We start from the raw sequence: 72,089 nt of genomic DNA on the forward strand, positions 1-72,089 counted from the left end.
TTTATAAAATTCTTCCATGAAATTGTGGAGTCACATTCACAAGTTATATTCACACTCTACTTTTTTACTATCTAATAGAAGGCATTCGTCACCATTCAAGACAGCTGTAATTGACTCTTTGCAAGATGGTAGACATGCTTGAACATAGTTCCCTTTTTCTCCAAAGTGTAAGCTTTACACAGCAAAAATTAAAATGAGTATATTTTTGAGCAATGACCCATGCTAGGGTCAAACTTATCCCATTTATCTCCTTAGGGTTATTTTCTACCTAACTGTTGAGTCATACTAATACACATCCTATAAAGTTTGAAAAGAGGAAAAAAACTAAGTTATTGGATGTATCCTCTGCAGTGCATTTATAAATGTAGCATTTATGAAGTCTTGTCAGACTCTCTATTCACATTTAATATGCCTAATCTATACATATAAAATTTGAAGATCAAAGAGGTTAAGCTATGTTTTGAAAGTTGCACACCTAGTAAAGGCCAAAACCAAAATTCAAATCTAGGTTGTTCCACTCTCACATTGTTAGCCAAAATCTTACATTGAGAGTTCTGTCTTGGTGGTTTAAAATTGTTTCTTTTCAGCAGAGTGTATAAGCTAGTGGCCTTAAAAGGAAAAGAGTGTTTTCCTTTTTATTGGTAGTTATGTAAATTAAAAGAATAATTGCACATGGACTATTTAAGGAGACTTTCATGATCAATAGGTGGTTTATATCAATAAAAATGTCACCGGCTTCAATCAAAAAGTAAAAACCTAAAAAACCAAAGAAAATGGGGGAGATAATGACCATGCAGTTTAAGAAGATGGAAAGCATGTCATTAATGGAACAAGAAAACTGAATCCAGGGTCAGAAATAAAAAATCCAAACAAACGAATAATTTGGAGTATACACAAGAACCTTAGAAATTCATGACATCCATCACCTCTATAAATGAGGTTGAAAATATCTGACACGGGATATTTTTTTGAAATTCTATTTAAGAGTTCGATTGTATGTAAGGGGGAGTGAAATGCAGCTAAATACAATCTATTGATGAAATACAAATAAGTTCATATGTGATTAGTAAATAGAGAAATGAGTATCACTTTCAGATGGAATATATGTTGATATAAGAATCTTCCCAGCATTTTAATATTTTGCGCTAACAAGTACCAGCAGTTGCATGCAACAGAAAGTGTCCCCTGAAAGCAACAGGGTGCTATACATACATGACACAAATCTCTTCCACATTCATTTTTGCCACAGGCGTTGACTTACAAGTGCTATTGGGTGGTCTTCCCTAATCTGCCCATAGATCAGTACCTTCAGCTCTTCCTTACATCCCCTCTGTTGAGCTATCTTCACAATTTTTTTTAGGTAAGATCATATATTTATTATAGTGATCCACTATTTGATAATCTCCCATGCTTATCTATACTAGAATTTTTCCTTAGGAATTGTTGGTATTCCAGCTGTAAGTTCCACTGATACTGAGTAAACTGCTCCTAATTCTGTTTTTTCTTCCAACTGTTCCGTTTAGCACCATGTAAAAATTTTTAGCAACATATACATTATACCTGATAAATAGGTCTAAACTGCTATGGAAAGATTTTCAAGATACATGTAGACTTTTAAAGAGAATACATCATAGTATGCATAGGGTGATTGCATTTTGATATGAAGGAGGAAAAAATGAAATTATACATAGATTTGCTCTTGTATCACAGAATATATTTTAAAAGTTTCCAGGTGGATAGCACAATGGTAACTACCTAGGTCTGTATCTCCCAATATTTTTTCCTAAAATGAAAAAGAAAAAGAAAAGAGTGTGTACTAAAAATCATGCCTTCAGCTTTCACAAGTTGAAAACAGAGAATGCCCAAACTGTAAAATTAAGAGTAGGAAAAATAGAGAAGTCGCTAGATTCTGGTGTACACTATATATTAATCCTGCTGCAAGGTTTTGTGTTGAAAAGAGCAGAGAGGAAGAGAGAGAAGAGGAGGAGAAAAGGGAAGGATGAGAGGGAGAAAGGGGTGGAGGAGGAAGTGCTGTGAGGAGAGAACAGAGGAGCTAGTGATAGATCTAAAAAAAAAAAAAAAAAGATCTAATTTAACCTAAAACAACTGCCAGTAAAAGTATGACAAGTATAGTGAAAATACTTTTTAAAATAAAGCTTTCAGAATTATCACAGCATGATTTTCACAGAAGAAACTTAGGTTCTTACAATATGAAATGGCTGTCTTTGAGACACAGAGCATCTGAGAGAAGAAAAGGAAAAAGAGAGGTACCTCTTGAGGGGAAAATAATGGAATATAATTAAGATATTAAACTAGAATATCAAGTATCCTTTTGAAAATAAATGAAGATCTGAATCTACAAATTAGAGGGCAAACAGGAAAAAATTATCTCAGAATGATTAGGACTTAGAAGTATCCTAGTAAAACTATTAAACTTTGAAGAGAGAGATGAAAAAAATAATCAAGTTCCTTAGCAAAAAAGATCAAATAACATACAGGGCAAAAATAAATTAGACTGACATTTAATTTTTGAAAAGCAACATTCAGAACAAGACCATAATGGAGCAGGATCCACAAAATATCATTAAAAGAAAGTGTGAACCAAGGATTTTATATCTAGTTAAACATTACCTAAATGAAAAAGTTACAGAAAAAGTTTTAAACATAGATGCATTTAGGGAATTCTTTATTAATGAGACCTTCTTGGGGAAATTAGAATGAGCTCCATTACAACAAGAGATGCCTTGGGAAGCTTTAACAGATACTGAACATTTTAATGTATGCAATTTAAATTTAATGCTGAAAAATGGAGATGAGGATGGCCTACTAATGTACAACATCCATAGATGGTGACACAGTACAACTTTTTTTAATGGGAGGAAAAAGGGGATGGAAGGAATTTGGATGAGCTCATTGATTCTTTTAAAATTGATGTATAACATTATATTAGTCCTTGACACATGTATAGGCCAAAGGTAGGAAATAAAGAATCCCATTAAAAACTGACAAACCAGGTATTCAAAGTTTGAATATGGAAACTGGGAACTAAGGGCATATTCATGAGTTAGAAGTACAAAGGTAGTAACTAGAATAAAAATACAAACCTTCCAAAATACACTTTTAGTTAAAATGAGATTGTAGCATATAAAGAAGCATGAAATTAAAACATAAAACCTCTAATTATAAAATATTATTTCAGAAATAAAGCCAAAAATGTTTGGCAGAAAAATAAATGGGAGCAAATATAGTTTCCCTTTTAATTAAAAAAAGATATCGAATTTCCTCAAAAACAAGATGCAATTATGTTCTTTTCTTTTCTTTTCTTTTCTTTTCTTTTTTAAGATTTTTTATTTATTTACTTGACAGACAGAGATCACAAGTAGGCAGAGAGGCAGACAGAGAGAGAAAGAGGAGGAAGCAAACTCCCTGCAGAGGAGAGAGCCCGATGTGGGGCTCCATCCCAGAACCCTGGGATCATGACCTGAGCCAAAGGCAGAGGCTTTAACCCACTGAGCCACGCAGGTGCCCCTCTATTTTTAATTTCTTAAGGAATCTCCACACTGTTTTCCAAAGTGGCTGCACCAACTTGCATTCCCACCAACAGTGGAGGAGGGTTCCCCTTTCTCCACATCTTCTCCAACACTTGTTTACTTGCTGTCTTGTTAATTTTGGCCATTCTAACTGGTGTAAGGTGGTACCTCAATGTGGTTTTGATTTGAATCTCCCTGATGGATAGTGATGATGAACATTTTTTCACGTGTCTGTGAGCCATTTTTATGTCTTCTTTGGAGAAGTGTCTGTTCATGTCATTTGCTCATTTTTTTGACGTGATTATCTGTTTTTTGAGTGTTGAGTTTGAGGAGTTCTTTATAGATCTTAGATATCAGCCCTTTGTCTATAGTGTCATTTGCAAATATCTTCTCCTATTCCGTGGGTTGCCTCTTTGTTTTGTTGACTGTTTCCTCTGCTGTGCAGAAGTTTTTGATCTTGGTGAAGTCCCAAAAGTTCATTTTTTGCTTTTGTTTCCTTTGTCTTTGGAGACATATCTTGAAAGAAGTTGCTGTGGCTGTTGTTGAAGAGGTTACTGCCTATATTTGCCTCTAGAATTTTGATAAATTCCTGCCTCACGTTGAGATTTTTGTATCCATTTCGAGTTTATCTTTGTGTATGGTGGAAGAGATTGGTCAAGTTTCCTTCTTCTATTCATAGTTGTCCAATTTTAGGAAAAAAATCTTACTCTTAGGTAAAATAAGATAGCCCATATTTAGCACAGACCACCGTGTTTGGAACTTTTGTTCCATGTATGTGTTTCAGCAGTAATCAGAGTTCTGATCTTCAGAGAAACTTAGGTGAGGTAACCTTACAGTCCTCAAATCCCAATTACTGAATGTAATTAAAATGTGAGCTTTGGTGTTGGTAATTTTTCAGTGGATACCATGATCAAATAATCCATTACTTTTGATTAACTAATCTCCTTTTTTTTTTTTTTTTAAACCAAGGTCCTTGAAAGCCTTAGGCCACTGGTGGATAATTTTCTCTCTCCTACCCATTGGGGGAGATAGCAAATTATCTCTTGTACAAACCCTGGCCTTTGAACACTAGGACTATATTAGTTTAGAAAAATAATTATAGTCTAGATAAAGCTAAGATTCTTCTTTCCTAAGAGCAAAGGAATAATATAGCAAATTAATTTTAATGCATTATTTCTAAAGCCTACATGGCCAGAGGTATGAAATAATAAATCTAAGTTTAAATTTTAAATTGGTTTTCAAAAGTCTTTTTAACAGAGCTAAAACATGACACAGACACACACAAAAAATCTCCATTTTTAACATCAGAGGAAACTATTTGTATGTGCATGTCTTCTAGACCTCACACCCATATCTGGGCTAAAGAAAATGTTGAATAATGACTTATTAAAATAAAAGAGAAAAAATATTTAAAACTCTAGAAAAAAATGCACCCCTATATAACCTTCCCTTTTCTAAACTATGTATTTTAAGTTTTAAACTCAGTCATTATTCATATTAATTTTGCTTTGGGTTTCTAGGGACCCAAGAAGTAAAAACTGTAGGAAAAAAAAAAATTAAGAGAAAAAGTCAAGACTTTAGGAGGATAAAAATAGAGTAATTCAGATTTTTCTTCCAGAAAGGAGTACTTGTGTTCTTTCTCTAAACACACCATTTGTTGAAAGCCCAACTGCATAATTTACAGGACCCAATAGAAAATGAAAATGTAGGGCCTTGTGTTAAATAACTAACATTTACAAGACAAGCACAGCAGAACATGAAACCAAGTGTGAGGTTCTCCTCAGCTTGGAGCTCTGTGTGATGCCTGAGTTGCACACCCATGAAACCTACTACTTGGGTATTTTCCATGTAATTCCTTCTGATTATAAAATGGCTTGTCAATTCTTTGCCTTCTTCCATTTTAAAACCACACTAGCCCTTATTAGAAAGTAGATGAATATTGATTAAAAACACTAAACATGTTCATAATTTTTGATGTGAAAGAAGAATAATGTTATAATGCATTTGGTGAGTTTATTGATTGGCAGATATATTCAAGAAAATTATCCTTGGTTAATTCTTTATAAATACTGGCTGAAGTAAAGCCAATGATGAACTTCCTAGTTAAATTGATATCAGTTGCTCTGTAATTGATTTATTTAGATAAAATCATTTAGCCCTTGTCTATTACACTTAAGACGGTATTTTATCTAATATCACTGCAATGTGGACTAAGTTTTGTTAAGGACCCACTGACAAGTTGAGATCAACTAAATGTAAAAAGAAGTGAACACTATAATATTTATATGAAAATTGTTAAATTTGGTTACAGGCAGAACATGTGAGTAAATTGAAAGTGAGTAAAGGTTACTACTGAAAATGATGTTAGATTTATTTTAAATTAACATAGGAAAACTATCACTTTATGGCCCATAAAAATAAATTTCACCTATATTTGATGTATATCTGTAATAAGTTATTAATTTCATAATTAAAATTTCAAAAACAGACATGTATACAGTGCATTGATTTGTCTTTTCATATTTAATATACAATGGGTATATGAATGACACACAAAAAAATGAGGGATCATAAATGAAAGCCGGAGTCATAGCCCAGTCCATGATTACTTCTCATGAATCTGACTGTTATCTCCCTATCACTGAATAACATGGTCTGTGTTCTTGGTTTATCTTAAGAAATTTTCTCATGAATTACTGCTAGGATGGCTAAGAGAGCAGATCAAATTCACCATCCTGTCCCTACTAGTATCATTTTAATTTTTTTTTATTTCTAGGATATTTAAAAGATACATTGTAACTTGTATTTTTTGACCTAACTGGTTTACATGCTGCCTCTTGATTTGCCTCTCAGATGAAAAAATTTCCTCTGTCTACAGTTCTTTCTCCTTCCCATCAATCCTTTTCTGGCAGTTATAATCTTTGCTTTCATGTTGTCTAGGTTGATTAAAATTTACACTGCTGAATATTAAAGGTTTCAGCCAATATGAAAAACAATAAATGTTAAAATTCTATGACTTAGAACCATGCTACTATTAGTATATTGATGCCAAACTTGTTTCTCTGTGGGTCAGTGTCCTAGCTCTGAGCTGCTCAAGAATGGAACTCACATTTTGTTGGAATGGATTCTGTCTTCTTACTCATCATCAAGGCCTCAAAAGGGTGATTCGTTACAGTTATTTTATATTCAAATCAGGTTTGTCTTGTTTGTCTTTTTCCAGAATTTCTATTTCACTTTTATGCTGTCCTTATTGACTGAAGTAATGTGAGCTTTCTTTTCTTCTTCTTTTTTAAATGTGAGCTTTCTTTAACGTGGACTATTTATTCCATACATATTTTTTGGTATCTAATCAGTTCCTTTTCAAGACTATTTTTCCTCTATTTTATTTTATTATTTTTAAAAAAATTATATTTATTTATTTGACAGACAGAGATAACAGGTAGGCAGAGAGGCAGGCAGAGAGAGAGGAAGGGAAGCAGACTACCTGCTGAGCAGAGAGCCCAATGCGGGACTCGATCCCAGGACCCTGGGATCATGACCTGAGCTGAAGGCAGCGGCTTTAACCCACTGAACCACCCAGGTGCCCCCTACTTTTCCTTTAGATTTCACTAAACTTATGTTCTTATTTTAATGTTGTATTTCAAGGTCTCCTTAGTGCACATACCAAGTTACTTTTTCCGTTTTGCTGGAACTCTAGGTGAACTTCACTATTGTGGGTATAGCCTTCCTTTATTTTCCTTTTAATTTATATTTCTCTTATTAATATGTCCAGACAACATCCTTAAAAAGAAATGAAGATAGGAAAAGAGGCAGGCAGGCAGGAAGATACACAGAGCATGGAAGACACAGGAGGAGCGAAAACAGGGATAAAATTTCTGTTTGGTGGTCTTGGTAGACAGAATTTTAGGTTCCAAATCATATTTTACAACCAAAATATTAAAGATACACCACAATTTTATTTGTAGATTCCACTCTGATGAAAATCTGATGCAGTTCTCTGGTACTCTCTCTCTAATGCTCTGCATTTCAAAGTTATGTATCAAGGAGATTTATTTAGTTGTATTTTCCACCTATTCTCAAGGGCACTGAGCAGTCCCTTTTATTGTGAAATTTGTGGGATTTTATTTCCCCTCAGCTTTTACAAATAACTTCTCTTCCTGCTGTAGGTATTTCTCCTTCTCCATTTTTCCCCCCTCTTCTCTGCAGCTCAAATTCATGTCATTCATATATGGACACTATTGGAATGCTGCATAGGCTACTTTTCTCTCAAAATCAATCTCTTTTAGTCTTTTTTAAACTCTGAATAGAATTTCCTTCTTTTTTTGCATTTTTAATGTTAAAATTTTTAAAAATTTTTATTATTAATTATTTTTATTAACATATAATGTACTATTTACCCCAGGGGTACAGGTTTGTGAACTGCTAGACTTACACACTTTACAGCACTCACTATATCACACACCCTCCCCAATGTCCATAACCCAACCACCCTCTCCAGTTGTTTTAAAATTTTTAATTTACGTAATGAGTATACAATTTTAAAACTTTCTTCCCCACCCCATCCTATTTTTTTTGTAGTTCATTTTGTATAATATTCTGGCTTTATGTAATCAGTACATTTTTGAGTCATTCTGAAAATATGATTTTGAAATGTTTAAATTTTCTCTTGAAGCCTGCAAATCTAATTGTTTTCATTCCTTTCATGTTATTAGTTCTTCTTGGTCATTTCTTAGTCTGCTGCTGATTTGCATCATGCATGTGGCAATAAGAAGATAATTTAGATTCTGGAACCAGCATCCACCATAGGATCTCTAATTCTTTCAGGAATTATAATAAATTTCTGTTGATGTGTGTAGTTCTCCACTAACCTGGGTAAAGTCTGTGCCACTTAATCTCTGTCCTCTGTGTAATCTAAAATGGCCAGATACAGGACCAAGAGTGTGAGTGGAGGGTTGTCACCTATTCCACTTGTTCCATATATGGACTTCCTATAAACCACTCTCAATCCCTGCTCCTCCCCACCCCCAAGCTTTCTGTCTATCTTGCTTTTTTCCAGAGCTGGATCCAGGATCCTTTCCAGATTACCTGCCTGCTACTTCCTCCTCTGCTTCATCAGTAGAGAAGTGTCCACCATCTCTCATTCTTCCATAATAGATTTAATTCTGTTACCCACTGTGCTCTCCATCCCCTGCTTACTCATACATCCCCAGATTTCTTGGCTGTGACAAGTACATTTAATGATATTTATTTTTAAATGGGTCTGAAGGTGGACGTGGATCAATATATGTGCTCAGACCCCTCTTCAACAAGTATCTTTGTTCCTATTTTATCCATTCCTCTTTGGAATTTTCATTTTCTAGTTTTTAATGAACTTAGTTATTTTGAAGCTACTGCCTATTTAGAAATAGCACAGTAATTTTCAATTAAGTTTAATTTAATTTTAATTTAAAAAAATGTATTACTTGTTCTGTCACCATTTCTTCTTAAATCTCTTGTTTTCATTCTAGGCTTAGTTTTGTCTTATCATAAACCATGTATAATGCTTTCTACCATAGTCTACCAGTAGTAACTTCTTATGCATTCTTTTGTCTGGAAATGTTCTTTTTTTCCTTAGTCTTGAATGATACCTTAGTGGCATATGAACACCTAAATTGTTGTCACTGAGCACATGGGAAATGTTCTCTAGGGTCTGGTCTGTATTGTAAACATGAATCCTGACATTGATCTAAATTTTCATCATGTCATGTTTAGAATTACTACCCTTTCTCTCTGCTTTATTATTCTTTGCTTCAATTTTCTCCTCTTTTTACTATAATGTACACATATAAGGAATTTACCTGTGTGTGTGTGTGTGTGTGTGCGTGCGCGCACACACATGTATATATAGAGAGATAGAGAGAGAGAGATACATGTATCTCCCTATCTATTTATATATGGAGAGAATAATTTAAGCTTCCTTAATGTGAGGATTAATATTTTTCAAAAGTTCTAGAAAATTTTTATTATTTCTTTTAATACTGCCTCTCAAAAATTTCTTATTTCGTTTTGTTGAATTTATACTATAATTTTACATTCTATTTTGGTGTCTCTTATCCCCTTTTTTATATTTTTTAAAAAAATATTTTTATTAAAATATAATGTATTATTTGCCCCAGGGGTATAGGTCTGTGAATCATCAGGGTTAAACATTTCACAGCACTGACCATAGCACATACCCTCCCCAATGTCCACAACCCAACCACCCTCTCTCTACCCCCATTCCCCACAGCAACCCTCAGTTTGTTTTGTGAGATTAAAAGTCTCTTGTGGTTTGTCTCCTTCCCTATCCCATCTTGTTTCATTTTTTTCCTTCCCTACCCCCCACAACACCCCGCTCTATCTCTCAAATTCCTCATATCAGAGAGATCATATGATAATTGTCTTTCCCTGATTGACTTATTTCGCTCAGTGTAATACTCTCTAGTTTCATCCACGTCATTGCAAATGGCAAGATTTCATTTCTTTTGATGGCTGCATAGTATTCCATTGTGTATATATATACACCACATATTCTTTATCCTTTCATCTATTGATGGATATCTCAGTTCTTTCCATAGTTTGCTATTGTGGACATTGCTGCTATAAACATTGAGGTGCACATGCCCCTTCGGATCCCTACATTTGTATCTTTAGGGTAAATACCCAGTAGTGCGATTGCTGGGTCATAGGGTAGGTCTATTTTCAACTTTTGGAGGAAACTCCATGCTGTTTTCCAGAGTGGCTGCACCAGTTTGCATTCCCACCAACAGTGTAGGAGGGTTCCCCTTTCTCTGCATCCTTGCCAACATCTGTGATTCTTGTTAATTTTACTTGTTAATTTTAGCCATTCTCACTGGTGTGAGGTGGTATCTCATTGTGGTTTTGATTTGTATTTCCCTGGTGCCAACTGATGTGGAGCAGTTTTTCATGTGTCTGTTGGCCATCTGGATGTCTTCTTTGCAGAAATGTCTGTTCATGTCTTCTTCCCATTTCTCGATTGGATTATTTGTTTTTTGGGTTGTTGAGTTTGATAAGTTCTTTATAGCTTTTGGATACTAGCCCTTTCTCTGATATGTCATTTGCAGATATCTTCTTCCATTCCGTCAGTTGTCTTTTGGTTTTGTTGACTGTTTCCTTTGCTGTGCAAAAGCTTTTGATTTTGATGAAGTCCCAATAGTTCATTTTTGCCCTTGCTTCCCTTGCCTTTGGTGATGTTTCTAGGAAGAAGTTGCTGCAGCTGAGGTCCAAGAGGTTGCTGTCTGGGTTCTCCTCAAGGATTTTGATGGGTTCCTGTCTCACATTGAGGTCTTTCATCTATTTCAAGTCTGTATTTGGGTGTGGTGTTAGGGAATGGTCCAGTTTCATTCTTCTGCATGTTGCTGTCCAATTTTTCCAACACCATTTGAAGAGACTGTCTTTTTTCCATTGGACATTCTTTCCGACTTTGTTGAAGATTAGTTGACCATAGAGTTGAGGGTCCATTTCTGGGTGCTCTATTCTGTTCCATTGATCTATGTCTGCTTTTATACCAGTACCATACTGTCTTGATGACAGCTTTGTAATAGAGCTTGAAGTCTGGAATTGTGAAGCCACCAACTTTGGCTTTCTTTTTCAACATTCCTCTGATTACTTGGGGTCTTTTCTGGTTCCATATAAATTTTAGGATTATTTGTTCTATTTCTTTGGGAAAAAAATGGATGGTATTTTGATAGGGATTGCATTAAATGTGTATTGCTTTAAATATTTGTTCTTCTAATCCATGAGCATGGAATGTTTTCCCATTTCTTTTTGTCATCCTCAATTTCTTTCATGAGTACTTTATAGTTTTCTGAGTGCAGATTCTTTGCCTCTTTGGTTAGGTTTATTCCTAGGTATCTTATGGTTTGGTATGCAATTATAAATGGGATCGAGTCCTCAATTTCTCTTTCTTCTGTCTTGCTGTTGTATAGAAATGCAACTGATTTCTGTGCATTGATTTTATATTGTGACACACTTCTGAATTCCTGTGTGAGTTCTAGCAGTTTTGGAGTGGAATCTTTTGGGTTTTCCACATAATGTATCATATCATCTGCAAAGAATGAGAGTTTGACTTCTTCTTTGCCTACTTGGATGCCTTTAATTTCTTTTTGTTGTCTGACTGCTGAGGTTAGGACTTCTAGTACTATGTTGAATAGCTGTGGTGATAGTGGACATCCCTGCCATGTTCCTGACCTTAGGGGAAAAGCTCTCAGTTTTTCCCTATTGAGAATTATATTCGCTGTGGGTTTTTCATAGATGGCTTTGATGATATTGAGGTATGTACCCTCTGTCCCTATACTTTGAAGAGTTTTGATCAAGAAAGGATGCTGTACTTTGTCAAATTTTTTTTTCAGCATCTGTTGAGAGTATCACATGGTTCTTGTTCTTTCCTTTATTAATGTGGTTTATCACATTGATTGATTTTCAGATGTTGTACTAACCTTGCAGCCCAGGAATAAATCCTACCTGGTCATAGTGAATAATCATTTTAATGTACTGTTGGATCCTATTGGATCGTATTGTTAGGTTTTGGTGAGAATTTTTGCATCCATGTTCATCAAGGATATTGGTCTGTAATTCTCCTTTTTGGTGGGGTCTTTGTCTGGTTTTGGGCTCAAGGTAATGCTGGTCTCATAAAATGAGTTTGGAACTTTTCCTTCCATTTCTATTTTTTTTTTTTTTTTGGAACAGTTTCAGGAGAAGAGGTATTCTTCTTTAAATGTTTGGTAGAATTCCCCTGGGAAGCCATCTGGCCCTGGGCTCTTGTTTTTTGGGAGATTTTTGATGACTGCTTCAACATCCTTGCTGGTTATGGGTCTATTCAGTTTTTCTATTTCTTCCTGGTTCAGTTTTGGTAGTTTATACGTCTCTAGGAATGCATCCATTTCTTCCAGATTGTCAAATTGGCAGGCGTATAGTTGCTCATATGTGTTCTTATAATTGTATTTCTTTGGTGTTTGTTGTGATCTCTCCTCTTTCATTCATGGTTTTATTTATTTGGGTCCTTTCTCTTTTCTTTTTGATAAGTCTGGGCAGGGGTTTATCAACTTTATTCATTCTTTCAATGAACCAGCTCCTAGTTTCGTTGATTTGTTTTACTGTTCTTTTGGTTTCTATTTCATTGATTTCTGCTTTGATCTTTATTATTTCTCTTCTCCTGTTGTGTTTAGGCTTTTTTGGCTGTTCTTTCTCCAGCTCCTTTAGGTGTAGGGTTAGGTTGTGTACTTGAGACCTTTCTTGTTTCGTGAGAAAGGCTTATATCACTATATACTTTGCTCTCAGGCTTGCCTTTACTGTGTCCCACAGATTTTGAACCATTGTATTTTCATCATCATTTGTTTCCATGAATTTTTTCAATTCTTCTTTAATTTCCTGGTTGACCCATTCATTCTTTAGTAGGATGCTCTTTAGTCTCCATGTATTTGAGTTCTTTCCAACATTACTTTTTCTAGCTTCAGAGCATTGTGGTCTGTGATGTCCATCTGGTCCAGTGTGTCATTTAAGGCCTTTATTTCCTTGTTGATTTTTGCTTGGATGATCTGTCCATTTCAGTGAGGGGGTGTTAAAGTCCCCTACTGTTATTGTATTATTGTTGATGTGTTTCTTTGATTTTGTTATTAAAATTGGTTTATATATTTTGCTGCTCCCATGTTAGGGGCATGTTAGATATTTAAAATTGTTAGGTCTTCTTGTTGGACAGACCCTTTAAGCGTGATATAGTGTCCTTCCTCATCTCTTATTATAGTCTTTGGCTTAAAGTCTAATTTATCTGTTATAAGGATTGCCACCCCAGCCTTCTTTTGATGTCTGTTAGCATGGTAATTTGTTTTCCACCCACTCACTTTAAATCTGGAGGGGTCTTTAGGTCTGAAATGAGTTTCTTGTAGACAGCATATTGATTTTTTTTAATCCATTCTGATACCCTGTGTCTTTTGATTGGGGCATTTAGCCCATTTACATTCAGGGTAACTACTGAAAGATATGAATTTAGATGCCATTGATTGCCTATAAGGTGACTATTACTGTATATTGTCTCTATTCCGTTCTGGTTTACTACTTTTAGGCTCTCTCTTTGCTTAAAGGACCCCTTTCAATATTTCCTGTAGGGCTGGTTTGGTGTTTGCAAATTCTTTTAATTTTTGTTTGTCCTGGAAGCTTTTTATTTTTCCAATGATAGCCTTCTATTTTCAATGATAACCTAGCTGGATATAGTATTCTTGGCTGCACATTTTTCTCGTTTAGTGCTCTGAATATATCATGCCAGTTCTTCCTGGCCTGCCACTCATCTTTGGATAAGTCTGCTGCCAATCTAATATTTCTACCATTGTATGTTACAGACTTCTTGTCCCAGGCTGCTTTCAGGATTTTCTCTTTGCCACTAAAACTTGTAAGTTTTACTATTAGATGACGGGGTGTGGACCTATTTTTATTGATTTTGAGGGGAATTCTCTGGGCCTCCTGGATTTTGATGCTTGTTCCCTTTGCTGTATTAGGGAAATTCTCTACTATAATTCACTCCAATATACCTTCTGCTCCCCCCTTCTTCTTCTTCTGGAATCCCAGTTATTCCAATATTGTTTTGTCTTATGGTATCACTTATCTCTTGAATTCTCCCCTCGTAGTCCACTAGTTGTTTGTCTCTCTTTTGCTCAGCTTTATTCTCTGTCATTTGGTCTTCTATATCACTAATTCTTCTGCCTCATTTATCCTAGCAGTAAGAGCCTCCATTTTTTAAAAAGATGTTATTTATTTATTTGACAGACAGAGATCACAAGTAGGCAGAGAGGCAGGCAGAGAGAGAGGACGAAAGCAGGCCCCCTATTGAGCAGAGAGCCCAATGTGGGGCTCAATCCTAGGACCCTGGGATCATGACCTGAGCTGAAGACAGAGGCTTTAACCCACTGAGCCACCCAGGTGCCCCAGGAGCCTTCATTTTTTATTGTACCTCATTAATAGCTTTTTTGATTTCAACTTGGTTAGATTTCAGTTCTTTTATTTTTTTAGAAAGGGATTTTATTTTTCCAGAAAGGGTTTCTCTAATATCTTTCATGCCTTTTTTGAGGCCAACTAGCACCTTGAGAATCATCATTCTGAACTCTAGCTCTGACATATACCAATGTCCATATTGATTAGGTCCCCAGCCATCAGTACTGCCTCCTGTTCTTTTTTTTTTTTTTTGTGGTGAGTTTTTTTGTTTTTGTTTTTGTTTTTTGGGTCTGTGTGTGTGTGTGTGTATGTATGTGTGTGTGTGTTGAGTTTTTCTGTCTTTTCATTTTATCCAGATAAGAATATATGAATGGGAGAATAAAATGCTAAGAGGTTGGCAAAGACCCCAGAAAATGTATGCTAACCAAATCAGAAGAGACCCAAAACCAGGAGGAGAAGAAATGGGAAAAAAGAAATAAAATTTAAAAATAAAAAATAAAAAATATATATATTAGACTGGTGAATAGAACAGAGCCACCCACTTGACTTTGGGTGTATTCTAGTCTCTTAGAAGAAACTACCTACCAAAATTTTAAAGAAAGAAAACTTATATATATACAAAAATAAGGGTAAACACAATGAAGGGATGGAATATGACTGTAAAGATGAAAATTTTTAAAAATTCTGAAAAAGGAATTGGTAAGTTGGTTGGAAAAAAAGAAAAAAAAAAGGACAGAATGTGTTCAGGTTGGAGACTAAAACAAAGCCATGTGCTAGATTTAGGGTATATTTTTTGATCTATTAGAAGAAATTGATCTATTAGATCTATTAGATCTATTTTGATCTATTAGAAGAAATTGAATCTTTTGATCTATTAGAAGATCTATTTGATCTATTAGAAGAAATTTTGATCTATTAGGAGAAACTGAATCCCAAAATTTTAAAAGAAAAAGAAACCTATATGTATACAACAAATAAGGTTAAATACAATGAAGGGATAAAATATGACTATAGCAATGAAGGTTTAAAAAGATTTTTTAAAGAAAGGTATTGTTAAGATAACCTAGTTTAAAAATGTTAAAAGAGGAAAGAGGAAAAGTTAAAAAACAAAAGAGAATAAGAAAAAAATAAAATTAAAAAAAATTAACTTTGCAAGACTAAAAGATCATGGGGAAAAAGCCATGAATTCTATGTGTTGCTTTCCCCTAGATCTGGAGTTCTGCTGTTCTCCTTGATTGATGAACTTGGTCTTGCTGATCTTCTGGGGGAGGAGTCTGTTGCAGTGATTCCCAAATGTCTTTGCCTGAGACAGAATGGCAGCACCCTTGCCAGGGGCGAGGCTAAGTAATCTGCTCGGGTTCGCTCTCCGGAGCTTTTGTTCCCTGAACACTTTCCATACAGCTTTGGAGGACGGGAATGAAGATTGCGGCCTCCCAGTCTCCAGCATGGAGGAGCCAAGAGCTCGGGGCCCCACTCCTCAGTGCACCCTCAGAGAACAATCAATCACTTCTGTCTTCCTGGTCTTGCGGCCATGCTCTGTGGGGCTTAGGGGACAGCTCTGTGTTCACCCAGCCTGTGACTGAGCATTTCTATCACTGGCACAGAGCTCCATTTGGAGTCTCCAAGCCCAGCAGATTCCTGCTGTGCATTTCTGTGCCACTCCTCCTAAAGGAGGAAGGAGGGTGTCTCTCCGGATGTGCCACTTTGGAGTCCCTGCTCTAAGAGCAGTGGCCTGATTGTGCTTTGGATCATTGTTTAAAGTAACCCCGAGCTGAGAGCTAGGGCCTAGGGACATGGCAGTCTCCATCTGCCAGCGGTGAGGCGGGCAGCCCCAGGGGGCTGAGTAGAGGGCAGGCTTGGCCAGCATTTGGAGGTGATCCAGGCCACGCATGCACCTGGTGCTTAGAGTGCTTTCTTCCACAGTTCCCACCCTGACCACTGGGGACACCGGGCCAGGCCCAGGCGGCTCCCCCCACCACTGGAAGCTAATTTGCTGGGGGTTTCTGGCAAATTCTCATGAACTTTCTGCCCAAATCAATATCAACTTGGCCACACGCCTGCCTGGTGTTTGGCGCACTTTCTCACTAGGTGCACATGGTGGCCACGCAGGACCATGGGCTGGAACCATGCAGCTCCCCTGCGGGCCCCGGGGAGGTGAGATTCCCAGGGGCAGAGTTCAGGGAGGGGTGAGCCTGACTGTCAGGCTTCACATTTGCAGGCCAGGGAGAGGGGCGCCAAAGTTGGGGGTGGCCTGAGGAGGGCATGCATGTTTCTCCCACTCTGAGGGTTTTGCGCAGCTCCAAACAGTACAGTTTCCTCCTGGGGGGCAGGCAGAGTCCTGGGTCAGGGGTCCCTAATCTGGAGAGCTTGGGGGCCAGGCCAATGGGACAGAAGCCTGAAAACGCAACCTAGGGTTAGGGTTATGGCCTAGGGGCATGGCAGGCCTGATCTGCTGACACTGAGGAGGGTGCCCCAGGGGGCTTAGTTGAGAGTGGGGTTCAGGTAGTACGTCAGACTCTGGATTTGTGGCCAGGGTGGCTGTCGAACTGTGGGGGGTGCCCTCAGGGGCCCCCTCAGGGGGCCATGAACGTATCTCCCACTCTGAGCGTTCTGTGCAGCTCCAAATGGCACGGATTCCTCTGGGTGGCAGGCAGATTCCTGTGGTGTTGCTCAGTAGTCCCCAATCTGGAGGGATTGGGGGCCAGTCCTCTGGAGATGGAAGCAGAGATGGAGCAGCCTAGTCGGTGTGGGGCCTCGTCGGCGTGTGGCCCCGTCGTCGAGCAGCCTTGTCTGGAGCGGCCTCATCCAGAGTGGCCTCATCTTGGGAGTGGCCTCATCGTCAAGCAGCCTCGTCCAGAGCGGTGGCCTCCTCTGGGGAGCGGCCTTGTCAGAGTGGTGTCATGGGGAGCAGAGTCTGTGTCATCGGGGTTGTCGTCCTTGTTGTCATCGTCGCTGTCGTCGCCTCTTCGTCGTCGGGAGCGGCCTCGTCTGGGGAGCAGCCTCGTCCGGGGAGCGGCCTCGCTGGGGAGTGGCCGCGCTGGAGCGGCGTTATCGTCCTCGTCGGCATCGTCTCTTCATCATCGGGAGTGGCGTTCTTGTTGTTGTCGCCTCTTCGTAAGAGATGGCCCTGACTGGTTGGTTTGATTTTCGATGCTTGGCGCGAAATAAAGCTTTGTTTGATTTTCGCTTTGTGTCAGTCTCATTCCTTTGATCACGGACCCAAACATTAGTTGACACAAATTCTTCCTGAAAAGAAGTGAAATAGAAGTCATCCTTGTTTCCTAAGTAGACCTGAATAGACTCAATAGTAATAGCCTCTTCCCAGGCCCCTGGGCCTTCATCTGCTCACCAACTCCAAGATTTTTTTTTCAACTCCAAGGTTTTAAAAACATCTTCTGTTTTTAACAGGTTGAAAGAATTAGTTTGGTTTTAAAAAAATTCAATGAGGTCACACTTTTCATAATCTATGCAATGATCTGTAAACACTAAATGAACAAGGTTTGATGGGATGGGGCTCCTGGGTGGCTCAGTGGGTTAGAGCCTCTGCCTTCCGCTCAGGTCATGATCCCAGGAACCTGGGATCAAGCACTGCGTTGGGCTCTCTGCTCAGCAGGGGCCTGCTTCCCTTCCTCTCTCCCTTTCTCTCTCTCTGCCTGCCTCTCTGCCTACTTGTGATCTCTGTCAAATAAATAAATAAATAATCTTTTAAAAAAAATAGGTTTGATGGGATGAAGGAAGAATTGGCTTTGCAGTGAGATTTGGGGCAGTGTTTACTCACTGTTGCCCGCATGTGGTCACTCTCCAGGTAGCACGTGGCCGAATGTGTTTCCATTAACCAGATTCAAGGGAGAGTAAGACCGAAGAAGGTTGGTCCCTGAATTCCTTAGCTTCTAAAAACCATCCTCTAATTTATGATCAATATTCTAAATCGAGTACATCTTAACTAGATATTAGGGTTAAGGTCAGGGTCAAGTTGCATACATTAACTATGGACATCTTTTTTGTATGTTAATCTTACCTGCCTAAGGTGTTTTTAAAAAAATCACATGGGAGAGGATTTAGTCACCAAAACACTGAGCACATCACCTGTCCTGGGAAATAGGTCACTAAACATAATTATTGTTTCATCATAGCTGAGGACCAGGAGCTGGTCCTACAGGTACTAGGCAGGTAGCCTCTGTGGCCAGCTGGCCATCTCCCCACCACACCCACACCCAGCTCAGCACATTCTCTGCTCTGCTCAAGGGCAGCAAACAGATGGACCAGGTGCAGGTGGGACTCTCTCCTGTCAGGCATGGCTCACTTCTGACAGGTATACAAGTGGGCCAGCTCATATACACATGACGTGTTCTTTTGGTTCCTTGCCTCAGTCTCCTCTTTCTGTCACCCTGGTCCTGAACCTTTAGCTCCTGTGAGAATTTGGGTTTGCAGATTTCTGTTGACATTTCGAAGTGCAGATCTGTGTTGCCTTTGTTCCCTGTCCTTGGGTCAGAGAGGAAAGCAGGAAAAGTCATCATACTCTGAAAGCAGCAAAAAGAAATATCAAGTGTGCTCTGCCCTCAGCACCTCAGGTTTGAAAGCAATGGCCAGCTACATACTTCATGTTCTACACAATCAGCTTTAGGGACTCACAGATGCATATGAAATGAAATTGTACTGAAAGAAATCTCATTACTGAACTTCTGCCTTGTAGAAGACAGTTTAGGGACACCGTCCCTCACCTGCCCTGTCATTTCCAGTCTGGCCAATGCCCAGTCACAATGACATGTGTAGCCACACAAGGGCACAACTATGACATCCTCCTGGACCACTCCTTGTCCCCCTGGCCCCCGGACTGGCCAACTCGACACCCCCAGTCCTCCTCCTGAGCATCCCCCATAGTTACACAGCTGTGATCATCCTCTTGGAGCATTTCCTGTCCCCAGGGGCTGGCCATCCCTGCACACCCCCAGTCCTGGGTGTCCCCTGTCATGGCACTTGTCACACAAGCTGTCATTTGTTGTCTCTCAGTCTGTCCTTTCTGCTTAGAGTAGATCTCTCTCACAGATGCCTGGTTGGATGACAGGTGGATGAATGGTTTTGGGATCTTTGGTCCTGGAACAGCAGGCATCCCTCAAAACCCTGATAGACAGGGGGAGTCTCTGTCCCTCTTTGTGCCCCCAGCCTCAGTGGAACCTAGTGTCCAACACAAGGGACTTGGGAGTCCTCCCAGATTAAGTTTGTTCTATGAAGGTGGATTCCTTCCGAGATCACTGAGGAACCACATTGTGTGGCCATTCCTGTGGGACAGAAAGCATGCTACTGTATTGTATTCTTCTTGCACACCGTGGCTAACAAAAAGGAAACACACGCTCACACTCACAAGTTCACACTTACACCTCCATTTCTGAGCATCACTACCATGTAAACGACAGTGAATTCCTGTTGGGCTGCTGACCTGTAGATGTGCCATTCAAGGTGTCAGTAGAGGAGGATGGAGATGGAGTTCTGGCTAAAAGGGTGGAAGTCCTTGCCTCTGGGGGTGAAGAAATTAGATTTTACCCAGAAGGTGCTATGTTCTACTCAAAGACATGACATGATCCTAGGATCTTTGAGACCAGGGATCGACTCAGAATTTTCTGGGAAGTCTTCTATAAAGATTTTCTGTTAGATGTTGCAATCTAGGTGGTGTCTTGGACAATGACTCCACTCTTGCATTGTGGCTTGAAAGCAGCCACAGACCACCCATAACTAATGTTCCAGACACACTTGATTCAGAGAATACAGGGGGAGGTCTCATTTGGCCCATGGGAGGTAGTTTCCCACACCCCAGATTTGGAACATGATGGATGATGGGGGAGAGGGCTCTTCTTTTCCAATGCAGAGTGGGGGTACAATTTTCCATTGGCAGAGTGGGAGTACACTGGGAACTATCCTGCCTGACCCTGGCCCCTCCACTTGAAAGGAAAAAAAGATGATAGTGAGATTGGCCAACAATTAAAGCCTCAGGAACTTTCCCACCTTTCTCTCTAGGCCCCTAGCTTCCCATAATACATTTGTCTGTGGTTGAATTCCATGTAGGTATTGTTTGGCTGAGTATATTCCCATTGTCTGGCGGATATATCTTGCAGGTTATATACCACACAGATGCTCGTCTTGTTCAGGCCAAGACCATGAGCACATTTGGGATGTGGAGGATCTAGCATGTGTGGGCTTCAGGACGAGTCTGATTCAGCCCTCAGCAATGTCATGGAGCACCTGGCTCCTGGGCCCTCTGTGGAACTGGGACAGGCCTGGCCTAGGCCACTTCTGTGGTCGCGATGGAAAAGCCCCTGGGTGGTCTACCCCATGCTTGGCTCTGTAGGCTGAGACCCGAGGTTCCTCCCACCTCTTTGGCTGGAACCTGGTCACATTCCCATGAATGAGCCAATCCCTGAAGCCAGGAAGTGGTGCCATGGAGAATGGCACAGGTTGTTAGGACCTCTGTTGTAATGACTTTTTTAATGGCTGTGGTGACAAGATCTTCTGGGATGCATCTGTTAATAAAATGAATATTAATTTCTGATAGTAAGTGGGTCCAAGGTGCTGGCTTAGCACCTAGCATCTCAGTCCCAGCACCTCAGTACTACTGTACTACTCTGCAGAGACAATGGCTGAGAATGAGCAAGGTGGATGGAAACAGGTCTGGAGTGCATAAGGGAAGGGTGTGTGTGGGTAGGGGGTTGGGGATAATAGCTCTGGCCAAGCTGTATCTCCAACTGATCTAGGCTCAAAAAGGTGCGGGGAATCCATGGTGTCTCACCGTCCATCATTTTGCAGGTGAAGAATATGACTTTTGCATGGAGTATGGCAAAACTTGTTCCAAGTATTCTCTAGTTGGTATGGAAATCGGGAAGACAGCACCCTCCATTTGCTAGGATAGGCATGAGAGGCTGAGTGCTCTCAAGAAGGTGTGTGGCTTTGGCAGGGCTCACTGTGAGCCTGCACACAGGACTGACGAGGACAGTTTACGGTTTTGTTCTGAGGATGGAGTACTGGAAGAATGCAGTGCCCCATGTAATCCCGGGCAGGGGACAGACCTGGAGTCCACTGTAGAGTTACTTCGTGGGAGAGGTGGTGATCTGCAGCATCTGCTTCATGAGATGTCTGTCCTTTATTGAGTTCTGGGTGTGGTTTCTGTGACTGTGTCCTAATGGCTGGGATTTCTAAGGACTGGGAGTTTTTAGCTTCACCCTAAGAGTTGGTCCACTGGGAGTGGGCAAGTCCCATTCTGCTGCTGAGAAGTGTGTCTCCAGCGGTTGGAGTGTGTATTACAAGCCAAGACATCAATGGTGAGGTGGTTATGGTGGTCAGCAGGCTATTATTAGTGATGATTGTTATGGGGGAATTCCATAGGATGAGATGTTAGATCTTATGGTTAGGGACCCTCACTGAGTGCCCATCAAGGGTGCTTTTTCTGAGTTTCGTATTCAATTTTTTTTTTTTTTATTTCTTCTAATAGCTCTCCTTGTACTTGGTATTCCAATGAGCAGTGCATTACAACATTGCCTGCATTTTACCCATGTGTTGATGGGGATTTGAGAAAGGAAAATGTTGTCAGTTGTCCCACAAATTGTACACTGGAATAGCCAAATAATAAAATTTTATTTTTGACCCAAAGTAGGAAGTATCCTGCTGTGATTCTTAGTTTAAAGTAGGGGAGGGGGCCCTCTTTTGGTACTGGTAATGAGTACTGTAGGCCTTCCCTGGGAACATTATCAGATTCTGTTGGAAACTTGGTCTTTGTCATTGTGGAAGAATCAGGAGTCAACCAATTATTTGTTTCCTGTTTCATTTTCCATGAGCAGTTCCACAATATTTGGGTTAACACCTCTACCGTTGTGAAATCACCCCGACTTTGGCAGCAGCTCACCCTTCTCTGCCAAGGGTATGTTTGAGCCAAGACAAAAGTGAATTCTGGGTGACTGTGAGACCCTAAGATCAGAATGCTGTCGGTAGGGACTTACTGACATCTTAAATTCTAAACCCTCTCTTAACACCCAGACGAAATGCATTTCAGATTTAGAAAGTTCAGATAGAAATTTTGTTTCCGTGATGACAACTGAAGAAAATGTGTCATCCCTAAACCTAATGTTAACTCCTAACTTTAACGGTGAAACATAACCTGACCTTAAAGCCCAAACTGGAGCCCTAAATCCTGAAATTGAACCTGAAGCCTGAACTCTGAACCTGAGCCCTGGATCCAAGCCCTGAACCATGAACCCAAACTCTAAACCAGAACTCTGAGCCATGAACCCTGAACCCAAATTTGACCTTGAACATTATCCCACAAGCCCTGAGTCTTAAACCCTAAATCATAAACCTAAAGCCCTAAATTCTAACTGTTCCCTTGCCCCTCACTCTAAATCCTCATCCTGACCCTAAACCTAAAGCCTGATCTAGAACTCTGACTGAAACCTGAACCTGAACCCAAATTCAAACCCTTCACCACACTTTGTTTATGCATTCACCACTGATGGTTGTGAACACTGTTTGGGTTGGGGGCTAGCGTTAGGGTCTTGGATTAGGGTCAGGGCCAGGATCGAGAGCAAGTTCAGGTCAGAGTGTGGGTCTGCATCAGAGCCAGGGTCATGTTCAGTGCCACCATTTGGGTCAGGGACTGTTTTCATTCCATATTGTTTCTAATTCATTGTTCCTTAGCTATTTTTGGAGAAGTTGGGGAGATATTGGGCTCCATGCAGCTTGAATTTCCAGAATGAAATGGCTTCAGCTGGACCCTGGGAGGGAGCAGGTGCTTCCATTGAAGGGTGAGCTCCCCTGGTCCTGCACTGCCTCCATGGCCTACAGATGGCGCAGGACCCCAGCTCCTGCCCTGCCTGGCCTGCATAGCCCCAGCTGGGGCAGGAGCCTGACCTCCTCAGGACCCATTGTGTATATTTCTGGAGGCTGTGGGGCTGCTCCCATACTGACAGGCGAAGCTGGGGAGGATGTGGGTCCACATCCACACTGACAGGACCCACTGTGGAGGGCGTGGGTCCACGTCCACACTGACAGCACTCCCGCCCCCTCAGGACCTGCCGCTGGAGGAGGAGGTGAGGAGAAACCGCCTGAGCTGGGACTGGTGAGGGGGTGCATGGTCTCAGAACCCCACGGAGGAAGGGTGCGCTGTGTAGACACTGGGGCTTCTGTGGTTTTGTGTGTGGTGATGTGGCCTCCCAGGGTGCTGTGCGTGAGGCTGTGCGGTCTCCCCTTTCTGGGCTCAGATGCGCGCCCTGGGTCCCGCGTCTGTGTTTGTGTGCATGCGGATTCAGTTCCTGGGGCTCCTGAGACAGTCTGCAGTCAAGGAGCGGGCACCACGTCTCGGCTATGTGGGGTCCTTCCCGTGTCCACACCTGCAGGGTTGGTCTGGAGTCTGGAAGTTTGGGACTGACAGTGCGGACTCTGTAGATGGCTTTGGGGAGAGTAGCTATTTTCCCAGTGTCAGTTCTTCCCTGAGCACAGAGGGTCTTCCCATCTCCGTGTGTCTCCCTCCCTGTCTGTCATCAGTGTCTCACGGCTGTCAGAGGACAGGTTTGTCACCTTCTTGGTTCAGGGGACTCCTAGGTATCACGGCTGTCAGAGGACAGGTCTGTCACCTCCTTGGTTGAGGGGACTCCTAGGTATCGTGTTCTTTTGGATGCAGTAGTAAATGAGATGGTTCTCCATAGTCTCTTTGTGATGGTTCCTTTGGAGCACATAGAAATGCAGTTGATTTGTGTATATTGATTTTGTTCCTGGCAAGTTTCCTGAATTTATTGGTTCTGTTTGCCTTAAACTCAAACTGCCAGTTATTTGACCAGCAAAATGGGCTTATTTAGGAATAGCAGAGAATGGCAATCTGGGATGAGCAAGCTACGGTCACATCACAGGCAAGTGCAAGAAACAAAGGAGAGGAACATTATTTCATAGAGAAGGAGGAAGAATTTGGGAGGGTTGCTTGGAAGGAAAGTCCACTGGAGAAAGACAAGGGTTGAGGGGGATGGAGGATTCTCACTGGCTGAGCTGCAGGGATGGAGGATTTCTTGTAGGAAATGACCCTCCAGCTTCCCCTGGCTCTCCCATGGGGGATTGTAATGTGGGGTCTGTAATGGGCACTGAGCACCAGGCACCCCCTTCCAGCCTCCCCTTCTGGCACCCCAGTCCACTTTACTGAGGCTTCCCTTCATGCTTTTTCACAGTTCTAACCAGGTTGTGGTGGAGTGTTGTGGAGAATTGGAATTCCAAATCCCACTGCTTCTACTGCACCCAACATACAGGGACACCTGATTTAATCCTCCCACGAGTCTCTTGCTAACATGTGGCTTTCTCCAAGGGCGAGTGGCCTCTCCACAGTGGGTGAACTGGATCTAGGAGGGCTTGGCCTCCATCCCAAAGTCTGATGTTCTCTCTGCTTCTGTGACGTGGTGCTGATGTGGGTGTTTGGAAGAGTCATTTACTCCACTGCAGTGATTTCAAATCTGCAGTAACTTGTCACAGCAGCACAAATATGCTTTATCTCCACACTCAGACTCCCCAGCTATTGTTTCTTTACCATGTTTACCACTTCACACAGGCTACTTTGGTGCATTTTACCCCAAACAGGGACAGTGTCCCACGGAACCACCATATAACCTCAAGTGAGGAAACCATGATGGTTCCCACATTTGAACCCAGACAACAGGCCCGCTTCAGCTATCACCACCTGCCCGACAGTCTGAAATGTCTTCTCCATTCGGATCCAGTTTTCTTCTTCTGCAACTTCTTCCAGGACTTTCCCTTATTTGGGTAACCTCGATGGACTTAAGCGGCATAGATGGCTCCCATCTGAGTGGTATTTCTATCTGGCTTATGTCACTGGGACTGTTTTCAGTGTCTATCCACACTGTGACATGCATCAGTCCTTCATTCACTTTTTCACAGTGACTGAACATAAGAACATTGGCCCCTTAAAACATTTCAGGTACACAATTCTCTGGCCTTAGCTGAGGTCCCATGGTTGTACATCATTCTCCAGAACTTCCTCATTCTCCCTGAGGGAACCTGTATGCATGAAACACCAATTCCCAATGTCCTTTCCCTTGGGCCCCTGCAGCCACATCCAGCTTTGTGTCCCAGATGCCTCATCGAGGTGGGATCATACAGTATCTGTCCTTCCATGACTGGCTGATTTCACTCAGTGTAATGACTTCCATGTTCAACCCGTGTTGTAGCCTGTGTCAGAACTCCCTTTGTTTTTAAGGCTGAATCATGTTCCATGGTGTATAAACCAGATTTTGTTTATCCATTGATCTGTCAGTGGACACTTTGGCTTTTGTGAGAAATGCTGCTCTGAATATGCGTACTTCTACTTTCCATTTTTGTGGGCATACTAGGCTGCAGTGGAATTCTGTATTTAATATTTTAAGGAACCACCATATTTCCCCCCCATGCCTCCCCACCCCCCAAATGAGCCATTTTACTTCATTCCTTCATGGGGCAGAACAAGATAGCCATTTATGGACCTACCTCATTTTGTTTATCCTTTTCCCTATGGGTGGACATTTGCATAGTTTGTGGTTTTTCCCTATTGTGAACACAGATGCTATGTATATTCCTGTACATTTTAGTTTGTCTGAGCCAGTGTTTTCAATTTGGGGCGTATATATCTAGGAGTACAATTGTTGAACCATATGGTAATTCTGCTTTGATCTATTTGAGTAAATGCCAAACTATTTTATATGTAGACTGCACCATTTTTCATAAGCAAGGTTTAAGGGTTTCAGTTTCTCAACATCTTTTTGTTATTTTTCATTTTCTTGATCATAGTGATTCTACTTGTGTGACAGGACATCTAATTGGTTTATATCTTCATTTCCATAAAGACTAAGGATGTTTAACATCTATTCATGTACTATTCGCCATTTGTATAATTTCTCTGGAGAAGGGTCTATCCAATTCCTTCATCCATTTTTAAAATGGGATTCTCTTTTTGTTGAGTTGTAAAAACTCTTTATGTCTTCTGGGCAACAGACTCTTAATAGATAAATAATGTATAAATATTTCCTTCCATTATGGGGGCTGTGTTTTCACTTTCCAGGTAATATCTTCTGATGTACAAATATTTAAAAAATTTTAAAAATTTATTTATTTGGGAAAGAGATCATAAGCAGGAGGGGCAGAGGGAGAAGGAGAGAGAAACTAAAGCAGATTCCATGCTGAGCTAAGTGCCCAAGGCCGGGCTTGATCTCACAACCCTGAGATCACAACCCACGCCAGAACCAAGAGTTGGATGCTTGACTATGTCACCTGGGCGCCCCAAGATAACTGTATTTTTTTTTAAGCAATTTTCTTTATGGTTTTCTGGTTCATGAGGTCACATGGTGCATAGCTAAATTAGTTTCCCAGTTCATATGCCACTTGGGAGACTGACAGAGAAACTTAAGGAAAACAAATCATAAGACTTTTTTCCTGCACTTCTACCATTTAGATAGCAAAAATAATCTATTTCTGAACACAATTACATATTTAGACAACCCTGTTTGATACACGAACCTTTTCATAACTGGAAAATCAAAATGGCTTAGATCTTTGATAAAGAAAAGAGCAAAAGAGCAGCAGCAAAGTGAACCTCTACCTCTTTTTGAAGTTGAAGGTTTTGCCATTCCAAAGACAGGAACTCTATCTGCAACGTGCCTATCTCATTCTTAAACTTTTTCACATCTTGCTGTAAATCTTCCTTTAGATATACTTCTGATGTTCTGTAACTACATGATGGAGAACTCCCATTTTCTAGTTCGGGATCCATACTTCTATAGTTATTAGTACTGTCATTATCTACATATAATGGCTTCTGGAACAAGTCTTTTGTTTTCTTGTGTTTGTAACAGCAGAAATATTGTGCCTTTATATTTGACTCTTTTGTCTCATCTCACTGAAGCGGGCAAGCCAAGAATCAAAACGGCTTCTTGGGTTACTAGACTGAGGTATACATCCAATGTCTAATTTACAATCAGTGCTAGTTTGGTTTATACTTTTTGCCATTTGAATGTCAAACTCTTGGTCTTCTTTCACTTCAAATGTAACCTTTGGGTTCCTTACTTTTTAATTTTCTCTATCACTATCAAAACTCTCATTTTTGTTAAAAATATGCTCAAAGTCTGATTTGTTATCATCTTCATAGTCTGATTTATTTTCACTTAAAGAAAGATCAGAAGATGACCGGGATATAATCCAAGGATGAATGAGAAAGAACGACATTTTTGAGTCTAGAATCTTTCTGTTCAGGTAATGCCTGAAATGCTACAAAGACCGGCACTGCAAATGCATCTTTTTTCTCACAATCAAGTCTATCATTTGTCAAATTAGAAGGTATTTCTGTTAAGTTTGCTCCTTCTTTAAAGTGACCATGTAGTGACTCTTCCTTAGGATAAGCAGTATTGTTTTCTTCACAAATTTCACCAAACATCTGCTTTAACTCTCTGGTGATGAGTTTTAACTTATTTTTCCACCCTAATTTGTCTTGTTTGGTCCACATATCCTCATACTTTTGAACAGAGGGATGTTCTGAATATAATAATATATCATCCTTTCTATCACATTCCTTATTTCTGGTTCTTGAGCCATTTTTGACAGATACAATAGTGGAAAGTTAACTTGCTGTATTTCATTTTCAGATGTCCTTTCTGTTGGCATACATGTTTGTAAAATAACTTTATCCTGTAGATGCTTATTTTCACTTTCATCAAGACTTTCTTCCTCTTCTTCTGTTGTCATTTCTAAGTCTAGTTCCGCTGAAAAGTCTTCTTTGTGCTGTTTTCTGGTAGCTGTGATTCGCACACATCATGGAGTTTAGAATTTTCTAACATAAACACAGCTCCAATATTATTAATCCTTTTTTTATCTATTAAAGTCATCTGTTTAAACTCTGTGGATGCCAACCACTTTTTGGTCACCGACTGTAATACAGATGGGTGTTTATCATTAACTTTCAAATCCCTGGATCTTTGACAAATTGCACTATTTTGGTTCAAACAAGTAGACTTCCAATTGGACAAATCAGATTCGGATGTTTCTTTTTCCTCCATTTCTCCTGGTTTATTAGGAAGAGAATCGTTTACTTCAACACCAGGCTTCAAGTAAGAATATTTTCCTGGAGAATCTGATTGGGATGCTTGCATTTCCTCCATTTCTCTGGGTTGATTAGGAATAAAATCTTTCCCCTCCACAGCAGTCTTCAAGTAAGAATATTTTCCTGGAGAATCTGATTTGGGTGTTTGTTTTTCCTCCATTTCTCCTCCTTTCTTAGGAACAGAATCATTCTCCTCAACAGTAGGCTTCAAGAAAGAATATTTTCCCAGAGAGTCTTCTACTTGTTCATTTAATGTACTTGTCCCTTTCTGATCTGCATTTCCAGATAAATGATCAATGTATTTCTCTGGAAGACTCTCAGAATTACTCTGAGAATCCCAAAGTGATTCTTCATTTTGTTCTGCAAATCCTAATGCTGACAGCATAACATGTCTATCATTTTTATCTGCCCTGTCAGCAGAAGTCAAACAGTCATTAACTGTTTGCTCTCGTGGAACACTTTCAATAATACCATTGTCCTTTGTTCCAATTGCTGGCTGCTCCTCTTCTTCCTTTGTAAGACCAAGGCCTAACAATGTGAAAGGAGGTCTTAGAAGAGAATCAGGTGATGGCAAGGCAGGAGGAGAAGAGTCACAGACTTTGACTGATGGTTTGGAAGGAATGTCAACCATATCTTCACATTTGTTTTCAGAGCTATCATCCTCAAATAAAGTTTTATCTCCCGGTGATACAAGGCCAAGTTTTGTTTCCAAATCTTGAAATGCTGAGAAACATTCATTAGTTTTCTTAAGTTTGGTTTTGAGGTATTCTTCATATTCAAACTTAAGACTTCATCATCTGATGTAGGCCATGAAGCATTATTGATGAATTTCTAGAATCTACGTGAGGTTCCGTGGGGTGAGGTCCAGAGTGGATGACCAAGAAAGAATTCTTGAGACATCTTTGGTGCAAAATGGTGGTCTATTAAGGCATGAGGACAGGACCTGTGGGCAGAAAGAGCTGCTCCTCTGCTATCCTGTGGAGTGGCTGATTATATACATAGGAGTTGGGTAGGTGAGGACAAAGGGGGTGTTCAGAAGACTGTCAGGATACTGGAGGCCTGGTTATTGTCAAGCCAAGGCTGTTTTTAACCTCTAATGAGACACTAACATGAAGACAGTTGGGAGTTTCCTGATGGAATGTTACATTCCTCCTATCAAGCATCCTTGTCAGTGAGCTTTAGGTTTAGAAGAAATTTAACTTTATTTATATTTACTTTCATCTCAGCCTCCTTCAGTTTTATGGAGTGGAGGGCGGTGTTAGGGCTTTAGGAACTGAGTTGCTTGTCTCTGGAAGTTAGGCTATTGATAAGATAGCTTCTTTGTTGTAAATCATTAGGATATTTGTAAACCAAGGGAGACTCCTGTCTTGCAGGATTGTGATCTCTGCAAGTTAACTATTTGTTTTTCTTTTTAGGGCAGACAGGAGTGCCTGAGGGATGTCACACATGTCACCGAGGTGGGGGGAGAGGGGGTGTAAGGTACCAGCTTTTGCTTTGTCCTCAGTCAGGCTTCTGCTCCCTCATCATTCCCCCCTGAACAATTTTGACCCTTAAATCTTTAAGGTAGTTGAAGGTGGAAGGTCTCATCTTCTGTAACATCTTCCTGCTGTATGGGGGCGTAGAGTTGTCTCTACCTATTTGGGTCAACATTGATCAGTTGAGGAATGTGTAGGGGAGTTACGAAAGATGGAGGCAGCTGAATCCAGTGCTGACAGTGAAGTGTCTCTGTGCGTGGAAAGGATTATCTGTCGTGGTGAAGTCATTGCAGCAATGGAGTCTCGGCACCAAGTAGAGAAACAATGAACAAAGCAACACATGAAGATTAATAAGGCTATAAGAATGAGAAGCCCCAAAAGAAGATTTTTAGTTGTTGGCCATAGACCTCCTTTAAACCAGGAGCTTAACCCATCACTGAGAGAGAGAGAAAGATCCTGTAGAGCCTCAATCTGGGTATTCATGTCTTTTATTAATCCTGTAACATTTTTGTGGTATTCTGGGATGTACACACAACATTCTGCTTTGATAATTGCACATGTGCCACCCTGTGCTGCTGTCAGGACATCTAAGGCCATCCTATTTAGTAGGACTGCCTTGCACATCTGTGAGACTTCGATATTAAGTAGGGAGATGCTATTTAGTGAATCATTGAGTGCCTTTGTAGTATATTTATTAAGGGCTTCTACATGCCAAATGACATCCTCTAGTCCCACAGATTGAGCAAAAATGGATGTTAAGTGACCATACCATTTAAAAACAGAGCGTGTCCATCTTTGCTTTAAATCAGGGAGATTAGCTGGAGTGGTGATGGTTTTAGTAATGAGCCCATGAATCCAGGCAAATCCTAAGGTACAGCCACCTATCCACCCTGGAGGAAGCCAGGGCCACAGTTTAGTTCCACACATCCAGTGGGTTCCGTTTGAAGCTGACCATTTAATGCCAGGTCGCCTTACCCAATCAGTAGCAAACTAGTCAGTAGCCTGGAGTACTATTATTTGGGAACACATTTCTAATGATAGCCACCCTAGATGTTGGGTGTTATTTGCCCAAGGATCATATGTATGATTTCTTTGTTCCCAGCATAAAACTGCCTTTTGACTGAGCTGTCCAATAGTGGGTGTGAGCCACAAATATGTGTCCCAGATTTGATATATGCCATCTTCAGTATAGCGATGAGGGTTTTGTAACTTAGGCCCATATTTGATTGGGGAGTTATGGCTTGACAGCAATCCCCTTTCCTTCCAAATAGCTCCATGAGCATGATGTTTGATTGTTAGGGTGGGGTTAAGGTTAGGGCTGAGGGTTAGGGTCTCCCTGTCCTCCGTTGTACAGAACCCATTCTTCCCCAGTAACCAGAAGAATGATCTTCTCAGAACATAACCTTTGAGCCTCTCTGTGATCCACTCCCCCATCTGTCTGTCCTCTCCAGCCTTTCCTCTCCCACTGTATCCCCCAACCCCGTGGGCCTCCCTGGTGTGTGGTCCTCTCACATGTGCCTTGGGCCTGACTCCAGGCCTTTACATTCTCCTTGCCCTCTACCAGGAGCACTCCTCTTCCCCTGCTTCATGTCTGCCTTATTCCCCTGTGGGCTGGACATGGACTTGCCCTGTGATCTGACTCGTTTCTGCCAGGTGTGTGTGGCCTTGTCCCCCATTTAAATATAGTGCCCACTTTCCCTGTGTGAGTGATTTACTAAGCTGCCCAGTATGGGGTTAGGCACAGGGAAGTAGCCTTAGTGCCTGTGTGAAAAAAATCAGTCTCAGGGCACCTGGGTGACTCAGTTGTCAAGCATCTGCCTTCAGCTCAGGTCATGATCCCGGGGTCCTGGGATTGAACCCCGCCATGTTGGGCTCCCCGCTCAACAGATAACATGCTTCTCCCTCTCCCACTCCCCCTGCTTGTGTTCCCTCTCTAGCTGTCTCTCTCTCTGTGTCAAATAAATAAATAAAACCTTAAGAAAAATAAATCTCAGAGGGTCTCACCACCCTTGCTGACAATGGGGGAGCTGCTGTCCCCTCAGAGAGATAGGACTTCTGACTTCTTGGAGCTTAGGAGATGTAGACCTAGACCTGGAAGCTTCCACTCTTGGACTCACAGCTGGGGTCTAAGCAAGCCCTCTCTTCTAGCAGTCCTCTTTCCCCTTCCCTGCCCACGGGCTGGACCTGATTCCTGATCTGGGAGAGTTCGAGGGTGACCGCTCCTAGGAATAGCAGTGGTTGACTGATGGACCTCGTAAGCAAGAGGCCCAGAAGTCTTCAAGGGAGGACCCTATGGGAGTGGAGACAGCTCTATGGGGGCCAGTGACAGCCCCCTCAAAGCAAAGTGGGGCAAGAGGCCAGCCCTGCTAATTCTAGCCAGTCTATAGGCCATAGAAAGGAGGGCTGTGCCCAAAGGTGCTCCATTCCTGGCAGGTGGGGACAGGACCTGCAGCAGGTCGTCCAGGGGAGGCCACCTGCAGGGTTTGCCTGGGAGCTCAGCACAGGGGGAGCATTCCTGGCTCCAGCATGCTGACTGTGGGGTTGGTTTCTTACCTCTGAAGCCTCAGGCTCCCCTTTGTATGATGGGGTGCTGATGGCCCCCATCTCTGGAAGCGGAAGGTAGGGAGGTCCCACAAGCAGACTTGCTTGGGACAGGCTGGGAGAGTGTCTGTAGCTTAAAGCAGCTCAGGGCTTGCCCCCTTGAAGAAGGTGCATATGTCCATGGGCCCCCCAGCTCTGGGATCCTGCCGCCAGGCTCTGACAGTGACCCTCCTCCCGCCTTGTCCCTCGTCCCTGTAGATATGTGGTCTTTCTGGAGCTGTCCCTGCAGAGGGCAGATAAACCCATCATGGTGGGACACAGGGTCACCTACTAGGTTGTCACCAACCAGCGGCCTGCTGGGCCTGTGTGCCCCCCTGGGAGGGCTGGAGGGTGGTGGTCCTCCAGGTCCCCAGCGCCCCACAGTGGCAGGATGTGTTCATGCAGCACATGGCAATAATCTGCTGCTTCTGTGAGCAGCACTTTCTCCGTGAGGTGGACGACCTGGTGTGTGCGGATGCGGACATGAAGTTCTGCGACCATGTGGGCATGGAGATCCTGTCCCCTCTCTTTGGCACCCTACACCCCAGTTTCTACCGGGTGTCCCATGAAGACTTTAGGTACTAGCACCAGACACAGTCCCAGGCCCACATCCCCAGGGACCAGGGTGACGTTTACTACATGGGGGCCTTTTTACGGGGTTTGGTGGTGGAGGTTCACTGACTGACCTTGGCCTGTCACCAGGTGATGCAGGTCAACCTGGCCAATGGGACTGAGGTTGTGTGGCCTGACGAGAGCCACTTGAACAGGTACCTGCTGGACCACAAGCCCACCAAGGTGCTATCCCCAGAGGATCTGTGGGACCCGCGGCATGTGGGCCGTCCCCTGAAGGACCTGTGGGACCCATGGTGGCTGGGCTGCCCTCTCTGGCCTTCAGGAAGAAGGTGAGATTCAGGCCATGCCCAAGAATCACCAGGACATCCAGGACTCATAAGGGGCTGTCCCCATCTCCATCAGAGGGTGCTGTCCTGAGCAGAGATGTCAGAGGAGGTTCCTACTTCTGTCCCCCTGAGGAGACCCTGGAGCCCAGCCCTGCCCACACTGGCATGTCCAGGGCCCCCAGCTGCACCCACACACAGGAGTCCTGCCTGGAAACACAAAGTCCTCTCTTTGCGGTCACTACAGTTTGATAAGTTCTGGCTCATTTGCAGCTGTGAATGGCTCCAGTTTTATGTCGGATGTTTTTCTGTGTCAATGCTGAGCAACAATGTTAAAAAGAATAATCAAGGGAAAAGGTTTTCTTCCTGGTTCTAGACAGACACCAGCCAGTGGGGGTGGGAGGGAGTGGTCCTGCAACAGCCGTGGAGCTAGGATGGCCTCTGGTCGGGTCTTCCCTCCCAGTCCCTGCACCTTGCCATGGCCACGGGGCTTCAGGGGCAGGGCTGCACCAAGCCGCCTCTCAGACCTTCAGTTCCCTGACTGCCAGAGGCCTTGGCTGTGGCTGCTAGCTCAGCGTCCAGGAGCATGGAGCCCTCTGAGTTATGTATGGTTTCTGCCTTGGTTTTATTTTTTATTTTTTAATTTAATTTAATTTTTAAAATTTAAATTCATTAGCCAACATATAGTACATCAGTAGTTGTAATATAGTGTTCAGTGATTCATTAATTGGTGCTCATCACAACATGTACACTCCTTAATACCTGTCACCCAATGCAAATTAATTTATAATGGCAAAAAGCAAATCAGTGGTTTCTTGGGGATGGGAGTGAGGAGGAATGAAAGGGAAGGATTAAGGTGTGGGAGGAAACTTTTGGAGCTGATATGTTTATTACCTTACCTATTAATATGTTTATTACCTTGATTGTAGTAATGATCTCACTGGTGTTTACGTGTGTCAAAACATCAAGTTTTGCTCTTTAAATATGTGCAGTTTATCATTACATCAATAAAGCTATTTTAAAAAAAACAAAACAAAACCAAATACCTGTCACCCAGCTACCCCACCCCCTTACCCCCTCCCTTCTGTTACCCTCAGTTTGGTTCCCAGAGTCTATTCATGGTTTGTCTCCCTCTCTGATTGCTTCCCATTCAGTTTTCTCTCCCTTCCCCTGTGGTCCTCTGCACTATTCCTTATGTTCCATGTATGAGTGAAACCATATGATAATTGTCTTTCTCTACTTGACTTATTTCACTCAGCATAATCCCCTCTAGTTCCATCCATGTTGATGCAAATGGTGAGTATTCATCCTTTCTGATGGCCAAGTAATATTCCATTGTGTATATGTGGACCACATCTTCTTTATCCATTCATCTGTCGAAGGACATCTAGGCTATTTGGCTATTGTGAACATTGCTGCTATGAATATTAGGGTGCAGGTGGGCCTTTTTTTCCCACTACATCTGTATCATTGGGGTAAATACTCAGGAGTTCAGTTGCTGGGTTGTAGGGTAGTTCTATTTTCAACTTCTTGAGGAACCTCCATACTATTTTCCAGAGTGACTGCACCAGCTTACATTCCCACCAACAATGTAAAAAGGTTCCCTTTTCTCCACAACCTCACCAACACTTGTTTCCTGTCTTGTTAATTTTAGCCATTCTAACTGGTGTAAGATGGTATCTTATTATAGTTTTGATTTGTATTTCCCTCATGTCGAGGGATGTTGAGCAATTTTTTTGTGTCTGTTACGAGCCTCCTCAGTCTCCTCTTCTCCCCTCATTTTGCTCCTCAGCCTGAACATGGTCCCAACTAATCTGCAGCTTTGAAGACCAGTTCAGTCCAGATGCCAGGAATATACCCCGGGGGGCTCAGCCTCACCTACCCCATCTGTCCTGTCCACATCAGATGCCTGCATCCCCCCCAACCAGTAGGCCACCTGCTCCTCTCACAGATGTCCCCATCTCAGGAGAGGGAAACACAAAGTACAGACCCTTGGATTCCTCTGTGACTTGTTGCTTTCCACCAATTCTCCCAGTAGTGAGTGGCTGCTGGAGGACATTTGATGTCCAAACCATTTAAAGGCATATGTGAGTCTCTGCTCCCTAGGACAATGGATAAGAGTTGGGACAAATAGAAACCAAGCAGAATCACTGGAAGAAAGGCTGAGTGAGTAGGAGCTTTAGGGAAGAAGGGCCTGGAAGCTTTGATATAGTCCCAAGCCCCTGGGACACTGCATGCATGGGCTAGGTGCCTACTCAGGGCTGACTTGAGAAAGCCCGAGGCTCTGCCCTCTGGTGATTTTCAGACTTGGCAAGTGGGAAGTGAAGGCCAAGGCAGAGTGCTAAGAGGTGTGGCTGGTGCTGAAGGTGTATCCCGACACCCACACACCCAGAGCCCTCCTTCACATCTGCAAAGACTGGAGGGGTTCCCCCCCCCAAGAAGGAGGGCAGTTTCCAGATGTTTAAGGAAATCTCACCCAGTCAACAGTTACCACTACATTCATAGACAAGACACTTCTACGGCCACACATGACAAGGGATACGGATTTGACAAAATCAGTTCAGAAGTGTCTGAGCCAACAGCAGAACTGCAGTGAGAGGAGCAGCAGCGGTGAACCCTGGGGAGGGGAGGAACTGGTATTTGTCTTGCTACATTGCACTATTCACAGTGTCCCTGATCCAGAGGCAGAGAGATGAGTGGTGGTGATACAGGAAAGGAATGTATTTCAGTGCAGCTGACACCAGAAGGCTGAGGACTGGTATGGTCTCAAGGTGTTGAGAACACTCTTGGGATTTTATATGAGGAAAATCTAGGACAGGGGTTGGTGGGCAGGTGCAGGGGATCAGTAAAGTTCCAGTCATTGTCTTGGGGTCCATCATGCAGGGTCTTGCTGGTGTTGGGCAGTGGTTATTGCTTGAGGGGTGGTTTTCGTGCCTGCTGGGTCTTTGACTTGAGTTAACAGATGAGCCTGAAGGAGGGACATCATCAGTTAGGAAGTACAGATGAAGGTCAGAGTGGAGGTGGGTAAAGGCCTCTTTCACTCTGAGAGTGGGGGAGCTCTGAGCCTCTGCTGCACACCTTGCCCTGCTCATCACTTCCAGCTGCCTGGTCCTGAGTTCTGTCCTTTTAATGATCTGGTCATCTAGTAAGTAACATGTTTCTCTGAGTTCCATGAGCCACATGAGCAAACTATTCAAACCTGAGGAGGAGGTTGTGGGGTCCTCCAATCTGTAGCCATAGCTCAGAAACGCAGGTGACCTCTCTGCCTAGCCACTGGCTGAACACCAAGTTAACAGCGCAGGAATTCAGTGGCCACACAGAGCAAAGAACACAGACTTGACAAAGTTCATTGAGAAAATTCACTAAGCCAACAGTGGCAACCACGGTGAGCAGCAATAATGAAGTCTGGGGCTTGGGGGGAGGTCTGATATTCAGGATGCTTCCATTATAATATTCATCATCACACCCTGCATTTGTCAGTGGGGCCAAGTTCCCTGGCTGGGGGTCAGGTAGCTCCCTACATGTTCCATCTGCCTCTCCCTGGCTCCTCCAGCCATGCACAGCCCTGTGCTGCTTCCCAGCAGAGGTTTTAACCAAGGTCAGGAAGACAAGATGGATTTTCCAGGGCTGCAAGAGAGGAAAGTTTTCTTCAACAACTCTTAAGGTCCCTGGCTGGTTTAGAAATTGACGAAGACAGATGACCAGGAAAAAAAAAACTGGTAAAGTGTCTTGATTTTTTTGGTGGTAGCCTCACAAGAACAAGGAGGCCAGCAGAGGCAATTAGAGCAGACAGTTCTTCTACATTTTAGGAAAAGAAGCAATGTATGAAGAATTGAGAGACACATGGGTTTGAGCTAGGGCTGGTAAATGGTAAAAAAAGTAACTAGGAAGATAAAGGTTAGTTTAACCAGGTTTGTTCCTATAGCCTTTGTGGCCCTAAATCCCTTGACTCTGGTGATCAGCATGTCCTCCCTGCAGTCTGGGGAGAGAAAGTGCCCCATGGGAGTATTTTGACCTGCTTCAGGGAAGAAGGGCTGACTGCTGGGGATCAGAGGGAACTTCCTGCTTCTGCTGTATGGAAAATTCTTTCCATTTCTATATTTAACTTGCCAAGGTGCCATATTTGGGGTAGTGTGTCCTGACCCTCACTGGCCTGGTTTTGTACTCTGTCTCCTCCCAGTATCCAAGACATTGAATGCACTACTGTGGAGACCTCCCAGTCCTGGAGCAGCCCCTTGTCCAGGGAGGCACCTGCCTCCAAGGAAGGGTGCCCTATGACTTCCCACATGAGTGCCGCCCCTCCTTGGGGAGATTGGGTGAGAGTGTGCAGATCCTACTTCGAGAAACTGACTTCATTTCCTGCAAATGTCTACCCAGGGATCATATGGGAGTTCTGTTTTTAGTATTTGGGGGAAACTCCATACTTTTCCAAGCATGGCTATGCCAACCAAGGTCAATTCCAGATGATTTTACCCATAAACCAGAGATTTTTCAAGATCCTCTCCTGCAGAGAACAGGAGAACATTTTCAAGGCCTTGCAAAGTATACTAATCATAGGAACAACCCAGTAACTCAGAAATTATTGAAATGAAGAACTAGTTCTCCTTCTTACATTCCTGGCTAGTGTGCTGGTCTGTGGCTCGATCCCACCTTAGGCAGCTGGAAGGTTGACCTCCCAGGTCGGCTGCCACTGACATGACTACTATTTCTAGAAATTCTTTGGGCTGTGGCCGGGTTTCCTGACCTGTTCACAGATCAAGTTGGCAACCTCTGACAGTGGAGCCACAGGTCCTCCAGGCATGTTCCCTCCCCCATCCCCCATTGAAGCCATCACACTGAGGGTTTAGGTGATGGGAGCTGCCCCTAGGCAAAACCACCTGAGATTCCCACTGTCCCTACCCGACCTTCACATGCTCTTCAGTTACTCCTGTGCCTCTGCTGTCTTCCTGGAACCCTGACCTGGCTGTTTTCGGATAGCTCATCCAGCAGTACCCTCACTTTCTGGGAGGGGGATTTACTGGAATCTGCAGTGTGTCCTGCTGCCCCATCTGGATCATTTTTTGAAGGCCACATTGTCTGGGCTGTCTGAGGACCCAAGACCATGTCTGGAGGGGTTCTAAGCAGACCTGGTGGGACGGGAGGGCTCCAAGGCACAGAGGCAGGTTTCCAGAAAGCTATCTGGGGTCCCTGGCATTTTACCATTTTTGAATCAAATCCCTGTGATCTTTAAATTGCCAGCAATGTTACAGCATGGGCCAGAAAATCACAAGTCTCTGTGCACCCAACACCACCTAAACTATTGGCCATTTCTAGCCCTTGAGCTGAGTACAAAGAATTGGGAGTAGGAGCTTGAGGGGAGGTCCTGGGCCAGACTTTGTGTTTGGGGACACAGGCCATCCAGACAAGCTTGTGCTGAGCCTCAGGAGGGGGTCTGTGTGGAGACCCCAGCTGTAGACACTGCTGTCTGCTGATGCCCCCTCAGTCCGCCCCAGAGTACCTGCTGCTGGGGGAGCAACTGCCCCTCCTCTCTACCTAAGGGCTCTTTCCTGCACCAACTGTGCTCCTACCCTGCCAGTCACTGCCAGCCTGCAGCCTGGAAGGGTGGATTCCCTGATGACCTCCAGCCCTGGGGACAGATCCAGTGCAGGTGGGATGTGGTCTCCCAGCAGGCCTGAGCACCAGGCCCCCAAGGTGCTCACTGGCCTCCTGGGGGCTCACTGTGCCATGTCCTCCCTCAGGCTCCCTGGGCCCAACTCCTCCTCTGCTCAGGGACCACGCTTGGCCCAGGCTCCACACACTGCGACTGGGAGCGAGTCATCTGGATCTTCTGGACTCCTGCTTCCATGCCCATGACATGGGCATAGGCTGGCCTCACAGACTCATCAGAGGAGACCCAGTGCAGTAAGAAGCAGGCCGCTTCAAAGGAGATGTCAGGTGACCCCAGAAGGAGAACCCAGGCCTTGCACAAAACACAGGGCTTATGGAGCCCTGTGTGGGATGTGGGCACCAAACCAAGGGGCATGGGGAATCCTGGTGAGGGTGGTCCTGGTGGGGGGAGGGGAGACCACAGAAGGGCCACAGAAAAGGCAGAGACAAGGAAGATGACAGGATAGAGCTTTCCAAGGAGGTCGATGGAAGAGTCAGAGGATCACAGAGACCCTTGGGAAAACTTGGAGGCCCTGGAGATGTTGGCTGAAACACTGTCATTTGGTCAGAAAAGTTGTGTCACAAACCCCAGTCCACAATGGATGACTTACTTTTTGTTGCTTCTAGAAATCAGGGCCTATGGGCCATTAGCACTTACATTGCGTGAAGTCTAGGATATATTTACTTTTCATTACTTTTTAGGACTAGATTTTTCTAGATGAAGTGCGAAGCATGGGTGTCCCCATTCTTTGTGCAACCAGCCTCTGTTTTCAGGAGGAGATTCCTGGTGCTCATCACCACTTCTACCCGCAAGGACTGCCCCTGTCACCTCCCACAGTGGACATGACCATGTGGTTTGGTGGGGGAGGTGCTCACTGATGAAGCCCCAGTGCTCAGTACAGAGCAGGGACCCCAGATATTCTGCTGAATGAAGGAGGGCATGAGGGAGGGAAGGTAAAGAGGGAGGGAGGAAAAAGAGGGAATGAAGGAAAGGAGGAAGGGAGGGGAAGGAGGGAGGGAGGGATGGGGGAGGAAGGGAGGGAGTGAGGGAGAAAGGGAAGGGAGAGGAGGAGGATGGCAGGGAAAGAGTGTTGGTGAGAGTCAGGGAGGGGAGATGGGAGGGAGGCAGGGAGGGTGATGGAGTTGGGGTGAGAAAGGAGTGGTGGAGGGGGAGGAGAGAGGGTGTAATGAATGAGACGGTGAATAAATGAGGTAGGGAAGGAGGGAGTGAAAGAGCAGAAGTCTGGTCCATACATCACGGTGAATAAATGAGGTAGGGAAGGAGGGAGTGAAAGAGCAGAAGTCTGGTCCATACATCAGGAGCCATTATTTGGGCTGAGGTCCGAGGGCATCACAGCCTGGGCCCTGGATGGTGGCTCAGAGCACATCCATCTGTCCTCCCAGTGCTGACCTTCCTTCTCCTTAGCCCTGCTGTCACCCTGGATCCTCTCCACCTCCTCAAACAATTCCTAATGTTCCCAAGAGCAGGGTGGCAGGAGGGGGGTTTCAGGAGGGGCTTCCCGGATCCTGTGTCCGAACGACACTGGGACAGTAGCTACAGGACATTCTGTCATGAGGACTGGGACTGTGGATCCCATCCATCTTGAGCATTAGCATTGTTTCATTCCCTGCTCTCTCCAATGCCACTGTGCTGAACACTCCTGCCAATACATTTGTGAAAAATCATGCTGGAGTTTCTGGGGCTGAGTCTGAGGCTGAGCACTGCTAGGTGATGGGTGCACCTGCAACCTGGGATGAGTGTTGCTCACTGTTCTCCTGGATAGGGGTGCCTGTCACCCTTCTCTCCAGGGGACCTGCACTGGACCTCTGGTTCTTCACATTCTCCCCCAGGCTGCCGGTCCCCAGACCAGACATCTGCCACTCTGAGGGTGACCAGCACTGCCTCCATAGCGTTTCCTTTGTCAATGCCCTTCCCCAGGAGCTCCTGCATCTCTGACACATACTCCCCATGTGCCCATCCCCCCACCTGGACTTGCATGCATTTGGTCTCTGTCCCTGTGGAACCCCATGACTTGGGAGACTGGTTTGGAGCAGAGTCAAGTGAAATTTTCTCTGGCCTTGGGTTGTGAGCAATGTGCTTGCCCTCTGTAGTGTATCTTCCAGCTTTCTGCATTTCCCTGGTTTCTGTGTGGGCCACAGGAGGAACCAGCTGTGTCCTGTCTGGGGTCAGGCTGTGGTGACCCAGCAGGAACAGGGGTCTTGACCCTGAGATTTTGCCCATAATTCCTAAAGGGGCCTCTATGATTACATCTCATCTGTAATCTATCAGGGGTTTCAGTATCAAATAAGGGAAATTCTATGTCACATAAACACAGAAAAAAAATGAGTCCCCTTTGAAAATAGGTGGGCAGACACAAAAGCACATATTGTGTGATTCTGCGTACAGAAATATCCAGAACAGGTAAACGAACAGAGGAAGAAAGCAGCTTAGGGGTTGCGAGAGGCCGGGCTGGAGGAGAAATGGGCAGGGAGGGCTTTGGGTTCAGGGTCTCGTTTTGGGAAGGAGATATCCTGCAGTGATGTTCTGTGGTGTGGTGGCACAGTGTTGGGCATGTACTTAATGTTTGTGATGTGTTTAAGTGAAAACAAGTAATTTTACTTAAAACAAATAATAAACAGTATGCAAAATATGGAAAGATAAAATAAGTTAGTATGTACCATAGAGAAAGAATATACAGGTAGGGGATGAAACATTCCTGTGGGCCGTCAGGTTCAGGGGATAGAACAAGGGATAACTGTACGAGGAGCAGGGCTGCAGGCTCTGGATGTGGCTCTGGGAGCCCCACAGGAGCAGGAGTAGGGGCAGGGGTTGAGATGGGGCAGGGACAGGAGCAGGGACAGATGCAAGAGCAGGAGCACAGGCTGGGGCAGGGGAAGAGGGAGTGGCTCTGGCAGGGGCAGGAACAGGTGCAGGGGTGGGAGCAGGGGCTGGGTCAGAGGAAAGGGCAGGGACAGGAGCAGGAACTGTAGCAAGAGCAGGGGCTGGGGCAGGGGCAGGTGCTAGCTCTTCTGGGACAGCATCAGTCTCCCTGTGGTCAGGTGCCTGGTCACCTGCTGGCTCCTGGTCGCCTGATGAAATCTCTCCAGGCACCCCCCGCAACCGGAGCTGCGGATGAAGTTGGGGCCGGCTCTAGCTCTTTAGAGCTAGACCCAGGTATCCAGGCCCCCACATTCCAGAGACAACCCCCTGCCCAGCTCATTTCGTTGGAGATCCTGGAACTAAGAACATGTTTACATGCCTTTGCAGAGATAGTGCTCAGCCCAGGGCCTCCCAGAGAAGCTACAGCCAGGAAGGAGCCCTCACCGGGACATCTCCCCAGCTGCAGTCCACCCGCTCGGTGCTCTGAGCCCAGTCCTTGCTCCTGGCCTCACACCAGCTTCTGGGATCTCCTGCCTGTGGGACCTAGGACCGTCCCATCCCTAGACACCCACATACACCTAGCCCAGGCCTTCTCACCCTTGGGCTCGGCCTCCGTGGGCTCCAGGTCCTGGACCACAGTCCGGTGTGGTACCAGCAGGGACAGTGGCCTGGGCAGTGTCAGAGGCCTTCAGTCAGTCCCCAGTCTCTGCTCCTGGAGAGCCCCCTGTGATCACTCCCTGTGTGAGGGAGATGGAGCAGGTGTTTGCCAGCCTCCTCCCTGTTTCATCCTCCCTGGTGTTCTGCAAAGACAGTGACCAGTAGCTGGTCCGGATACATCAGAGCCTTGCATGGCTGTCCTCACTGTCCTCGTGCCCAGTCCCCCTGCTGCTCCCAGATCAGACACAGACCTATGTGTGCACAGCCCCACACCTGGAACAGGGACCCCTACCTACAGGACACAGGATAAACCCCTGGGAGAAGCTCACAGCCTCCCACACCCTGTTGCACCCAGCCAGCCTTGACCTATGGTGTGTACATGACCTGCCCACCGGGCATCTGAGCCCTTGTCAACCTGCTCTTGAATGTAATGGGTGCACCCCACATGAGCTTTCTTTATAAACACACACACACACACACACACGTACGCACGTACACATGGGGAGGAGACCTGGGGCTGCACAGGTCGGATCAGAGCATATGGGGCTGGGGTCTGGCTCTGGGCCTCATGGTGTCACCTTTCTGTACTTCCGGCCAAATGGCCAGAGATGTTGGGGAGCCCTGATATGGCATCCCCAGCGAGGTAAATTGTTTGCAGGGTGTGCTTTCCTCTTTCTGCAGCCTCTGGACTTTGGGATGCAACACGTAAACATGTTCTTTCAGGGATCTCCAACAAAATGAGCTGGGCAGGGGGCTGTCCCTGGAATGTGGGTGCCTGGTTACCTGGGTTCCAAATTCTGTTGGGCTCTGTTAGGGAAGTGAGATCACCACTTCCTGGGAACCCCTTACCTGACTTCCTCCTCACACCAGAGCCCCCTGAAGGCCCCCCTCCCCCAGCTGCTCAATGCTCACCCTCTACCCCAGGCCCCGTCCACACAGTGACACCCACAGAACTTACCCACAGCCTCTGTGAGGCCTGGGTGCAGACGGTGTCCCCACTGTGAGGATACAGAGCTGGGTTCAGATGAGGCCCCTGCTCATGCTCAGGACTGTGACCCTGGACAGACCCTGTGCCTCTCAGGGCCTTCCCAGGCTCCCCATCTGCACAGTGGGGTCTTCTGGCTTCTACTTCTAGGGACGCCATCAGGGGTAGGACCTCTACATACGTTCCTGCTATCACAGGAGTCTGGGACATGCACGTGGCAATACAAGAATGAGTGGGGGGGGTGCTGGGCAGGCATAGAACACAGCTCAGAAGGGCCTGGGTCTGCTCTGGGGTCCAGGCAAAACCACCCTCCTCCTGTCTTTCTCCACGCTCTCATGGGAAGGTTGCAATGAACTGATTCCGACCCATCCTCTCATGATACAGACTTCCGGGGGCTCCCATTAGGTTTAGGCCCAGTCCCAGGGCATCGTCTGCACCCATGTGGTGGGCAATCCCCACAGTGGTTTCTGGCATTCCCTGGTCACACATCCCAATGGAATTCTCTCCCCTCCAGGGTGGATGGCCTGTGTGACTGCTCTAAGGAATAGAATGGAGTAAAATGAAGGGATGTTGTTTCCAGCCTGATTGAAGAAAGTCTGTGACTTCTCCTGGTTCCCTCTCATGTGTCCATTCTTTGTCTCTGTCTTCTCTGTGTGTCTCTGTGTCTCTCCCAGGAGCAGGCCCTGGGGGGCTCTGGGGATGATGCGAGAAACCTCAGAAGCCTACCTTCTCCCCATTTCCCTCTCCTGTCCTGGTGCTTGGTTCCTTCCTAAGGCCTCCTCACCCTGACCAGAGCACTGACTGTGGAACGTCTTCCAAATGGGGACACTGAGCCTGCAACAAGGAGGGTCCTGACCTTGGTCCCCAGACCAGTGGTCCAGTGCTTTGCTACATTCTACAAACCCAGGTCCTCAGGCCCCCAAGCCCCTAGACTGTCCTCTGCTCAGAAGGACTTCGAGGGAGTACAAAGCATTTTCCCAGGGCTGGGAGCACAGTAGGTCAGAGATGAAGATCCAAGAGCAACAGACATTTCTGCAAGTCTTTGGGACCCTAGGGACACCCCATCTCTATAGCCCAATTGACAGAAGAGTAAGCTGAGGCATTTTTTGTTTTAGCCCCATCTGGATTTGGGGGGCTATCTCTTACTACTTCCAGTAGCCCAGGGTGGTGATGGACCCCAGACCCTGTCTTCTCCCAGTGCCCTGGCAACGCCCCTGGGCCCCTTGGGGACCCCCTGACCATCAGCCTGGCCTGTCTCCTGACCCCATGCTATGGATCTGGGTTCTTACAAGGGGTCCTGACACCCCTGCGCCATGGCCCAACTGTCTCCGACCCTTTCTTCTTTCCCCCTTGTCACCCACCTCGCTCCCAGTGTGTCTGCCCCTTCTGATCCCAAGCTGGGCACTCATAGTGGTGTGTGTGTGTGTAGGCACACATGCCTCTACTTGTCTGGGGATGCCCAAGGTCATGTCCCCACATGGGACGAGATGGGTGCCTTGAACCCCCCCAAGGCTTCATTCCTGAGGATCTGAGGGGCTCTCACCCCCAAAGCGAGCCTCACGGGAGGGTTCGGGCTGAACTGGGACTGGAGAGCAGCCCCGCTCCTTGCACTCTGTACCCCTCATTTGTCCTGGGTGAGTCCCTGCCTCTCTTTACCCCAGGTTCCCAATTGTCCCTAAGGGTTGGACATGGAAATGCTTGAACTTGTCCAGTCCGCCAGGGATAGCTGGAGGACAGGTGCACCAGGCCACAGGCCTCCCTCATGAGAGGACCCAGTGTGCATAGGGGACCTGTACACAGCACCTGTACCATGACCCAGTCCCATGGCAGACGTGCATGACACCCATGGCTCCACATCTGACCTGTCCCCCGTGTTTCCTCAACACTGCCAAGGTCTCTGTGGCCCCAAAGTCCACTTAGCCCTGGAACCGTGCTCATCCTGGGCAGCAAGCCTCAGGGTGCAAGGCCAGGTGGGTTGGACATCTGGGGACACAATACCCCCCACCCAGCTGGCTGGGAATGCAGATTGCCTCCCAGGGTCCAGCTAAGTGCAGGGCTGGGCCAGAGGACCTGGAGGCAGCAGTGGAGGCTGACTCAGGGCAGAGAGAAGAGCAGTCCACCCCATTCCCCTTCTCTTCTCCTCCTTCTTCCTTATCTTCCTGGTAGGACCCTGGGACAGAGGTCCAGCCTGTCCTTGGTGGCAGCCCTGGCTATAGTCAGAGGTGTGGGAAGGAGGCCGGTGTGGAGGGGCCCACCACCAGGATGCCCAAGTGTGAGGGTATTTTTACTGTAATGAGGGACCCCGTGGGCCCTCAGGGATTTTAGCCCTTTTTAGACATGAACAGTGGCCCCAGGACTCAGCCCCTGCCCCATCCTTCACCCTCCACGAGGCCTCACATCTCACCTAGCCCAGTTCTTGTCTTCAGCCAGTCCTCCCACCAGCCCCAGGAAATCCAGCTGCTCTAGGGGCTGCAAACTTATTACAAGCTGGAGCCAAGTCAACCCTATGGGGCCTGGTTCTGGGTCCTGGAACCCCACAGTGAGGAGAGGTGATGCGGCGCAGGAGCTGGAAGAGGGCAGAGTGGACTCTCTCTGCCGTGGAGGCCGTGGCTCCCTGGTCACCAGACTCTGTTGTGTGCCGGCCCTTAGGGCACCCAGACTCCAGCTCCCAGCAGGCTCCGGGAGGGAGACCAGAGTGTGGCTCCAGCTAGCTCAGACGTGTCACTCTGTCCTGTAGCTCTAGCCTGTCCCACCAGCTGCACTCCTCCTCCTAGTCAGCCAGTAACACCCTCAGGGCCAAGAAGAACAGTCCATCATCCAGCTCAGGGGCCAGTGTGTGGCTGGACAGGCAGGGGAGGGCTTGCTCTGGATTCAGGGAGTCTCTGGCTGGGCTAATGGGGGCTCAGGAGGGCTGCCTTCCAGCCCCTCTGCTGACCGGTCCTGTTACTAGAGCCATTTGCCTCCCCTCTCTGGGCCTCGCTCTCCACCTCTGTGCAATGCGTTGATGCTGAATGATCGCTTCCATGGCAGGAGCATGTGGGGTGTTGGTGATTTACCTAATCTGGGCACAGAGCCTGGACTGCAGAGTGTAGTGGAGGATGGTGAGCAGTGTCACAATTGAGCTACCCTCCCCCCAAAAGCAATCCAGCCCTTCTATGCAGCTGCCAGGCCCCTGAGAGACCACACTCCTGACATCAGGTCCCTGTGTGTGGCTCTTCCTCAGCAGTGGGACAGGGTAGGGACCCTAGGACATGGGGCCAGCTCCTCCCTCTGAGGGCACAAGAACAAGGAAGACTTTTCCTGGGGTCCCCTAAGGCCATGTAAGAGGGGAGGTGGCTGCCCCCAAACAGGATGTTGAAATTCTGCTTCTGTTAGAACCTGAGCATTGGGCTTTGGTTCTTTCACTTGCTGGGCAGATGAGACACACATGTTCTCCATGACTCCTCCTCAAATGAAGAGCTCTTGCAGGGTCCTGGGCATTCTGGACCTGGGGAGGGGAGAGGGGCCTGTCCCTTCCCTGGCTCATGAAGGAGACCTGTCCTCTTAAAGATAGGATCATTTCAGGTCATGATTCTGGGCCAGGATGGGAGACAGCCCCCCATGGCTCCCGACTCTGGGGCTGAGGGGATCTTTCTTAGGCACAGCAATGCCCACTGAACGTGGGGGCTTCAGAAAGAACACATGCCTGTCCCAGGTCCTGCCCCAGGATGGTGGCTGCCTTCCCCAGCTCCGGAGGAAGAGGGACATCCTCTGCTTCTCTGGGCGGGGGTCCTCTGACCCACAAGCAGACCCTGGAAGAGTACTAGTCTGCTTCTGGAAGTGCACCAGCACAAGTGGGCCAATCACTGTCCACACACAAACACAGACAACATGCTAAGGAAGTGCCAGAGGTGATCCTGTGCAAATGGCCTGTGTCTGGTGGGGGCTGGCAGCTTCAGTACCCTTCAGCATACCCCCCTTTCCTGGATGGTAATCCTTCTGGAGTCTGTCCTCAGAGCTTCCTTCCTGCTGGTTTTAGGACCAAGGGAGAGTCTATGGTATGACTTAGAGGGCTCCACCCCTATCTCCCTCCTTCTGCACACATCACTGCTCCCCAAGAAGCCGGGGCTGCTGCTCCTACATACCCCATGCAAGGCTTGTTTAAGGCACTCATTGCCTCCAAGTCTCAGCCACTCTGGCTCTGTCACAGACACAGTGGCCACAGCTGCCTGGCTGGGCCAGGAGTCCCAGGAGAGCTCTCCTTTCCCAGGATCAGGGTTCATAGTCCTGGTAAGAGAAAGAAGTCCCATCTGCCTTCTGCTAGAGAAGGTGAATTCCTGGGCTGGGTGGCCCTCGGGTGCCTGAGAACATGGGGGTCTACTGGAGAGAAGGGTGACAGGCACACCTATCTGAGAAAACAGTGAGCAACACCCATCCCAGGCCGCAGGTGCACCCATCACCTAGCAGTGCTCGTACTCAGACTCATCCCAGGAAATTCTGATGATTTTTCATAGATGTATTTTCAGGAGTGGTGAAGAGAGCAGGGAATGCACCAATACTAGTGCGCAATGAGATGGATCATGACTCAGTTGTTTAAACGGCTGACTCTTGATTTTGGCTCAGGATGTTATCACATGGTGTGGGGTTGAGTCCCACTCCCACTCTGTGTTGAGTGCAGTGTGGGCTCACGATTCTCTCCCCCACCTCATGCCTCTCCCACCCCTCTTTTGCCACGCTCTCTCTCTCTCTCTCTCTAAAATGAATTAATAAAATCTTTATAAAAATGGAATCATACAGAATGTACTTTTAAAAAAATTGAAAAAAATCCCAACATTGATTTTGGCATTTTAAACATTTTCAGTATAAAGTTCGGTAGTGTTAAGTATTTACACTGCTATGAAACATATCTTGAGAATATTTCATCATGCAAATATGAAATTCTGTTCCCATTATGTTTTTCATGTATAAAACATTTTATTTATTTATTTATTTATTTATCTATTTATTTATTTGATTATGTTCGGTTAGCCAACATATAGTACATTAGTTTTTGATGTGGTGTTTGTTGGGGCCGATTCCACGTTAAAACCTGCTAAACCCCTAGGGCCTGCCTGGGCCTGCTTAGCCAGAGTGACTCCATATTGCCTAGATAGCCATTTTGTTGCCTAGGTAGCCATTTTCTTGTTACCATGTTGCCTAGGTAGCCATTTTGTTGTTTAATAAATGCCTCAGCAGTTAATGATATCGGTTCCAGGTAATGTTGCTAAAACACACACCTAAAATAAGGCCAGACAGGTAAAAGACCTCCAATCAGCCAAAGCCACATACGTAGAGGTCTGCAGTTGTGCCCTATAAAAACTAGCTTGTAAGACCAAGGGGGTTCGCTCTCTTCAGAGGCGGCCCTGGCCAGTCAGTCTGACTTCTAATGCTTGGCATAGAATAAAGCTTTACATAACTTTCACTTTGTCTCAGTCTCGTTCCCCTGGTTGGTCAGTCTAACTTCTAGTGCTTGGCATAGAATAAGGCTTTGCATAACTTTCACTTTGTCTCAGTCTCGTTACTTTGATAACGGACCCAACATTTGGGGGCTCGTCCGGGATTGAACGATGAGAGCTGAGCCAGCATCAGAATTTCTGGGAAAAGCCTCTGGAGGAAAGATCTCCAGATTTTATTCTGTGAGATCCGGTCTGTCTGTCTGGTTGTGGAGCTCCAGGGTATGGCCCACGGAGGAGAAGCTGGATGCAGCCATGTTCCCCAGGGCTGGAGTGGATGTGGGGACGCCTCATCCCTCTTCTGGTAGATCGCCAAGGGGTTCGAGTCCCCCTAGGCAGTCAGGAGACCAAGAAAATCCCCACCAGCCGCTGGGTCTATGGTCTTTGTCTTGTCTTTTTGTTGTCTGTTGTGTTGCTCGTTTCTAGGGGACCAAGAAAATTCACACCAGTGAGTGTTTGTAGGGGACTGAAAAAATCCCCACCAGCAGCAGGTTCTGGGTAAGGGCCACTGGGTCTGTTGTTGTCTTTGTCTTGTCTTTTTGTTGTCTGTTGTGTTTGAAGAAATGCGGCAAGCAGAGAGTAAGGGGACTCTGACTTTCATCTCTCCGTTCCTCCTAATAGATGTGGGATTTCTCCCTTGCTCATTTCTTGTGTTAATGGCTATAACTGGAGCCAACTGTAGTTAGTCTAACTTGAGAGGGAGACTTTAAGGAATATTCCCAAGCAGCTGCCAAAACTCCCTTTGTTTCAGGGAAGTTCCTTGCCTTCTCTGGCCCAACCTGGACTGCCTAACCCCTCCGCATTGCTGGTGGGAAAGCATGGCACCTGCTCCTCTCTTGGAGCTGATGAGCTCTGAAACTGGGAATCATTTCTCTGCCTTCTGGCAGCACTTTGTTCTTCTGTCTTCTCCTTCTGTTTGTGCACCAGCTTGGGTGCGGCCTGCATAACTGGCCTCTAGACCATCCTCGGTGCTTCCTGCACCATGGCTCCTCCTCTCTTCACTGTCAAGGAACAAGAAGAGCACCCCCTGGACCTAACACCCCCACTCCAGATCATCCCACCCGTGAATCAGGTAAACATTAAAAGTGGAGTGGGTCAAGGTGAAATGTAAATCAGTATTTAAACTAAATTAAGTTTGTTGGTTTAATTAAAATAGACATGTCTTTAAAGTTACAGCGGTAAATGTGAAACTTCAATCAAAGTTTACTGAAGGTCAAATAAACTCATGTTATTTGTTAAAATCTGTTAGCAAAAAAATAACAGAACTGATAGTTAATTGTCTGTCTCAAAGTTTTAATGGGTAATTGTTAAAGTAGCTTTCAAAGTCTTTGGCAACCTGAAACTTTAAAGGTTTGCTTGGATGACAAATGGGATTAAATTTGTTGGACATCTAGGTCTTAACCAAATAGCATAAAATGCTAAAGCATTGAATAGTAGATGTGGGTTTGTGCTTTTGACTTCTTACTGCAAAACAATTTAAAATATTTAAATCTGTTGGTAAACATGTTTTGTGCTTAACTGATTCATAAATTTGCCATCTACAGAATTCTGTTGTAACTGTTCACAGTTGGTTAATACTTAGCCATCACTAGAGACTAAAGTGTTTCTAAGAATAAAAAATTCTGCTAACTGTAACTAAGACTGATGGAAGTAAGGAAAACAACCCTATATGTAAAAAGTAGGAGATACATTAAAAAAAAATAAGGAATGGAAATACATTTTGTTAAAGATAAAAGGTAATTTTGTCCTAAATGAGATAATTGTTTGAAAAAAAAATGGCTTGGGACAAAACCTAGATGCAAAAAGTGTTATAAAAGATTTGTGAAGGGAAATCTTCAAAAAACAAATTTTAGGTATGGTTAGGACAGACTAAGATTAAAATGAATTTTAAAATGTAGAGCATCAGAATGATAAATACACATGAAATAACTCCATGTATTCTAGACTACCAAAAGATGTTAAGGTTTTTATTAAAAGTTTTAATGTTGTCTAAAAAAAACAGAGAAAAGGCAGTTGACTGATAACTGATAGTAAGTTTAGAAAAACTACACACACACAAAAAGGAGGGCGTAAGAGAGTAAGTAGTTTTGTCTTAAAATAAAAATGTCTGGTTGCCCCAGAACATGAAAAAAAATAATAAAAACTAAACTTGAGGGTATTTAGTAAGTCGTAGAAGGCTTGGGGAAATTGACCTTTATTTGCCTTGGTTTACAGGTTTGAAAGAGAACAATGGAATATGTTGGAAATTGAACCATATTAGATAAGTTTTGATGGATGTATTCACAAGAAGGGAAAAAAGACTAATCTTTTCCTGTAAAATGTTTCTGTTCAAATGAGGCATAATATTTAAGAAAGGAAGACTAAAGCCCTGTGTCACGGCAAATCTATATTGGTGATCCACTCAAGTAAATGTTGATATTATGTAAACTAAAAAAACCCTGGTATATATATAAAAAAAAAAAACCTGCTTTCTCTCTGTTCAAAAAACCAAAGTTTTCTTAAATTGATCTGCTATTAAGAAGAAAATATAAATGGTTTTCTCTTTGCCTGCCCAGAGAAACCAGTTTCTATGTTTTGTTTTATCTGTAATCCTATTTAAGCATGTGCTTTAAAACTTAGATTTTAGCAATTGTCAACAAGATTTAAATTGTAAATGAGATCTCTTTGACTCATAAGACTTTTCCTTGGTATGCTATTACTCAGAAAGTACTGTTAAACCAATGATAAACCTTGGGTTACATTTGGGTAAATGCTATAAGTATTATAGAAATTCTATGCATTTCCTAAAGTTTTAACCTTTTGATAAGGTCATCACTTGATATTGTAATTGTTGAAATGTTATATGTCACAGAAGTAACCTGATTTTTTTGCCAGTTAAATTGTAAAACCATATCTATTCTGAGTTTTTGTCACTTATAATTGTTTTAATTCTCTTGTAAAATAAGTTTTACCTTAAAGGAGATTCATATAAAGGACTTTCAGGATAAATACAGGTATTTAATACATTAAAAATCCTAGAACTAAATGGGTAAGAATTTCCAGAACTAAATAAAAGCTGCATTCAACTAAACCAAAATTACTAACATGGGACTAGATGAACTGATGTTTGCTCTTTCAGACTAGGGAAACTTTTTCTTAAGTTATCTGTAATTTACAGAGATGTAAAAATATTCATTTGTAAACAAATCAAAGCATTCAACATTTCTCTCATCTGAGCCCTCTAAAACTCAAAAGGTCTCTCAGCAAGTATTCTTTCTTCCATGGCAATCAGTCATTTGCATAAGTTAAATAAGAATCTGTTCTCCTTGTAACAGGAGACCATTGAAAACGCTGGTTATTTTACCAAGACTTTGACTGGAATATCATATTTGAGAAAGACTCAGATATGACCAGACAGCTTAAAGGAACTAAGGTTAACTTAATAAAAACTGGAGCCATAAAGCCCCTTGAAACTGTTGGCCTGATACCTTGCTTACAGAGTTCCCAGCAGCCTCACCAGGTGAGTAAAGAATGTCACTTCCTGGCAGGTGCAGGAACCTCAGGATATTTTGGAGACCTCAGAAAGAAGAATTTGCCCAAATTGACTGGTATTGCAGGCATATCTGATGGCAAGTACTTGGCTTGGCTTCTGGCCTGTAGAGGCTATTACAAGTTCAACCTAGAGATTCCTTATAAAAAAGTTCCAGCAAAGCAGATTCTAAAAGATCTATATGATCACTCACTGTTCTTGCTGAGCTTATGTAAATAATTAGGCCAAGTTTGTTAAAACTGGACTTGTTTTTCAAATAAATTAGATCTGATTTGGCTATCTCTGAAAATGAGGGTTATTTTAGAAAGAAAAATTATGTTTTGGTAACACACCTTTGTGAATATTAAGTTCTAGATTTTGTTGTATTTAAATGTTTGTTTATCTAAGCTAGACAACTTGAGGTAAACTTCAGAAAAGTTGCACAATAACTAGCTTAGACGATCTTACCTAATATTCTGTAGAGATAATAAAAGAACCCATTGGACACAAATATATGTTAGATTTTATATATACCTTTTCAAGCTGGGTAGAGACTTTTTCTGCCAAACATGAGATGGCAGAAATAGTAGCCAAAAAAGCTACTAGAAAAATAATTCCTAGGTTTGGGTTGCCTCTCGTGATTGGGTCAAACAGTGGCCCTGCATTTGTGAGTTCAGTCTCACAGGCATTGGCCAAGGCCGTGGGCAATAACTGGAAACTACACTGTGAGTTCCAGACAAGTAGAGAGTTCCAGACAAGTAGAGAGAATAAACCGGACTCTTAAAGAGATCTTGACAAAGTTAATTCTGGAAACTGGCGGTGAATGGGTAGATCTCCTTCCCTTTGCCCTCCTTAGGGCATGATGTATACCCTACTTAAACAAGGTTACCCCATTAAAATAATTTTCAGGAGATCCCCTCCACTCTGCCCATGGCTACAAGAGGTTGCTCTAGTGGAAATGACTGATCAATCTGTACTCCAGTCACTGCAGGCACTAGAGTCTGTCTTTAAAAAAGCACACGCAGGGATCCGAGCTGCCTACACTGAGACAGAGACCGAAATAGAACCGCATCCTTACCAACCTGGAAACTTCATTTGGATATGCCACCACTGAGTAAAAAACTTGGAGCCTCATTGGAAGGGACCATTTACTGTCATCTTATAAAGGACCCGAGGGATTCTAACATCTTACTGCAGGGATAAAATGGACAACGCGTGCAGTTCCCATCCTAATTCCAGCACTAACTGATTCTTTTAAAAGTCAAAGAATTGACTAATCTCCAAAGAAAAGGGGGGAATGTTAGGGCCGATTCCACGTTAAAACCTGCTAAACCCCTAGGGCCTGCCTGGCCTGCTTAGCCAGAATGATTCCATATTGCCTAGATAACCATATTGTTGCCTAGGTAGCCATTTTCTTGTTACCATGTAGCCTAGGTAGCCATTTTGTTGTTTAATAAATGCCTCAGCAGTTAATGATATCGGTTCCAGGTAATGTTGCTAAAACACACACCTAAAATAAGGCCAGACAGGTAAATGACCTCCAATCAGCCAAAGCCACATATGTAGAGGTCTGCGGTTGTGCCCTATAAAAACTAGCCTGTAAGACCAAGGTGGTTCGCGCTCTTCAGAGATGGCCCTGGCCGGTCAGTCTGACTTCTAATGCTTGGCATAGAATAAAGCTTTACATAACTTTCATTTTGTCTCAGTCTCATTCATTTGATAACGGACCCAACAGTGTTGAATGATTCATTAGTTGCATGTAACACCCAGTGCTCATCACATGTTCTTTCCTTAACACCCCCTCTCCACCTCTGTAACCCTCAGTTGGGTTCCCAGAGTCCAGAGTGTCTCATGGTTTGTCTCCATCTCTGATTTCTTTCCATTCATTTTCCACTCCCTTCCCCTATGGTCTTCCACACTATTCCTTACATTCCACATATGAGTGAAACCGTAGGGTAATTGTCTCTCTCTGCCTGGCTTATTTCATTCAGCATAATCCCCTCCAGTTCCATCCATGTCGATGCAAATGGTAGGTATTCATCCTTTCTGATGGCTGAAGAATATTCTACTGTATATATGAACCACACCTTCTTTATACATTCATGTGTTGAAGGTCATCTCGGCTCCTTCTACAGTTTGGCTATTGTGGACATTGCTGCTATGAACACTGGGGTGCAGGTGCCTCTTCTTTTCACTAAATCTGTATCTTTGGGGTAGTGAAATTGCTGGGTGGTAGGGTAGTTCTATTTTTAACATCTTGAGGAACCTCCATGCTGTTTTCCAGAGTGGCTGCACGAGCCTGCTTTCCCACCAATAGTGTAGGAGAGTTCCCTTTATCCACATCCTCACCAACATCTGTCATTTCCTGGCTTGTTAATTTTGGCCATTCTAACTGGTGTAAGGTGGTATGTCATTGTGGTTTTGATTTGAATCTCCCTGATGACTAGCGATGATGAACATTTTTTCATGTGTCTGTTAGCCATTTGTATATCTTCTTCGGAGAAGTGTCTGTTCATGTCATCTGCCCATTTTTTGACATGATTATCTGTTTTGCATGTGTTGAGCTTGAGGAGTTCTTTCTAGATCTTGTATATCAGCCCTTAGTCTGTAGTGTCATTTGCGAATATCTTCTCCCATTCTGTGGGTTGCCACTTTGTTTTGTTGACTCTTTCCTTTGCTGTGGAAAAGCTTTTGATCTTGATGAAGTCCCAAAAGTTCATTTTCACCTTTGTTTCCTTTGCCTTTGGAGAAATATCTTGAAAGAAGTTGTTGTGGCCGATGTTGAAGAGGTTACTGCCTATGTTCTCCTCTAGGATTCTGATGGATTCCTGCCTCGCATTGAGGTTTTTTATCCATTTAGAGTTTATTTTTGTGTGTGGTGTAAGAGAATGGCTGAGTTTTATTATTCTACACATAGCTGTCCAATTTTCCCAGCACCATTTATTGAAGAGATTGTCTTTTTTCCACTGTTTATTTTTTCCTGCTTTGTCAAAGATTATTTGACCATAAAGTTGAGGGTCCATATCAGAGCTCTGTACTCTGGTCCACTAGTCTATGTGTCTGTGTTTGTGCTAGTACCATGCTGTCTTGATGATCACAGCTTTATAGTAAAGCTTAAAATCAGGCAATGTAATGCCCCCAGTTTTGTTTTCTTTTTCAACATTTCCTTAGCAATTCTGGGTCTCTTCTAGTTCCATACAAATTTTAGGATTGTTTGCTCCAGCTCTTTGAAAAATACTGGTGGAATTTTGATCAGAATGGCGTTGAAAGTATAGATTGTTCTAAGCAGTATAGACATTTTAATAATGTTTATCCTTCCGGTCCATGAGCATGGAATGGTTTTCCAACGTTCTGTGTTTTCCTCCATTTCTTTCATAAGTGTTCAGTAGTTTCTAGAGTATAGATCCTTTGCCTCTTTGGTTAGGTTTATTCCAAGATATCTTACAGTTTTTGGTGCTAATGTAAATGGAATCAATTCCCTAATTTCTCTTTCTACAGTTACATTGTTAGTGTATAGAAAAGCAACAGATTTCTGTGCATTGATTTTGTATCCTGCCACATGACTGAATTGCTGTATGAGTTCTCATAATTTGGGAATGGAGTCTTTTGGGTTTTCCACATAAAGTATCATGTCAACTGGGAAGAGAGAGTTTGACTTCTTTGCCAATTTGAATGCCTTTTATTTCTTTTTGTAGTCTCATTGCTGAGGCTAGGACTTCTAGTACTATGTTGAAAAAGAGTGGTGAGAGTAGGCATCCCTGTTGTGTTCTTGATCTTAAGGAAAAGGCCCTCAGCTTTTCCCCATTGAGAATGGTATTCGTTGTGGGCTTTTCATAGATGGTTTTTATGAAACTGAGGAATGTCCTCTCCATCCCTATACTCTGAAGAGTTTTAATCAGGAAAGGGTGCTGTATTTTGTCAAATGCTTTCTCTGCATTAATTGAGAGGATCCTATGGTTCTTGTCTTTTCTTTTATTAACGTGCATGTTGATTAATTTGTGAATGTTGAACCACACTTGCATCCTAGGAATAAATTCCATCTGGTCGTGATGTATCACCCTTTTAATGTACTGTTGGATCCTATTGGCTAGGATCTTGTTGAGTATTTTGGCACCCATGTTCGTCAGAGATATTGCTCTGTAATTCTCCTTTTCGTTGGGGTCTTTGCCTGGTTTTGGGATCAAGGTAATGCTGGCCTCATAAAATGAGTTTGGAAGTTTTCCTTCTGTTTCTATTTTTTGAAACAGCTTCAGAAGAACAGGCATTATTTCTTCTTTGAATGGCAGCCTTGCTGGATAAGGGATCCTTGGCTGCATGTTCTTCTCATTGAGTATCCTGAATATGTCTTGCCAGCCCTTTCTGGCTTGCCAGGTCTCTGTGGACAGGTCTGACATTATTCTGATGTTCCTCCCTCCATCCATAAGAAATCTCTTCCCCCAGCCTGCTTTTTGGATTGCTTTCTTGGTGCTAAGATTTGCAAGTTTTTCATTCTTAATTCTAATAGTGTATTTGTAGACTATTTTGTATTTTCTATGTACGCCCTCATCTTATCTGTGAATAGTCACAATTATCCCCTCAATTCTTATTCTTTTTGTTTCTCTTGCCTTATAACACTTGGTAGATTTTCCAATGTGATGTTGACTAGAGTAGCATTGTTTGAAGATTTTAATATACCCTTCTCAATATCTGATTAAAAAAAAAAAAAGCAGATGAAACTGTGGTAACAAATGTGACCTAACTGACATATACGGAACATTACACAGTAAGTACAGAATACATTATTTTCAAGTGTTTCTAGGTTATTTACCCAAGTAGAAGAAATGTTAGGCCACAATACAAGTCTACATATTTTAAAGCCTGAAATTAACTAGATTATATTCTTAGGGGAATTGAGCCATATTCATAATGAAAAGAAAACCAGGAAGTCCCTCAATGTTTAAAAATTAAATGTAACTTTGCTACATATCCTAAGGGTCAGAGAAGAAATCACAAGGGAAATTCTCAAACTTTCCTACATCAGCTTCCAGACAATGGCACTCTATCTGGGAAGAGCAGTGTAATTAGCTAGACAGGAGTTGAGCCTTAAGTCAGAGTTCTGCCTGCCCCAGTCACACCTGGCAGCCTTGGAATGTGGACCCCCCACAGCTGCCCTTTTTGGTAGCCCTGAGCTAAGAGGGACAACATGGCCATATGGAAATGAGAAGCTCCCCACTCTTAGTGATGATGGTGTCCCCGCCCAAGCTGCCCTTTTTGGTAGCCCTGAGCTAAGAAGGACAACATGGCATATGGAAATGGGAGGCTCCCCACTCCTAGTGATGATGGTGCCATTGTATTGTTCTCACCAGTTCAACAGCATGCTTTCTGAGTGAAATATGACACGATAACATGTTCTTGACCTTCCTTAACTTAAGGCTTGAAAATCATCTTGTGAGTCATCTCTTAGAAATATGGATTCAAGGGGCACCTGGGTGGCTCAATGCGTTAAAGCCTCTGCCTTTGGCTCAGGTCATGATCCCAGGGTCCTGGGATCAAGCCCCACATCAGGCTCTCTGCTCAGCAGTGAGCCTGCTTCCTCCTCTCTCTCTGCCTGCCTCTCTGCTGCTTGTGCTCTCTGTCAAATAAATGAATAAAATCTTTAAAAAAATGTGGATTCAAGATGTATTCTTTGTTCTGGAAAAGAAATAGACCCAAACAGTAATCATGGCTTCCTGAGCACCTGCTCTTGAGAGCCATCGCAGCAGCTCTTTGTGGAATTCTCCCTCTTAAACTTCCAAACTATGATGTAGATATTATTAGTCACATTTTCTAGATGGCTAGACAGGGGCTCAGAGATGATTCGAGTCACAGAGGATTTGAGTGTCAGAAACCTTAGTGGGATCCCCAAACTGATTCCAAATCCCTGTTATTCCATACATGGTACTATTTTCCTCTTATCTCTGGTCTTCTCGATCTAGAAACATCTCAAGTCTCAGGATTTTCTTGTTGTGTGGTCAACTGGAATGAATTCAGCTGGCCTTTTTACCTCTGCCCACCATGATCATTAAGCATGGAGGACCTCTGAGTAAGATACATAAAGATCCCTAGGAATAGAGACATTATAATATTTTTCTGATATTAAAGTTACTGAAAGAACTATCTTTTTAAAATTGATTCAGGTTCTGGTATGTTCAGAATGTGCTGCAAGACAGGTCTGAAATGGTATTTAAAAACACTCAGCTCAGCTCTTCTACAAAGTGAGACAATGCTTATCAACTTTACTTAACTATTCCCTTACCCATGATTACTTACTTCCCAACTATCGTAGTGTTTATATGGTATGATTATGACTTGCATTAGTTGAAATCTGCAGGGAAAGAACTAAGACAGTGTATCCAAGCTTTAGGGGGCTTCATGTTTAAATTAGTGTTGTGACCATGAGCTACTCTGTTTTGTTCTGTAGTCCAAGGGAATGGTGCCAGACACCTCTAAGATGTTGGGAGATTCTAAAATTCTGACTTTAAATTATCTGTGTGCTTCAGAGATTTGGGCAGGTGAAAGGCAGGAGGCCAGCTTCTGGGAACACCTCTGTTACCTGTGTTGACCATGGAACAGGTAACCATCTGTAGGCACCATTTTGATTTCTTAGTGTATTGCTAAAGGCGCTTTTGTCTCAAGTTCCTCTCTTTAGTAGTAATTACAATGGTAACGGAAATTTTTGTCTTTTACCACCCATGGACCTGGATCCTGGGCTCCCAGGGAAGCTACCCTTTAACATTTTACCAAGCTCAAAATGACTGGGCAAAACCTCAGAACATGGGCCCTTTTTCTGCCCCAAGCACCTGTTGTACATCTCCTTCCAGAAGAAAAAGAGAACCAAAAAAATTCTATTGCAAACATAAAGATAAGAAAAATAAAAGGTCTTCTCCTGATCCCATAAGATTCAAGTCATACTGACTTGCACATACTGAAAACATAAGAAAAAGTTTGTAACTTTATGGAATGCTCTTCCTCATGATGATGTGTCACTCTGTATGTAAACAAAACAGACCGAATATAGAAACCCGCCCCTAATGTTCCTCCCGCCCAGAGCACTCCCTTCCTTGTGAAGATTGTATCCCCCAAGCAGCTGTCTTGACTTGGGTTTGAGTAAAACTCTCTTCTTTTCTCTCTGAACTGTTTAAAGTGGTTTGTTCCTTTAGTGTCAACAATAACAGTAGGTTTTCTTTTTAAGTGAAAAATCAATGTTCCTGGTTCACCACTCCAGCGGCACAGAAGGGCGGTTGTTCTTAATCATCCTGGAGCTTCCCTGCAGAACCAAGGAGATGCATATATATTCCAGCACAAATGGGCTCATCCTAGAAGGATGCTCGGAAGCTCTGAGAAGCACTAGCCCCTCCATGGGTGAGACCAGAAAGTGAAGCTCCTCTCTCTTACAGCATTGATTTTTGGGTCTTAAAATTGCCTTGGAAATGTGGGAAACCATTGTATTTCCTTTTTTTTTTTTTTAATAAGATTTTATTTATTATTTGACAGAGACTCACTGAGAGAGGGAACACAAGCAGAGGGAGTGGGAGAGGGAGAAGCAGGCCTCCCGCTAAGCCAGGAGCCAGATGGAGGGCTCCATCAGAGTACCCTGGGATCCTGACCTGAGCTGAATTGCCCACGCTCAATGACTGAGCCACCCAGGCACCCCAACCATTGCATTTCCTAAAGCCCAAGCCTGGGAAGGTCTGAGAGCAGCAGACCTTGCCAGGAACCAGAACAGCTCTGCAGGCAGGGCTAGTGCAGGAACGGAAGGGGCAGGGTTCTGAGGGTGGTCTGCAGCAAGAGGGGTCTCCGAAAGGGGCCAGATGTCTAGAGGAGGGGGGTCCCGCCCATGACTGCCCCACGGAGCCAGGTGTTCCAGTGATGAGGCGCTACCTCCCGGACTACGTGCAAAAGCGGGGAGTTGTGGGTGTAAGGGCTAGTTAACCAGTACAGGCAGGCGCAGCATCCAATGGGCTCAGGGCACCACCCTTCCCCACAGATCAGCACGTGGGGTGGAGCTCTGTCCTCTGTGGGCGGACCCAGAGCTGCCTTAGCATGCATAGGCTGAGCAGGCACTGGGGAGCTAGGAGAGATCCTGGGGGGGAATTCTGCTTTGGTGAGTGTGGGCTGTGCACAGGCGTGGGGGTTCCCGGAGTAGGGTACTTGAAGAGCGCATGAAGCGAGTTCATGGTGGGGACTCAGATGGTTTGTTTTTTTTTTTTTTTCCCTTGAAAGTCTCTTCTGCCCAATGTCCATCAACCTGCCCTCTTCCCCAGACCCCTGAAGTCCAGGGCGCCCACTCACCCAAGATTTGTGGGATTGGTTGTGGACATTTCAGGGTTTCCCGTGTTCCCCAGGAAAAGTGCATGTAAAGACAGCCCACAGTCACCAACTTCAGTGGTACCTCCCGTCCCCTGGCACAGTGCAGGTAATGGACCTCGAGCAGCACCCTGCGTTCAGTAGGGTGCTCCCTGTTCCCCAACCCCCACAGGTGTAGCGCTAACAAGCCCCAGAACACTTCCCCAGCTTCAACATTTTGCGCCCTGTCCGCGGGGTTGGAGGTCATGGGCTGTCAGGGCTGTTCACCAGGGTCCTCCAGGTTCCTGCCCCCCCCCCCCCCCCCCCCCGCCAAGCACGTGTGTGGCTGTAACAGCCCCAGAGCCATCCCCCAATTTTAGCATTGTGCCCTGTGGTAGTGGACTGTCAGGATGCTGCAGGAACGTCCTCCAGGTGGGGGCCTGGAAGCTGGAGGAAACCAGACTCCACCCAAGTTGCATGAGGAACAGATGAGGTGTTCCTTTGGAATGATAATTTCACTTTTCCAAAAAAGACAAAGTCATTGGTCTACTTTATAATGTTAATAATTACTACTTAAGAAACAAGTCTGTGTTTCCAAAAAAGAAAAAGAAGAAGAACGAAAGAAAGAAGAAAAACAAGTATGTGTTTTCCCTTCTCCCAGGAACAGAAGCAGGTGTGCCGCCCTTAGGTCAGAGGGGCCTTCTCGTCCCCAGCTGACAATACTTCTCAGATTTGGCTCCACGAGACCCAACGTTTTAACAACAGCATCTGAGTCAGTCATGCAGCTTGTCACAGGATGTCAGTGTTCTGAGAAAGCAGCAGGGACATTGGGCGCAACATCGCTTACGTGTCAGGACTGAAGGTAAGACTTCTTTTTAACCCAAAACCTCCTGGGCTTTTCTCTTTTCTCTAGTTGAGCCATAAAGTAAAACTAAGTAGCTGTCCACATTCTGGCTTTGGTGCAAGAGTTACTTAATTTCCCTGCAGGTAGAACATCGCAGGGAATACCATTTTCTCTGTTCATTTACCGCTTACAAAATGTAATCTGCACATCTGTTTCCTGGGAAATCACTTGTATTAGAGAAGGAAGATGAGATTTACTCTTTGTGTGTTTTTAACATATAATTGGATCCTTCATCTCACAGCATTTATTCTCTTGGGCCTGGGGTATGGTCGAAGGGCCACCATCTAGAGGTAGGTGGCTTTTGTGGCCAGATAGAGACATGGTTGATGTCTTATGTCAAAGGTGATGTATCATAACTGATTAGTGTTTTGCTCTATAGCGTTCCAATTAAGGTAGAGGGAAAATTCAAAATTAATCAAAGTAGGCTTTTACCGTTTAAAAGTAAAGCTTGGCTTTCTAGTTTGACTCAATGTATTATCTAAATATTTTGAGGTGCCATAATTTCCGTGTAGTTTCTTTGGTGGTGGAGTCAGAAGGAGATTATTTGGGAATTCTCCTGGATAGAGGCATGCTGGTGGGCTCGAGGGGCTTGGCGGACTTCACCCTGGGGTGACTTCTGGAACTGCTTGCCTGACACTGGGTAAATCAGATTATCCCACAGAGTTTGTTTCTCCTCATGAAATTGCTGGAAAGTAATATCTGTGGAAAGGCTTTTTACACAGAAACTTTCGGGCTAATGAAGAGCAATTAAAAATGAGGTGATTTGGGCTGCATTATTCTGTAAATATTAGTTTTATAACCCAATCATAGGCTGTGGTATTTTATTGCACAAGGAGTCCTCAGAAGTCTACAGTGAAAGACTCAGATCTCAGAGCATGTTCATGTTCCCTTGATACGTTACTTACAGTTTGCCCAAGTAGGAAGGTGAGTTGAGAGAAATACGACACATTCATGAAAGCCTTGGGCCAGTGTCATTTTGACAAGAGGGGGCAATCCTGGAGCGTTGCAGCAGACAGTGGAGCTCCAGGTCTGCGTAGAGCTGACAGGGGTCCCGGAGGAGAGCAGAGTGAATTCTGCAGGAGGGTGTGGGCAGGGCTGACTCCAGGGGTGACCATGTGTCCCCTGTGTGACAGTTGTGACAGGTCAGGGCTGTGAGCAGGTTCCTGGCTGAGGACAGAGGAGGCCTGGCTGGAGAGCTGGCAGAGCCCCTTCTTCTGTGCCACTGGCCTCAGCCAACACACACGAGCTCTTCATCTGTCCCTGTCCCTCCAATTCAAACTTCTCTACATTGCCAGGCCGAGACATTGGTTTGGGCTTCTTTCTTTGAGTGTGTGTGGAGTTTCACAAGCTAGATGATGAAATGATGGGACATCAGAACATCTGTTCCTCTGGTATTTCCTGCTCTCTAAGTTGCCACAGTGACCCGTACCTGCTCGTGGAAGGGGCTATCTGTGCATTTTTATTTCCTGTTTTAATTAAATAATGGGAAACAAATCTTCTGAAATAATAAAAGAATTCTTTGTGGGTGTTCATGTTTTTCTCTTCCATGAACCACATTCCAATATTAGCAAATATTTTTTAAAGTAAAGCACAGGCGCAGGGCTCTAACAGGGAGCAGTGGCCTTTGTGAGGAGGACACACGGAGGAGGAGTGTAGGTTGTTGAGTAGCTCATGGAGTGCCTCATTGTGCTCCCAGAGAACATCTACTCTGCCCTGGGGGGAGGGGTGGCTGCTTACTTGGTGGCCCCTGCTGGGCCCCAAAACCTGACCCAGCAAGTCCCTTGTGACTTGAACTGGGGAATGGATGAAGAAAACAGAATGAACCCTGGAGGTTGCCTGCATCTTTGCACTCGGACAACTCCATGGAGCAAAGGAGCTCATCACCCATGAGGCACGTCAGGATTCCTGAGGATGTGGGTTTTGGTCCTGGGAAGAGGTTGTGTCTTCATCCTTATCCCAACCAGAGCCATGTTGTCTGGTTATGGAGACCCAGACCTTTACGTGACCACAACATTATAACTCTTGTTATTTTAAGAAAACAATATAGACATGGATTTTGAGATCCAAATATCAAAAGGAAAAACAGAAGCTCAACTATATCTATGAGGACTGAACTTGTGGTACCTCTCATTAGTATGGGCGATGTCGGGCTGCCTGTATGAGGAAGAATAAGGAATTCAATTTGGATAGAAGTGTGCTATGCACATGTAGTGTTTTATTCTATCCTTTCCTTACTTCCTGAAGGGAAAATAGAGTGGTAACTGGAGTTTGGCTTCTAATTTGAAGGAATGAGAGACGAGAGATTTGAAAGAGCAGTGTTCTTTCAAGCTGACGTGGTGCTTTGTGCCCAGGGAGTGAGGGTTTGAAGCTTGGACTTGGAAGCGCTGGTGCTCAGGGAGGATGTGGTCCAAGATTCCTGCACACATAGTTACTTGGCTGGTCTGCCTAAACAGACCCGTTCCTGCCTTTTGATCGCTGAACAGTTTCTGAGACTGGACTTGGCTTCTCTGTGAGCAGCATTGAGCTGGGCTGGAAAGCAGTCTCTGGGTCTTAAGAGTCACCGTGTTGGCAGGTGTAAGCCTGACAGGGCAGTCAGATCAGATAGCTGGGAGACTGTGAGGCTGTGGCGGCGGCCTTCGCTCTTGATGCACGGGCCAGCTTGCTCTAGGGACAGGACTCTGCTCCCCAGCCAGCCCTCCTGCTGCAGATGTGTTAGGAAACTTGCTTCCTGTTTGGTTCTCCAGCCCTTGTCTCATCAGGGGGCTTGGTGGAAAGCAGCCCACAGGCAGCATTATGGATTCTTGCCCAGCCTGCCCCTTGCTTCCTCAGATGAGGCACTGCAGGTGTCCTCGGCCTGGTGCCTATGAATTCAGCCAGCAGAAGCACTTCTTCCGGAGCCACACACAGAAATCCTCTGATTTCCTGTGCTGTGTGCAGTAGGCCAGTGTTCATTTGGAACTGAAAACTCAGCTCCTGCCATGAGGTTTCAAGGCCACACGGGCACCAGTCTCCTTGAAGCTCTAGTTCCACACGGGGCCTGACGTGTGAGACTGACACCGATCCTGGGAGGCCTGTTGCTGCTGCAGGTTCCTTCCTGAAAAGTGTGCAGCAAAGCCTGGTTTGTGGTGATGTCCCAGGAAAGAGGGACAGGTGCACCATTCTGCGCCAGCACAGGAGGATGCCGGACGTCTATCACAGGTGGCTGGTGCAGGGAGGAGAGATGTCTGTTTCCCAGGACCTTGGCCAGAGGAAGATTTGGACCCTGCGATGCTTCTCTGCTCAGCTTTCTCAGATGAGCACATCAGGCAAGGGGAGGACGTGTATGTGCTCACCTGGAATCGAGGAAGGTGTCTGGTTTCAGGTTTCATGTGCAAGTGGATTCCTCTCAGTGCTCATTTTCCTGATGGTCTTCAAGGGACCGTAGGGGGACCCATTTTTCTGGGCATTCTAGCTGTGCAAGAGCTCTGGTCACCTTTTCCCCCAGGGCTCTGGACTAGGAAATTGGAGGGTTCCATGGTGGAACCATCTGAGTAGGGCTCCGTGTATCCTTTGCCGACATGTCCTGTTGACTGTGATAACTGCTCTGGAAATAGAAAGCAGGAGACAGGGCTGGGCTGCTGAAGGGGAGGTGGTGATAGTGCTTGCTAGTCACCTAGGGGCCAGATGGGTCTTCACTAGGAAGGTGATGCTTGAGTCAAGTTTGAAAGAAGGTGAGTGATGTCACATCAAGAGCCTTCTAAAAGGAAGGGAAAGCATATGCAAAGGCTTTGGGGTAGGAGCTAGTAGATATGTCCAGGAGCAGCAAGAAGGCCCTGAGGCCACAGGAGACCGCTTAAGACATGACCTCAGGGGGGTGACAGTAGTGTGATAGAAACCCATTGCAGGTCATAACTCCATGGAACCCTGTTTCACTGGGCCATCCTGGCAACAGTGTTGAGAACAGATGACACAGGGTTGAGGCTGGGCAAGGGAGGTCAATGATGAAGCTTTTCCAGGAACTCAGGCAAGAGATGGGCTCCAGTGTGGACCAGACAGGCGGCCTTGGAAGGAGGGGTTAGTACCATTCTGGATACCTATTGAAGATGGTGCTCCCAGGATTTGCTGATGGGTTCAATGTTGGGAATTGGAGAAAAGAGGAATTGAGGTAAATCTGAGCTCTTGTGGGTTGTCCCGAGAGAGGCGAAGGAGGAGGTTTCTAGGGGTAGGAGGTAGTCTGTGTTCCACCTGCTGAGGAAGGTTCCTTTCACCATAGACCTGCTGATGTTTGTGTCCAGGAGAATTCTGAACTTCTACCCCCTTCTTACCTCAGCAACTTTCAAGTACAAGTCTTCCCTTCTTTTCTCAAGGTTCATGATAAGACCCTTGGCTTTTTGGAAAGATCTATGTTATGACCCAGCTCCAGTAGCAGGAATAAACCTGAAGAGGATTTCCCTCTTATGAAAAAAGTCAAGAAGTTGGCATTGTGTTCAGCATCTGTTTTGTGGGGAACCACTACAGAGGCGGCGTGCACCCCACCCAGCTCCTTCCTGGGCACTGCTCTCTGCGTCCAGCCACCAGCGCTTTGAATCGTGTCTATGAGCATCTGCTGTGCTTTCTCTCCATTTATTTTGGGCATCCATTAGGATGTTGTGTCCTGAGGCCTAAGAAGAGCCAAAGAGAAGGAACTTCTGGTGTCTGAGTGTGCTCACTCATTTTTCTGTAGATATGAAGGGTCATTCCTTTTTCTGTTTACACCATTTCTACTGTGAAAGGTTTCGTAGGAACACTGTACTTTCAAATAGCAGGGGAGCCTGTTCTCCATCCTGCAGGGTTAGATTTCGTCTCCATGCTGCATAGAACATTCCATGGCTTGCGGATTTTATCACTGAAATGTGGCACCTTTGACTACCTTCACCCATTTCCCCCCACCATCCCTGAATCTGGAACCACCCATCTGTTCCCATTATCTATGCATTCAGTACTTTTTTTTCCATGTGGAATGTCCATGAGAGCCTGTGCTATTTTTCTCTCTGTGTCTGAGTTACTTAGCATAAGGCTTCCAATGTCGATGTTTTCCATGTCTGGTTATTGTGAATAATGCTGCCATGAACATGGGAGCGCATCTCTTTTTGAGGGAGTGTTTTTGTGTTCTCCAAAGAAATACTCAGTAGAGCAATTACCGGGTCATGTGGTAGTTGTATTAATTTTTTCCTGGAATCTCCATAGTGTTTGTCACAGTGGCTGCACCAAATTCCATTCCCACCAACAGTGCACAGGGTCCCCTTGTGTACACACCCTTGACCACACCTGGTTTCTGTCTCTGGAATGATTGCTGTTCCCACAGTTGTGAGGTGATAGCTGATTGCGATTTTGACTTCTGTTTCCCTGACGACAATAAGTGATGTCAAACAATTTTCTCTCTGTCTGTTGGCCACCTGTATGCCATCTTTGGAAAGTATCTATTCACGTCTTCTTCCAAGTTTTTATTCCATTTTTGTTTGGATTTGAAGGAGTGCTTTGTGTATTTTGGATATTGGCCTCTTCTCACATATGATGTGTGAGATATTTTTTCTCATTGGGGAGGTTGGCTTTTAAGGGTTTGTGGTTTCTTTTGTCATGCAGAAATTTCAGTTTGATGTCCTTCCACTTGTTTATTGTTGCTCCTGTTGCATTTGGTGTCTGGTGTAAAAGACTCTTCCCCAAAACCAGTATCGAGAAATTTACTACCTGTGTATTTTTCTTGTTGGTTTATGGATTCAGTTTTTGTTCAAGTCTTCATTCATTCGTACTTTGCATGTGCGGTGTAAGAAAGTGATCCAGTCACATTCTTCTGCACTTAGTGTCCAGTTTTCCCAGTACCATTCACTGAAGAGACAGTCCTTTCCCCATTGTATATTTTCTGCTGTCATAAGTTAAGCCCATACATGTGTGTGTTAGTTTCTGAGGTTTTGCTTTTCTTTTCTTTTTTCTTTTCTCTTCTTTCCTTCCTTCTTTCTGGTCTTACCATTTATTTGTTGGGAAAATATTTTTCCTGTCGGAATATATGCATTGTGGACTTCATTGGTGACATCTTCATACTCTTTGTTAGGACTTTTCTCTGACATCTGTGTTTTTGTAAATGAGTAGCTGGATCTACAGGTTAAACATTAGGGCAGAACTACGTAAGTAGTATTCTATTCTTCCATCAGACACCAGATTATGTCTGATTGTCTTCTTCTGTGATGTTCTCAGTTGTGATGATGGATATCTATATTTCCTTTTCCATGGTAGGTTTATTATTTTTTTAAAAGATTTTATTTATTTATTTGTCAGAGAGAGAGAGAGCGAGAGCGAACACAGGCAGACAGAGTGGCAGGCAGAGTCAGAGGGAGAAGCAGGCTCCCTGCCAAGCAAGGAGCCCAATGTGGGATGTGGGACTCAATCCCAGGATGCTGGGATCACCACCTCAGCCAAAGGCAGCTGCTTAACCAACTGAGCCACCCAGGCATCCCCCATGGTAGGTTAATTAAAGTGAATTTATTTTTTCTTAAAGGTGTGGATTCTAAATCATCCTCATTTTATACTATATATTTATCTAAAACCGCATGTTTAAAGAAATGCTTTTATTGGAAACAAACAGTGGAACAGGACATCAATATTATTAATTCCCATTCAGAGTTAATCATTCTTTCAGAGCTACATTTAAAGATACCACTAATATATGAATGAATAAACCTTGCCGAAAGTACTATGATTATCAGTTTCCGAGTTTCCACTGTGTTCCATTGACCTGTGTGTCTGTTTTTATGCCAGTACCATATAGTTTTGATGAAAATAGCTTTGTCATCTAGCTTGAAATTGGAGTGTGGTGACTATAGATTGCTTAGTTATTTGTTTGCTTGCTTGCTTACCAGTGAGATTATTTATTTATTTTTACTTAGTTTACATTTGCATTCTAAATGTTTTTCTTTCACTACTTTTTTTATTATGATCATATAATGTGTTATTTCAGGGGTACAGGTTTGAGATCCTTCATTTTACACAGCGCACAGTGCTCACCACAGCACATACCGTCCCTATGCCCATCACCCAGCCACCCCATTCCCCCACCCCTCTTCCCTTCAGAAACCCTCAGTTTGTTTCCTGAGCTTAACTGTCTCTTATGCTTTGTCTCCCTCTCTGGGTTCATCTTGCTTCCTTTTCTTCTCTCTTCCCCTATGACCCTCTGTCTTCTTTCTTTTTTTTTTTTTCTCTGTCTTGTTTCTTAAATTCTGCGTACCATCCATAAAATAAGTCAATCAGAGAAGGACAATGATAATTATCCTTCTCTGATTGACTCATTTCGCTTAGCGTAATACCATCTCGTTTCATCCATGTCATTGCAAATGGCAAGGGGGGGCATGCAGGTATCTGGGGGGCATGCAAGGTATCTCCCACTCTGAGGGTTCTGCACAGCTCCAAATGACAAGGTTTCCACCTGGGTGGCAGGCCAAGTCCAGAAGTGTGACTCAGGGGTTCCCTATCTGGAGGGCTTAAGGGCCAGACCTCTAAAGACGAAAGCCTAAAAACTCAACCTAGGGTTAGGATTAGGGCCTAGGGGCATGGCAGGCCCCATCTTCCTGCTCTGAATTAGGCTCCCTGGGGGCTGAATTCAGGGCGAGGGTCAGGCAGCACCTCGGACTCTGGATTTGTGCCCAGCCAGGCCATCGATGCTGGGATGGCCTCAGGCATGCAATTTCCCCGGCTCTGAGGGTTCTTTGCAGTGCCAAATGGCACTGTTTCCTGCTGGGTGGCAGGCAGAGTCCTGTGGTTAGCTCAGGGGCCCCCAATCTGGAAGGCTTGGGGGCCAGGGCTCTGGGGACAGAAGCCTGGAAACCGAAGCTAGGGTTAGGGTTAGGGCCTAGGAGCATGGCAGGCTCATTCTCCTAGAGCTGAGGTGTGCGCCCTGGGAGGCATTTTTGAGGGCACGGGTCAAGGGGCACGCCAGTCTCTGGATTAGTGCCCAGAGGCACCGTCAATGCTGGGGGTCCTCCGGGGTTCATGCAGGTATCTCCAGCTCTGAGGGTTCTGCAAAGCTCCAAATGAAAGGGTTTCCACCTGTGTGGCAGGCTGAGTCCTACAGTGTAACTCACAGGTTCCCAATCTGGAGGGCTTAGGGGTCCGACCTCTGAAGACGGAAGCCTGAAAACCCAGCCTTGGGTTAGGGTTAGGGCCTAGGGGCATGGCAGACCCGCTCTGCCTGTACTGTGGCAGGCTCCCCAGGTGGCTGAGTTGAGGGCTACTAAGGTCAGGGGATGCTTCAGACTGTTTTTGTACTGAGAGGGGCTGTCGATTCTGGGCATGGCCACAGGGTGGCATGCTGGTTTCTCCAACTCTGAGAGTTCCCTGCAACTCTGAAGGGCATGGTTTCCCTCCTGGGTGGCAGACAAGTCCTGTGTTGTTCCTCAGTCATCCCCAATCTGGAAGGCTTGGGGTCAGGCTTCTGGGGAGTAAAAGCTTGAACACCCAACCTAGGGTTAGGGTTAAGGCCTAGGAGCATGGCAGAACCATTCTGCTGGCACTGAGACGTGCGCCCTAGGGGGCTTAGTTGAAGGCATGGCTTAAGCGATGCGTCAGCCTCCGGATCTGTGGCCCTGAGGGCCTTCGAAGCTTGGGGTGCCCCCAAAGGGGCATGCAGGTTTCTCCTGCTCTGAGGGTTATGAGCAGCTCCAAATGACAGGGTTTCCACATGGGTGGCAGGCAGAGTCTTCTGGTGTGATTTGGGGGTTCCCAATCTGGTGGGCTTAAGGGGCCAGCCCTCTGAAGACGGAAGCCTGAAAACCCAGCCTTGGGTTAGGGTTAGGGCCTAGGGGCATGGCAGGCCCCATCTGCCTGCGCTGTGGTGTGCTCACCGGGGGGCTGAGTTGAGGGCTTTCGTCCTTAAGTGTTACATTTCTGGAAGAGATACTCCACACAAGGCACTTCTCTGTGGGAGGGGGCCAGACAGGCATGCTAAAATTACATTTCCATTTCGGTTCCTATGTTTTTAAGCTGTTATTTTAGCGTTTCTGACTAGTTCACAGTTGACACCTACTGATGGAAAATTAAATGAAACTTGGCCAAGAGCAAGCCTTGCCTCTCCTTCCCAGGCTGAGAACTAGCTCCTTTTTAAAACGAGCCGCAGCTGTGGAGGGCAGAGAGCCGCCCCGATTTGGAAATTTGAGATCTGCTCCACAGCCCTGGCTCTGTGCTCCCCCAGCCCTTGGACCCGGGGTGAATCACTGGGCCTTCTGACCCTCATTTATCTCCTCTGTAAATTGATGCAGTCTCATCTGTAAATCCTACCTATAGAAGCCAGAGTTATGGTGAGGTTCTAGATTATGTAAAAATACTGGGCCATCCATGGACAACTTGAAAACTGTACCATGAACACTCTTGACACGTAGTAGGTGCTAAGTAAATCTTAGTTATTTTTTGGCCTTAGTCCTTTTCTCTTAGCCATCCGATATCCTTTGTGTTAGTTTATCGTGGTTAACTATGCGATTTAATATGAGAACTACAGGATACCTCTCCTTTCTGGGTAACAGATCAGGCCACGCCCCCAAAGAGAGGTACACCGAGACCACAGGGTCAATCTCAGTTCAGCCCTTCCAGCAGCAGCCTATTGTCCTGGGGATCTGGCCCAAACTCCAGGACACCACATGTGGTGTGAAGCAGCTCCCACCTTCCTCTTCCCCTCTGGCCATATCCCCACCTGGAACCTTTGGTGATGTACTTCCATCTGCCTGATAGAGGCTTTCCCTGGCTAGGTCCTCTTCAAACTGCTAGACAGAGTTTTCTAGATCCTTCCTCTGGGCTCCCACCATGCCCTATGCCTTCCCCTTCAGATCACCGTTAATGGTCTTGTCCCCCTAGACTGTGAGCCAGGAGGGCATGGACTGTATCCTGTTCATCTTTTATCCACAATGCTTAGCATAGAGCAGGAGCTCCAAAAATATCTCCTCAAAGACTAAGAGGATAAGTCAACACATATAAAATAAATAAGAGGAAGATTCCATACTTAAAGATAAATTCTCCCTCCAGGGGATATATAAATTCAATGCAATTGCAAACCCATATTCTACTAGGGTCTTTATGAAACCTGAAATGCTAATTCTAAAATTTGTCTAAAGAGTAAATTCATGAGAATAAACAAGATAAGCCTGAAAGCCTGCTCTGAAAAATATCAAGATCTGTCAAGAAGCTGTAT

At 44.7% G+C, this 72,089-nt stretch overlaps 1 protein-coding gene and 1 pseudogene across 1 annotated transcript; one reads left to right on the top strand and one right to left on the bottom strand.

Moving 5' to 3' along the window:
* Nucleotides 1-28,500: 28,500 nt before the first annotated feature.
* LOC116872107 (ankyrin repeat domain-containing protein 26-like) lies at nt 28,501-32,675 on the bottom strand (the record flags this gene model as incomplete). Its single annotated transcript, XM_032865157.1, is given in 3 exon segments — nt 28,501-29,316; nt 29,319-29,427; nt 32,625-32,675. Coding segments are annotated over 3 exon segments (976 nt in total), but the record flags the coding sequence as incomplete, so codon positions are not given.
* A 229-nt stretch (nt 32,676-32,904) lies between these two features.
* On the top strand, nt 32,905-33,734 carry LOC116872081 (annotated as a pseudogene).
* The last annotated feature ends 38,355 nt before the right edge of the window (nt 33,735-72,089 follow it).

The sequence above is a fragment of the Lontra canadensis genome, unplaced genomic scaffold, assembly GCF_010015895.1.
Source record: "Lontra canadensis isolate GAN:19392208 unplaced genomic scaffold, GSC_riverotter_1.0 scaffold28, whole genome shotgun sequence".
NCBI lineage: Eukaryota > Metazoa > Chordata > Mammalia > Carnivora > Mustelidae > Lontra > Lontra canadensis.